Below are 72,089 nucleotides of genomic sequence, written 5' to 3'. Positions count from 1 at the left end.
CACTTCGATCCTCTGAAGAGTAACCCACCCACACCCATTCCCCTACCATCCTATATTTACCCTGATTAATGCCCCAACTTACAGATCCTGGAATACTATGAGCGATTGAGCAATGGCCAAGTCATCTAACATGCGACTGGGGGAGGAAACCTACGCAGCCACAGTTAAGAATATACTAACTCCACACAACCTGTCACCCAAGACTGGAACGAAAACCGTGACCCTGGTTGCGGTGAGTCAGCACTGCAAACCACCGAGCCACCACGTGTTATTTGAAGGAGAAACATTAATACAGTTTGATCAAATAACTATTAAGGATGGACTACCTAGTAGAGACTACTTCTATTTTTTTTCCAGATTAGAGATTTGAATAAAAAATACAATTTTAACAGACACTTATAGATCCGATACAGAGAAGCAGGTGATTATTGTAAAGAGTACACTCTCTGTCAGTACCCTTTACCATTTGTTGGTGAGTGTCCCCTCAGACAAGTCTGTGCAGCTTCGTGACGTCTGTGCGAGAGAGTTGGGGGTTTAGATCTTTTCGGAGACATGGGAGGATATTTGTGAAAATGCTCGAAGGATTTTGATCTGTAATAGAAACCATTCCATGCAGTTGAAAAATTTTCATAGGGTCTATCTGACACCAGATTTTCTCTCAAAATTCAAAGTGGGATTATCTTCAGCATGACCTAAATGCAGAATGACTACAGGCACTCTTACTCATTGCATGTGGTCCTGCTGCAGGCTTCGTATATATTGGAGCACTGTGTTCGGTGTGGTAGAGTGGGTCATGGGGACCGAATTGGAGATGGACCTGGTTTCTCTTTTCCTGGGTCTGCCTAGAGTATCTTACGCAGATGCACATGGAAAAAATATATATATCCTTACTTGCTATGCTAGGAAAAATATTATGTTGTGTTGTATGTCTGAAAACTCCCCGGGTCTGTTGGGTCTTTGTAAGCTCATCATGGAGAATATCCCTTTGGACTTTCTCACCAGCATGGTGTACCAAAAAACAGAGAATAATATAAGTCATAGAATCATAGAGTCATGGATGTGTACAGCATGGAAACAGTCCCTTCGGTCCAACCCGTCCATGCCGACCACATATCCCAAACCAATCTAGTCCCACCTGCCAGCACCTGGCCCGTAACCCTCTAAACCCTTCTTATTCATTTACCCATCAAAATGCCTCTTAAATGTTATACTTGTATCAGCCTCCCTGACATCACCTGGCAGTTCATTCCATACACGTACCATTCTCTGTATGAAATAGTTGCCCTGTAGTTCTCTATTATATCTTTCCCCTCTCACCCTAAACCTATACCCTCTCGTTCTGACTCCCCGATCCCAGGGAAAAGACTTTACCTATTTACCCTGTCCATGCCCCTCATAATTTTATAAACCACAAAAAGCTCACCCCTCAGCGTCCGACACTCCAGGGAAAACAGCACCAGTCTGTTCAGCCTCTCCCTATAGCACAAATCCTCCAACCCTGGCAACATCCTTGTAAATCTTTTCTGAACCCTTTCAAGTTTCACAACATTTTTCCAATAGGAAGGTGACCAGAATTGCAAGCAATATTTCAAAACTGGCCTAACCAATGCCCTGTATAGCCACAACATGACTTCCCAACTCCTGTACTCAATACTCTGACCAATACAGGAAACGTCTTCTTCACTATCCTATCTACCTGCAACACCACTTTCAAGGAGCTTTAAACCTGCACTCCAAGATCTCTTTGTTCTGCAACACTCCCTGCGACCTTACCATGAAGTGTATAAGTCCTGCTAAGATTTTCTTTCCCAAAATGCAGCACCTCGCATTTATCTGAATTAAACTCCATCGGCCACTTCTCAGCCCATTGGCCATTTGGTCAATCTGAGGTGACCCTCTTCGCTCTCCACTCCACCTCCAATTTTGGAGTCATCTGCAAACTTCCTAATTGTACCTCTTATGCTCACATCCAAATCATTTACGTCAATGACAAAAAGTAGCGAATACAGCACCAATCATTGTGGCGCTGCACTTGTCATAGGCCTCCAGTCTGAAAAACAACCCTCCACCACCACCCTCTGTCTTTCTACCTTTGAGCCAGTTCTGTATCTTATGGCTAGTTCTCCGTGTATTCCATGAGATCTAACCATGCCATTCAGTCTCCCATTGGGAACCTCATCAAAACCCTTACTGAAATCCGTATAGATCACATCTACCCCTCTGCCCTCATCAATCCTCTTTGTTACTTTCTCAAAAAAGCCAATCAAGTTTGTGAGACATGATTTCTCACGCACAAAGCCATGTTGACTATCCCTAATCCGTCCTTGCCTTTCCAAATACATGCACATCCTGCCCCTCAGGATTCCCTCCAACAACGTGCCCACCACCAACGTCAGTGTCACTGTTCTATAGTTCCCTGGCTTGTCCTTAACATCCTTCTTATACAATGGCACAGCGTTAACCAACCTCCAGTCTTCCAGCGCCTCACCTGTGACTATTGATGATACAAATATCTCAGCAAGAGGCCCAGCAATCACTTCTCTAGCTTCCCACAGAGTTCTAGGATACACCTGATCAGGTCCTGGGGATTTATCCACCTTTACCCGTTTCAAGACATCCAGCACTTCCGAGTCTGTAATATCGACATTTTGCAAGGTGTCACCATCTATTTCCCTACATTTTATATCTTCCATATCCTTTTCCACAGTAAGTACTGATGCACAATACTCCTTTAGTATCTCCCACATACGTCCTGTGCCAGGAAAAATATTCTGTTGTGTTGGATGTCTAAAAAACCTCCGTGTCTGTTGGGTGGTTGTAAGCTCGTCATGGAGAATATCCCTTTGGACATTCTCACCAGTATGGTGCAGCAAAGAGCAGATTTATAGAAGATATGGCAACCCTTTTTGGATTACCGCGATACAGGCTTATCTGCCACTCTAAGAAGGGCTTTCATACAGCCATGACGATATTGTCTAATGAATCATATATTAAGAATTATGAACGTATGAATGTGTATCAGTTCATGCTCTCGACAAACGAGAGCTATCACTTTGTTATGCTGAGCTGTATTATTTATTTATTATTTATTGTTTATTTTTGTTTTTCTTCTGTTCGTTTAGAGACTTTAACTTATTTTGTATATACATGCACATGGGTGTCATTTTGTTCAGTTATTTAAGTTGTTTTGTTATTGGTTTAATATAATAATAAAAATATCTTTTTCAATAAAAAATTTGGTTAAAAAATTAAAATGCTAACATTGATAGGTTAGAGGCCCAAATAACTCTCATTAGAGAGACCACTCGTGTTGGTTACGTTGAAGGCCACCACACGGGTGATGGGGTAAGGTTGAGAAAGCATTCCCTTCATGGTAACTTCTGTCAGTGTGGGGAAGTGAACCTGCACTGGTGTCCTGCCTCTGCATCACAAACCAACCATCCAGCCAACTGAGTGGGAGACTGTGTAATGTTGCACACAGAATCAGTCAAAAAAAAGGGCAAGAGAAATTTTAATGACAAGGGAAAAGGTGGATTCGAGATAAAAATGTTCTTTGCTCAAAATTATATTTTATAATGAGACAAGTGTTTGGAAGCAGTCTTTGGCTGAATACAATAAGGTGAGACAAGTGAAATAACCAGAATGACTAATTGTGATGGGATATCGATAACCATAAAATAAGTGCATGTTCTTGATTGGTCTGTGGAAAGCATGTTGACTGTTGCATGAATTTATAAATCAGATGAAATATATTGTAAGGAGTGTCCGTCCCTATGAGAAATGCCTTCTGAATACATGCTAGAAGAAACCCGGGGTATGAAGTGTCTGAGAATCTCTGCTCGGTAACAGGACCCTGGGGGTTGAATGACTGGAAGTTCCTGGAACATGGAGCTGAGAAAACCATAAGAACACCCTCAAACGTATTGAATGTTGGAGCATATTTGAAGTACTGAATGGCCTCATGATGGATCTTAATTCCGTGTGATTTGAAAAACGTACATCTCCCCTCCATCCACTTACGTGTTACACACTGGGGCACAGCCGTTTTCCTGAAACTGGGAATAAGTTGGAACAATACCTGGAACATTCCATAATTGACATTCTGCAGAATATTCTCTAACTGTGTGGAGGGCAGAAAGGCAAGAGAGAAAGAGAGGGAAGGTCCTGCATGCAGTAGTATGAGTGGTGGAGCATGAGCCTTGTTCTGGGGTCGGTGCTATAACAGATATACAGCGAGTGTGAGGGAGCAGAGAAAATATGGTGACCCTTATCCTGACAGAGTGGGGAAGCTTATTGATGCTTGTCCTGTTTTGACAATAGACAATAGACAATAGACAATAGATGCAGGAGTAGGCCATTCTGCCCTTCGAGCCTGCACCGCCATTCAATATGATCATGGCTGATCATTCCTAATCAGTATCCTGTTCCAGCCTTATCTCCATACCCCTTGACTCCACTATCTTTAAGAGCTCTATCCAATTCTTTCTTAAAAGAATCCAGAGACTGGGCCTCCACTGCCCTCTGGGGCAGAGCATTCCACACAGCCACCACTCTCTGGGTGAAGTAGTTTCTCCTCATCTCTGTCCTAAATTGTCTACCCCGTATTTTTAAGTTGTGTCCTCTGGTTCGGCACTCCCCCATCAACGGAAAGATGTTCCCTCCTGCCAGAGTGTCCAGTCCTTTCATAATCCTATACGTTTCAATCAGATCCCCTCTCAGTCTTCTAAACTCAAGGGTATACAAGCCCAGTCGCTTCAGTCTTTCCGTGTAAGGCAATCCTGCCATTCCAGGAATTGACTTCGTGAACCTACGCTGCATTCCCTCAATAGCCAGAATGTCTTTCCTCAAATTTGGAGACCAGAACTGTACACAGTACTCCAGGTGTGGTCTCACCAGGGCCTTGTACAGCTGCAGAAGCACCTCTTTGCTTCTATACTCAATCCCTCTTGTTATGAAGGCCAGCATGCTATTAGCCTTCTTCACGACCTGCTGTACCTGCATGCTTGCCTTCATTGACTGGTGGACAAGAACACCCAGATCTCTCTGAACAGCCCCTTTACCTAATTTGATACCATTGAGGTAGTAATCTGCCTTCCTGTTCTTGCCACCAAAGTGGATAACCAGACATTTATCCACATTAAACTGCATCTGCCATGCATCTGCCCACTCACCTAACTTGTCCAGGTCACCCTGTAATCGCCTAACATCCTCATCACATTTCACCCTACCACCTAGCTTTGTGTCATCAGCAAATTTGCTAATGTTATTGCTGATACCATCTTCTATATCATTTACATATATTGTAAAAAGATATATTTAAAAATATATATGTAATATATTTACATATTTTGCTGGCCATTTCTTCAGACCCCAGAAACTGCACTGAGCTGGGTGGTGAGCTCAGACCATGCTGGGTGGGTCTGTTCGTGTGGGCCCCTCTGGGAAGAGAATGGTCCCCTTTTGTACTCGCGCATCCACCAGGACCTCTGTGCTGCTGTCGACAAACCGTAGTGTAATTTCCCCTTCATTGTCATGCTTGGGGAAAATGTGCAGGGCAGCTCCAAACTGAGAAAGCGCAACTGTGTGCCATTGATCTTTTAAAGATGGCACCAGTGTCAGGGATTACGGAATATCCAGGAGCATCCGGGCGACTGTGAGTACCTCCAGTCATGATGGATGGGAACATTGTGCTGGCATTGTATGAGAGGGACACTATGGAGTGGGATGTGTAGTTAATGAGATGAGTTTGGTAAGATAGCACCATGAAACTAGCTCGGCCTCGTGCAGACAACCCCAATGAAAATGTCACTGAGACAGTTTTTTGTTAGGTTCAGCCCAGTGAGGCGAAGACTCTACTGTCCTCACTCCCAGTTACAAAGCTGCAGAACAAATGCTCATCCAAAACTCTCCATCGCCTGAACTCACAGCAATATCCCTTTCACTCATATTCTTCGAAATACTGACATGTGTTGCATGATACTATCGGAATGTCTTCATTTCAGCATTCTGAACCTGTGAACATATCCTTCCATGATATTTCATCTCAGTCTCCCTCCACCACCCTGTCTCCACCCCAAAATACACTCATTTGCAGTCATATTACATGAGACTGCCAGTATAACTGGCTATTTGGCCCAGCTGGTCCATGGTAACCAAAATGTCCATCCAGACTCATCCCATTCCCTTGCCCTTGTTCTGTATCCCTCTAATCCTTTCCTATCTGTGTATTTGTCCAAATGCCTTTTCAATGTTGTTATTGTACCCATCTCAATCACTTCCACTGACAGCTCAGTCCATATGCGTACCACACTCTATGTAAAAAAGTTCCCCTCAGTTTCCTTTTTATATTTTTTATGCTTTCCAAAACATTAATGGATGTCCTCTAGTCCTCGATTCCACAACCTTGGGAAGGAATTTTGAAGTATTCACCACATGCATGCCTCCCATGATTTTAGAAGAGCTACACTTCTATAAGAACTTTCTCAGCTTCCTACGCTGTAAAGAAATAAGTTCTAACCTGTCCAACCTCTGCCTACAACTTAGAGCCTTTAGCTTAGGGAACATCTTTGGAAATTTGTTCTACGTACTTTCTTGTTCAATAATATCCTTTCGAGAGCAAGCTGAACAAAACTGAACACAATACTCCAATACAGCCTTACTAACATCCTATACAGCTGCAACATAATGTCCCAACGTCTATACTCAATGCGCTGATGAAGCCAATGTGCCAACGGCCGTCTTCACTGTCCTGTGTATCTGTGACACAAATTTCAGACAACCGTGCACCTGATCTCCAACGTCCTTTTGTTGCAGTACACGCCTTAAGGCACTATCATTCGTCTTTAATCTCCTACCTGGATTTAACTTTCCTAAATGCAAGGCACTTATCTATATTAAACTCCATTTGCTATTTCTCAGCCCACTTCCCCAGCTGATCAGGGTACTGCTGCAATTTCTGATAATGTTACTCCCTGTAAATGACGCCTCCTAATTTAGTGTCATCTGCAAATTTACAAACGTCGTGTTGTGCACTCTGGTCCAAAACATTGATATAGATAACAAACAGCAATGGGCCCAGCACCGACCACTGAGGCATTCCACTAGTCACAGGTCTCCAGTCTGACAAGCATACCTCCACCATGGGCATTTGCTTCATATCGTCAAGCCAACTGTGTCACAAATTTGCCAGTTTATAATGGAGTCCATGTAATCTAACCTTCCAGAGCGGCCTACCATGTGGAACCTTATCAAAGGCCTTACTGAAATCCATATAGACTATGTCCACCACCCTGCCCGCGTCAACCTTCCTGGTCACTTCCGCAAAAACTTGTCAGGCATGATCTGCCAGGCACACAGCTATGTTGACAGCTCCAAGTCAAACTCTGTCTTTCCGAATGCATGCATATCTTATATCTCCGAACCTTCTCAAGTGGTTTCCGAAACAGATGTAAAGCTTACTGGTCTATATTTCCCAGGATTTTCTTTGCAGCCCTTCTGAATAAGGGCACAACATTTGCTACTGCCCAGTCTTCCGGGTCCTTGCCCCTGAACTATATTCTCTCGCCTCGTGCAGTGCTCTTATTTATATCTGCTCAGGATCAAGAGATTTATCTGACTTTGTACATTCTAATATGTCCAACAGCACCTCTACTGTGATATGGACTGGACCAAGATATCACAACTAACCTCCCAAAGGTCACAGCTCTTCATGTCTTTCTTCATGGTAAACACAGAGGGGAAATTGAGGACCTCACCCATCTCTTGAGGTTTTACACATGCACACCCATTTTGGATTTTAAAGCTTCGTATTCTCTCTCTTGTTGTTCTTTTTCTTTACTATACTGAATTTGGATGCACCCTAATCTGCTCAACCAAGGCTATCTCATACCCCACTTTAGCCCTGCTGATTTCCTTCTTCAGTAAACTCCTGTATCCCCTGTGTACCTCCAGAGATTCCCTTGGTCCCAGCTGCCTGTACCTGAGCGACGCCTCCTTTGTTTCTGGTCAGAGCCTCAATATCTCTTGTCATCCAGGGTTCTCTCTTCCAGCCTCACTTTCCCTTCACCCTCACAGAAACATATCGACCTTGAACTCGAGCTACCTCACTTTTGAAGCCCGTCCACTTTCCCTGGATCCTTTTACCTGGAAACACACTACTCCAACCAAGCCCTACAATCCCCTGCGTAATTCCAACAAAATTCGCCTTGCCCCAATTTAGAACTTGATTCTGTGGACCAATTTTGTCCCTACCATAACTATTTTTACATTAATACAGCTCTGGTCACTTTTCCCAATATGCTCCCCCACTTTACCTCCGTCACCTATCCATCCCTATTTCCCAACAGTAGGTCGAGTTTCTCCCTTCCCGAGTAGGATACTCTAAAAATTGCTTGTGGAAACTTTCCTGAACACACTTAACAAATTAGGTTCCATTTAAGTTCTTAACCCTCTAGAAGTCCCCATCTATGTTACGATAATTAAAATCACCTATTATGACAACCCTATTGCTCCTGCAAGTCTCGCCAGTCTACCTGCATATTTGTTCTTCTAATTCCCATTGATTATTTGAAGGCATATAGTACAACTACTATAACATCACCATCCCCCTCTTACTTGTTTGCATCATTTACAAAATCTCATTGGATATTATCTCAGTTATTTCATCTTTAAATACTAGAGTGATACACACCTTCATCAGAACTATTGGTATTTAAATTGTTTCCATTGACATCTCTTCCTCGCAGTGACTTTCACATTCGCAGCATCCCTTGTCAAGGCACAGTGGAGATATGGAGCTGTAAATGGATGGGAGCTGCACATCCTGTCAGTTCCAACATTGGCTGCAAGTTTCCCCACACTGAGCTGCGATCTAACACAGTGTTACCGAACAATGCAACATCCTGAGTTTATATATGAATGAACCAGTGCGGACTGCACAGCCTCCCACGCTGGACATTTAACCTAGGATTATAGATCAAGCATTGGTGTGGGCTGCATGTAGTTTCACTCTGGATATAGCTGCGTTGCATTCAGCAGACATTAGCCGGATCTATACAGTGCTTCATCCTGAATATGTAATGGATGGGCTGGTTAGGTGAGTTGGATTGCGAATGTGAGAGAACGAAACATCTGGCAATGCCTTTAGTTTGTGTTTTCATTCTTGTGATTGGACTTTTCAAATCTTGACTCACCCAGTTTGACCCATCCCTCTGGATGATTCATGGTGCCTGTTGTTACAGTATCTGAGTCTGCAACATGACCAACAAATGGAGCAGAGGCTGCAGAGAGGACAGTCTCCATAAAATGGAATGAGGGAATCACCATCAGATCAGCCGTGTTCTTAGTGAATGGTGGGGCAGGATTTTGTGGACCACTGATGCAACTTATTCATATACTTCTGTTTGTTGCAAGCAAACTCCCCTTCTCTCCCAGTGTTTCATATTGGTGGGGAGTGAGTCCCCTCCTCATTTTCCTGTGTAACAGGATCCTCGGGCCTCAGTAGCCTCCAGATTTCCCTGTGCCCCAGTTTTGAGCAGTTAAGTGACTGCCTCCTGTTCCTGTGTCCCAGTCTCGAACAGTTGAGTCTCCTGTTCCTGTGTCCCAGTTTCAAGCAGTTGAATGATTCCCTCCTGATCCCAAGTTTGTGAAAATACATGTCCTCCTCCTGCTCCTGAGTAACAGGCTCCAATAGCTCTGTGCTCACCTGCTGCTCCTGTGGAATGGAGGTGAGGGACTGAATGGCCTCTTCACATTCTTTGCAACTTTTCTTGACTAAAGGCCATTCTCCTGTTTCTGTAAAGCACCATCAAATTCTGAATGATGTATTTTTGTATTGACTCTCAGTAATTGAGCAAAGAAGCCGACTGGCAGAATTCAGATGCTGAATAGCCTCCTCCTGTTCCCGTGTTATACACTGAAGAGTCAATAGACTCTCAGAGATGTACAGCAAGGAAAAAGATCGTTCGGTCTGGTCATCCATACCGCCAAATATCCTAAATTAATCTCGTCCCCCTTGCCAGCAATTGGCCCATCTCCCTCTGAACACTTCCCATGCATGTATCCATCCAAATGACTTTTAAATGGTGTAACTGTACCTGCCCCCACCACCTCTTTTGTCTGTTCAATCCATACACACAGCAGTCTCTGTGTGAAAATGTTGCCCCTCATGTCCCTTTTTAAATCTTTCTCCTCTCACCTTAAACCTTTGTCTTCTAATTTTGGACTCGTCTATCCTGGGAAAAGACATTGATTGTTTACCTTATCTATTCCCCTCATGATTTTATAACCCCCTTTAAGGACCCCCCTCAGCCTCAACACTTGAAAATAGTCCCAGCCTATTCAAACTCTCCCTGTCACTCTGACCCTCCAACACCTGCAACATTCTTTTAAATCTCTTCTGCATCCTTTCAAGTTTGACAACGCATTTCCGACAGCGGGAGACTAGAATTAAAGGCAATATTACAAAAGTGGCCAAACCAATGTCCTGTACAGATTTAACATGTCATGCAAATGCTTCGACTCAAAGCACGCACCAATAAAGGAAAGATCACCAAATGCCTTCATCACTGCGCTGTCTACCTGTGACGGCACTTTCAAGGAACGGAGAACCTGCACCACGAGGCTAGCTTTGCTGCCTCACAGGGCAGTGACCTGGGTTTAATTCCATCTTTGAATGACTCGCTGTGTGGGGTTTCTACATTCTCCCCGTGTCTGCGTGAGTTTCCTGCGGGTGCTATGTTTTACTCCGACAGTGTAAGTATATACAGGTAAGGGTAGATTGGCCATGCTAACTTGCGCACCCTACCCAGGGTTGTGTAGGGGAGGTGGATTAGCCATGGGAAATGCAGGCTCAGAGGGATAGGATAGGGGTTTGTCCAGTGGGATACTGTTTAGAGGTTCGGTGTGGCCTCCATGTGCTGAAAAGCCTGTTTCCTAACTGTAGGGATTCGATACTTTCTATGGAGTTCTGTCATGTCTTGCCTTGATTTGTCTTGCCAAAATGCAACACCTCACATGAAATTAAAATATACTCTATCTGCCATTCCTCGGCTCACCTAAACAAGGTCCCATTATAGTCTGAGAGATCATTCTTCACGGTCACGAAATTTGTTATTATCTACTAACTTACTGACCATACTTCATATACTCAAGTGCTAATGATTTGTGTAAGTGACAAAAGGCAGTGGACCCACTATTGATCTTTGTGAGCAGCGCCACTAGTCACAGGTCTCCAAGTTTAATTAACAAATATCCACTCTCACGGACTGTCTCCAATATTCAAGAACATTTTGGATCTAAATGGCAAGCTCTCCCTGGATCCCAGGCAGTCTAACCTTGCTAACCAGTCGACCATGTAGAACATTTCAGTTTTCTTACTGAATTTCATAAAGACAACATCCACTCTCCTGCCTTCATCAATCATCTTCTTCACTTCGTCAAAAGTTTATACCGGGTCAGTGAGACGTGATCTCCAATGTACAAAGCCCTCCTTAGTCCTTGTCTTTTCAAATGCATACACATCCTTTCCCACAAAATCTCCTCCAACAATTTAGTCACCATTGACGTCAGGCTCAGCGATCTATGGTTACCTTTTTTTTCCTTACTTTCTTAAATAATGACACTATGTTAGCAGCCCTCCAGTCTTTTGACACCTCACCTGTGGAAATCAATGATACAAATACATCATCAAAATGCTGACCAATCTCCTTCCTGGCTTCCCACAAACTTTTGGGATACAACTGATCAGGTCCCAGGAATTTGTTCACCATTATTTTTTTTAAAATGTCAAACACCTCCTTGTAATATAGACACTTTTCAATGTATCACTATATATTTATTCATTCTCTCGCTCTTGTAGCCTCCTCCTCATTAAATACTGAGGAGAAATTTTTGTATCCCTCCAATCTCGTGTGGTTCCACACATAGGTAGTCTTACTGATCTTTAAGGGGCCCTGTTCTCTCCCTAGTTAATCTCTTGCCATTAAAGGGTTTGTAGAATTTCTTCAATGCCTCGTTAACCCTATTTTTAAAGCTATCTCATGTCCACATTTTTCTGTCCCGATTTTCACATTGACTGTGCACCTGCTGCCCTTACACACCTCTCTGGATTAATTGAGCTCAACTCTGTTTACCTGACATATGCCTCCTTCCTTACCTTGACCATAACATCAATATATCTAACCATCCAGCACTCCCTGCACCCACCAGCCTTGCCCCTCTCACTAATGGGAACACTTTGGCTCTGGACTCTCTGAAACCACGTTTTGATGGCCTTGCATTTTCCAACCATCCCTTTACCTGTGAATAGGGTATTCCAATCAGCCTTTCACAGGGCTCACCTAACACTTTCAAAATTGGCCTTATTCAAAGTTAGAACTTTAATGTTTACATCAGGTCTTTCCTATTCCACAACTAATTTAAAACTAATATTTATGCGTAACAGAAAGTTAACGAAACACTTGCTGCCCTTCTGTAACAGGCTCGAGAGTCTGAATGGGCTCCTCGTGGCCCTGTGTAATAGACTGGAAAGGCTGAATGGCCACCTCCTGTCCTTGTGTAACATTCCCGAGCCATTAAATGACACAGCAACCCGTGGATTACGAGCAGCCGTTAAACTGTATCTGATGGAGGTCCATCCCTTCTCAGTTACAGAAACACAAAGAACACAATGTACTCCAGGTGCCCTCTCACTAACACCTCATTCAGCTGCAGTGACACATCTCTTCGTTTTGAATGATTCTGTTGGCAAAATGTGCTGAAAAATGTGTTGCTGGAAAAGCGCGAAACGGCGATTCTCCTGCTCCTTGGATGCTGCCTGACCTGCTGCGCTTTTTCAGCAACACAGTCTTCAGCTCTGATCTCCAGCATCTGCAGTCCTCACTTTCTCCTTGTTGGCAAAATGTGCCAATGTTCTATATTTCCATCTTTTCAAGTAGCAACAGGCTAATATGGGCTGAATGGCCTTCTCTTATCCCTCTGTAAGAGGTCCATAGGGACAGAATTGCTTCAGCCTGTTGCTGAGCAGCAGTCTCAATGCTCTGTCTTTAGGTTATGAAAGGATTTGGTAGCAGGACACTTAAAACCAGGAGTAGCCTCACTCTGGTCAATAAGGAATCTAGAAACTTGCCCACCCAAGTTTTCTTTATGCAACCGATCTGTTATTTTATAACTGTCTCTTTCATAAACAGAGTGGAACATATATAGACCCCTGCAGTGTTCTGTTAATACTCTCATTTCCAAGTTTATCCCCCTGTGTTCTCTGTCTATGCCATGATGTTTAGATTGATTCTACTCAGAAAAGTGAGATAACAGAGTTTTACATGAATCCATGAAGTTTTTGAGCAATATACAATGCAACTCTGCAAGTGCAAACTCATCCCACAAAATATATGTGTGCATGTGGGTCTCTGTCGATTTGTATATGTGTGTCTGTGTCTGTCTGGGTTGGGGGGTTATGAGTGTGAGAGAGAATGTATATGTGTGTGTAGTGATGTAGAGTGTCTTAAATCTGTGAGGGGTTGCATGTGTGAGTGTGGAAGTGTATGTGCGTGTCTGGGGTGGGGGGTTTTGAGTATCAGTGAGAGAGCGTGCACATGTGTGTGCATGAGTGTAGAGTCTCTGAGAGAGTGCCGTGTGAGTGTGGGAGTGTGTGTGTGTCTGTAAGGGTGTCTGTGAGTGTCTGTGTACGTGTCTGTGTACGTGTCTGTGTACATGCGTGTACATGCGTGTCCGTATGTATGTGTATGTTTAGGAGTGCCTGTGTGTGTGTGTATGGTGCAATGGTGGTCACCTCTAATGTGACATGAATCCAAGGTCCCGGTTGAGGCCCTCCCTATGTGTATCGAAATTCGCTGTCAGCCTCTGCTCGGCCACCTTTTGCTGCTGCCTGTCCTGAAGTCCACCTTGGAGGATGGTCACCAGAAAGTCCAAGGTTGAATATCCTGGACCACTGAAGTGTTCCCCAACTGGGAGGGAATACTCCTGTCTGTTGATTGTTGTGTGGTGCCCATTCATCTGTTCTCGTTGCCTTTGCTCGGTTAACCAGTGTTTGTTTAGTGACTGTGATTAATGCCAATCTCCATGGATTCTAATTATTCCAATGGAGGATTTCCATCTTTAAATGATAAATGGGCGCCATTCAATGTGTTATCCGATAACATGGGCGAGAACATCACCGACAGCACTGATAGGGATCAGCAGATTTGGAGAAAGGGGGAGGAGATATCAGAATCTGAGAACATTAGACTGGAATGTTCCAACAATGGATCAGAATCTGAGAACATTAGACTGGAATGTTCCAACAATGGATCAGAATCTGGGAATATTAGACTGGAATGTTCCAAAAATGTATCATAATCTGGGAATATTAGACTGGCATTTTCCAACAATAGACAGGAGTGTATCTAATTATGTTTGGTATCTTTCTGCAAATAATTGGTGGCCATTATCATTGCAGATCTATTACACACTTCTCATTATTCAACATTTTTATTATCCTTTCCTGGTTATCGTCGGTGTTCCTGGTAAGTGTCACTGTCCATATTTTTCTTTCTATAAACCAGTTATGTCTGTATTACTGTTCTTTGAAATAGTCTACACTTCTTGTCCCTATTATCTTCCTGTTGAAACTCTCAATCCATAGATTCACTCTACAGACCACTCCTAACTACATAAATTAATGCGTTCAATTCCTGTCTCCCTCTGTCTCCCTCTCTGCTCTGACATTATTACTCATGGGTCTCAATGTTGACCTACTCAGTTTCAGCGGAGAACTACAATTTATTGTATGATTGCCCTCGTTATTGAAGTATTAACAGCATGGAGATCATTCTCTACTGTTCTGGTTACAAATTCCACTTCCTTCCACTGTTTCCCTCCCATCCCTGGCCAATATCTGCAACAGAAGCAGACAAGTCACAACTGTGGAGGATCCCTTTGACTATGAGCTGATTCCTGACACCATGCCCTGACCATTTCAAACTTGAAATACTCACCACTCCAGAATATATCTCACTGGCTTATTCCATCTCCTGTTTGAACCTTGAGCTATGAAATACAGGCTTAAGGAAGCCAATAATCTGCCGCTGACGCTCCGGCTTCAAACCTGCCGAAGCAAATCTGATTCGAACTCACACCAAACTCCCATCCATCTGTCAGTCATGTGTGTGCCGATGTGTATTGCTATTGTGTCTGGCAATGCCTTTATTTTGACGTTCTCAAACACTTTATCTCATCTGTCCATGAAACTTCTCTCATTCTCTCTGTCGATTAACAAAAAGCCTGTTAGTTGTTATTATTTAAAATAATTTCCTCCATGTGTGTTCCTTCTCAAACAATGAGTTTCACATTCAACCACGCCTATCACGCACACACACACACGCACTGTCCCTCAGTTTCTGATGAACACACACACGCAGCAAATCTTCCCATTGTTGGCAGTAATCTGATGCGAGTATAGTTTGCATATGATAGTAAAGTTTGCAATGCTCTCTATGCTGGGCAGATAATGCAGTTTACTGACCAACACACTAGCCTGCTCTGCATAGCTCTCCATGCTGGGCTGTCATCTTGTCCCAGTTTATGTTGCTGGTGATGTTCTGTGAAGCAGATTCAGAATTTGATGTAACAAACCATTTCAGCTGATCTGACAATGCCTTTATTCATTGTTCTCATTCTTGTAAGTTTTCTGTCGAAGATCTCACTTCTCCAGTTAGTCCCACTGCCCTGTCTTTTTCCCCATATTTCCACAACATCTTTTCAGTTAATTTACTGTCTCTTTCTCTCTTTAATGTGAATCTTTCTGTCCCTCTGTATCTTTCCCTGGCCTTTGCTTTTGGCTCCCTAGTGTATCGAGTGCAATCATTGTGAAGCTGAGAAACAGTGAAATGGCGTGTGTCAGGCTGTTGTTCACTTCCCGGTATGTCCCACGTGATGGTCCATGGACAGGGGTGTTTCAGAAATTATGAGACACATCCTTGTAACTTGGTCTGTAGCTGAATTTGTCTCTCTCAGGTGACCTTGCGATCAGTAGCACGAGGAAGCCCCTAGAGTAAAGGACCAGGCATCTAAATTGTGTGACAATGCTGTCACTTTTTTAAAAAAAGTTATTTTCTCCTTTTTTCAAAAAATAAGATATCTTAAAGGCCAAACTGCCTGCTGAAAACGGCTCAAGTAAATGACTTACGACACTTTTAGGGTTTTTAATAAATAGTAGTAACAACGGCCTCGTAACTTATCCCCAGCTGCTACTCTCTCTGAAACCTGACTTGATGCTGATTCCTACTGGATTGGAGAACTGTATGCAAGAACGTATGTCTGAATGTACCTTTTTGCCAAGGGGTGTATTTATGGGATGTTAGTATATTGGAACAGTTCATCTGTAGAAGGTACTGTATCCATTATTCGGTTAAGGTTTCCAATAGTTAGATTATTCAAAATTCTTCGTCATTTTGAATGGATTTTCATTAGAGTGTTTAAGTATATTGTGTTTTGCTTAATGGTGAGTGGTTTGACTAGTAACATCACATTTGGAAGATCCATTACACATCTACCTTTAAAATAATAAAGGTTGGCATCCAAGCTACCCTCTTAAACTAGTTTGAGGCAGTCTGGTTGGTCTATAGCAAACTAGGGACTCTTGGCTGGTCCTAAATCGGTAACACCACATTGGGTTTAGAATTACAATCCCTACAGTGTGCAAACAGGCCATTCGACCCAACAAGTCCACACTGACCCTCCGAGGAGTAACCTACCCAGACCCATTCCTCTACCCTATTATTTCACATTTACCCCAACTAAGGCACCTAACCCACACATCCCTGAAAACTATGAACAATTTAGCATGGCCAATACACCTGACATGCACATCTTTGGATTGTGGGAGGAAACCAGAGAATCCAGAATAAGCTCATGCAGACACTGGGGATTATGCACCGGGAGACTATTGGGTTCAAAGGTCGTGTATGGTAGTTGTTAGTGTCTTTTGTTGTGGATGTTGAATTTGGTTGTTTTAAACAGTGTTTTGCGTAATAAGATTCTTTTAGTCATTAAGAGTTCTCTGGGTGTGGAGGAAGTGAATTTGGCGGTTTTACAAAATATAGTGAAGGCAAAGCTGTCGGAATTGACAGACAAGCTGGAGTTTGGGCTGTGTTTGTCTGTGAGAAAATGAGAGATAATTACAGCTAGAGCTCGGCAATTACATTTGGTGGAACCGCCATCAGACTCTTTGGAAATGGCGAGAATTCAATTTCAAATGAGGCACCTTGAACATGAGAAGGAAATGAAACAGTTTGAATTATGATGAAAAGTAGAAATAAAAGAAAAGGAAATGAAGAAGAAAGAGAGAAAAGGACAGAAGAAAAGCAGAGAGTTTTAACTTAAAAAGTTAGCAATTAGAGAGGAAAGTTGACATAGAAGGGGGAGATGAAGGTAGACGGTCGGCTGGATGAGGAAGATAGTGAGGTTGAACAACCCTATTGTAACCAATGGCATAATGGGGTTCTGTTTAAATGCATCCAGGCATTATCTAAATTTGATGAGAAAGATGGGGAAGCCTTTTGAATTTCATTTGAGAAAGTGGCTAAACAAATGCAGTGACCAGTGACCATGTGGATTTAGTTTAGCCAAACAAAGCCAATCAGTATTTGCATCCCTACTGGAGGAGGTATATGGCCAGTATGAGGTGGTGAAGAAAGCCATCTGAAGTGCATATGAGCTTGTGCCAGAAGCCGACAGACAGCGCTTCAGGAATCTAAAAAAGGTTCCCTGGTTAAATGCACATTGAGTTTGAAAGGATCAAACAAAGTAATTTTGAAAAGTGGGGAAGGGTATTAAAAACAGAGCAAACCGATGACACTCTGAGAGAGATTCTTATTTTGGAGAAGTTCAATAATTCACTTCCTGCAGTCGTGAGAACTCATGTGGAAGAGCAGATCGTTAAAATGGCAAGGTTAGAAGCTGAAATGGCTGATAATGATGATTGGGTTCAGAAATCAAAGTTTGGTTTCTTTAAGAGGTTGAGAATAATGTGTGAGATCTTCTTAAAACATATACCTGTGAGAGTAAGATTAACTGGCAAAGGCCAGGAGTAGCAGGTAATGAGGTTACAGCATTAAGAGGTACAGAAGTATGTAACTCTTTTATGCTGAGACATGAGGAGCTATGTCATTCAGAAGGACTATTGGAGAGATGAGTAGTGCTCCATTATGTAACGTGTGGTTGGAGTATCCAGTGGAAACATCAACAGACTTATTCCACAATGGGGAAGGAGGCCTTGAGCTTAGTGTTGGGGTTACAACATTTCAGCTATAAATTGCGAATAACATGCATGAGACAAACCTTTATCACTGATAGTGACCTGGTAAAGTTTTTGCAGAAGTCTAGGCAGAAAAATACCAGTCTGTTTCGATTGAGTTTATTATTGCTGCCATTCAGTTTGAAATTATACAGGTGACAGGGCGAGAAACCCTACATTTTGACACGTTGTGGAGACTTGGCAGGAATAAAATGCCTGAAATTGAAACTAGTTGTGAACATTTGTTTGCTCACAGTCAATGTAATGTATATACATTTCAGACTACTAACAGAGGAAGATTAGGAGGTCTAAAATGAATCCACCGTTGTATATTGATGGAATATTGTATTAAAGATAGAGTTGTGAGAATTCTATCACTGTAAAAAGGTTATTTTCTCTTGGGTTTTTTTTTAAAGAGAGGTTTTAAAGGCAGAGGTGCAGAACTTCTGCCTGAAAATAGTTTAAGTAAATAACTGAGATTTTAGGTTTCATTAAAACAATGGTAACGATGGAAGGGCAGTGGCCAACTCTCCCAGACCAGGGTTGCTCATTTTGTTTTTTGCTGCAGCATTCAGAAGCTGCTGGGGATCCCAGAAGGGGTGGAAGTTTTAATACGTGATCCCCAGCTGCTTTTCTCTCTGAGATCTCTGTTCATGTTATTTCCTCCTGGATTGGAAAACTGCTGTAAGGATCTGTATTTGAATATATCTTTGTGCCAAGCGGTGGAAACCAAGAAGGTACGGTATCTATTGTTTGTGTAAGTGTTTCAACATATAAGCCATCACAAAATGTTCTTTTCTTTGATTGTATTTTAACTAAAGCGTTAGAATACATTATATTTTGCTTCATGTCGAGTGGTTTGACCAGTCAGAACATATCTGTAAGGCACACTTCCCATCTATATTCAAAATAAGGAAATGTTTGGGTCTAAACGGCCTTCTGGAAATATTTTGCGGGGATCTGGTCTGGTTCACAACACTTGTACCGAGGGGTTTATGACTGGCTCCTGTAATTGAAAATTTAGTGGAAGGGCAGGGGATGTTTTGCTGGAGGTTGTGCTGTAAGTTGCCTCAGACATTCAGGGAGACCTGAGGATTTAGCGACCCAACTCTGGATGGAGCATGGGGACTGTAGGTACAGCATCTGGGTCTGAAACGTGAACAACAAATGGAGCAGAGGCTGCAGAGAGGGGAAGCTCTGAAACCACGGAGTGAGAGTGTGTAGGGAAAGGGATCTGCTGTATCCACCCCGGGTTTTTCAGGACCAACTTCTCAAGCTCCACTTGACCCAGGAGCAGATAGTGAGGTGACCCTCACTGAACAAGGAGCTGATCATAGAATGGTATCACCTCCTTCAACACGACCTGCAGCTTCACACCAGGGGGAGGATGGTGCTGCCAGTGGCTGTTAGGGTCACTGTTTCATTCAGCCTCTATGATCCAGAACTTTCCAGTCAGGACTAGGTGACATATCCATCATCTCCCAGTATCTCAACATCAATGTTAACCATTCGGTGATGGAGGATATATATGATGGATGAGAAGCATTGTTTCTCCCTCAGCAGGGAGCTGCCGGGTGTATCCAGTATAGTGGAATTCCCGATGGTGTACATGCCATCTGCAGTGTATCCATGTCAATGGGGAGAGGTAGAGGAGCTGAAGGAGCTCTCTCTCTCTCTGTCTATTAATGTTACAGTGTGCCCATAAACAGTACATCATGTTGTTAATACCCCCTGCCCTGGCAGCAGTCACGGCCTCTTCATTCAGAAGCAGTCAGTCATTCCCATCGTCGTCGGGTCTTCATGTAGAAAGAAATGAATATATCTTGAATAAAGGCTGTCCCCTTGATGCACGTTTCAAAACACCATCCCCACCGCCAATCAACCACATCAAAGTATTCCATATGTACGGAGAGCAAAAGGGTCACTTGGAGTGTCTGGGAGCAGACGATCAGGGATGGAGCAAAACCTCCCATGTCTGAACGGATCTGAGTGAACCCTCCAGTGCACAGCATCATTAAGTCCTGTAATCCCTCTCCATTTCAGTAACATACTGCCTTCCATTATTCCTGTAAATGAAATGACAGGTTTTATCATCTTAAATTCCACCTACCAAACTATTATCTATTGCCTTTCCCTCTCTGAATCTATTTGCAGACTCTCCACCTTCTCTTGATAATTTAATCTCTTGCTTACCACAGCGACATCACCAAACTCAGCATCTGTATATCTGTTCCATCCTCCTGATCATTCATATAGATTGTAAATAGTTGAGAACCCAGCGCTGGTCACTGTGTGACCTTACTGGTTACGTTCTCTCGAAATGATTTGGCCTGCGTGCCTGCTTCCTGTATGATACCCAGGCCTCCCCCATTCCTGGGAAACACAGTCGAAGAGTTGTATAAGAACAAAAAGCATCTGTGAGGAACCCAACCCCTCGATGAGGTTGATGTCAACGCGGCCTCTGTTCCACTTTCCTGCCATCTCTCCACCCTAAAACTCTAATCTCTTGTTGTAGATTGCGACACATGAAAAAAATTCCCTCCACATCTACACATTCAATTACTTTTAGCATTTTACAGACCTCAATGAGGTCTCCTTTCATTCTTATAAACTCGAGAGTATAGGCCTAAATTGCTCGATTTCTCTTCATAAGACAAACACTTCAAACATGGAATTAATGTAATGAAGCTCTTCTGAGTTGCCTCCAAGGGAAATACCTCATTCTGCAGGACACCCAAACTGTACTCCAGTTGCAGCCTCACTAACGCCTTACATAGCTACACCAACACTCCCTACCTTTCTACTCTATCCTTTTATAAATAAACACTGAAATTATGCTTGCATTTCTCATTACTTGCAGTACCCACAGGCAGGTTTTCTGTGATATAAAAGCAGACACCCAGATCCCTCTGCATCTAAGCACTTTGAACTTTCTCTCCATTTAGATAATAATTTGTCTTTCTATTATACTGGCCAACTTGAATAGCCCCATATTTATTCACTTTAATTTTCCTTGCCAAACGCCGGCCCATTCACCCAACCCATCCATATAGTTTTAAATCTCTTGCATCATCATTTCGATGTAATTTCCTACCAATGTTAGTGTTGTCTGAAAATGTGGCACCGTATTTTCTATCCCATCAACCGAGTACAGTAATACCATCGATCGCAAATGGTTGAGGCATGAGTACTGAAATCAATGGCACCCCACAAATTGCATCTGCCAAAAGAAAATGACACATTTGTTCCATCTGACTGCATTTTGTTGGTTAATCCTTCATCCAAGCTTATACATTACTCCTAAACCCATGCTGTCTGATCTTACCACTTACTCTTTGGAGAAGTGACATATCCGATGCCTTCAGGAAGACTAGATATGTTCCATCTCCAGGATTCCCACTATCCATATTGTTTGCAACATCTTCAAATAACTCAAGCAAACAATTCAAACATGATTTAGCCTTTGAAAAACCATGTTGACTCTGACGAATTGTGGTTTGAGTTTGCAAATGTCCTGAACAATGGACTCTAACAATTTGCCTTAAATTACAATAATTTATTGTTACACTTTAGTCTCTAATGTATACCATTATTATAAGTTCTTCCCTTTCGAAACCCTTTGCGTTTTCTTTGAATTCCTATTTAATGGGCAAACGTTTATAAGAGATCTGCTCCAATTGCTGTGTAAGAGTCATGTCTGGCTGAATGGAGTCATCATCCTGCTGGTGTACAAACTCGATGGGCTGAAGTCTTTCTGGTGTTCCGATGTTGTCATCTCCAAGGCCAGAATGACCTCTTCCTATTGATGCTTTAGAGGATTGGGAGATGATGGAATCTTACTGTTGCTGTCTAACATTTTGAGGAGCGTGTTGTGTTCTGGTATTACTTCTTGAGAGGGGAATTATCACAGGTAACCTCACAATCATTAAAAAGTACTTGGTCGAGCTCTTGGAAATGTCATAACATTCCAGGCTATGGGCCTGGTGTAGGAAAGTGGGACTAATATAGATCGTGCTGTACATCTGTTGGCACAGAGGCTATGCCCCTGTGAGTGTATGGTGTGGAAGGTCAATTATTGAGCAGTTTAAGGCAGGAATTGATGAACTTCTGAAGACTATATTCGCAAAGGTTATAAGAGTGAACTGTAATAACTTGATCAATCATGTCAGTGTGAAAAATATGAGAAAACAAGTGCAGTTTCCTTACAGTCTGAAACCAAACAATTGAGAATGTGGAACAGGGAAATTGAAAAACTATGAAGCCACTACTTCAGTTCTGTCTTCACAGAAATCTCAAACAATGCAAGGAAAACCAAGTCTGGTGTGGGAAAGTGGTAGAGTAAGTGCATCATAGAACATAGTAAGTAAATGGTTAAGGAGAAATTATTGGGGGTGCAAGTAATGGTCATGGACAACACTAACATAGATTTATGAAATGGGAATTATGTTTGAGAAACAGACTGGGAGACAAATGAAAGAGAAGCAATGGATGTTAAACACGTGGATTTTGAGAAAGGTTTTGGTAAAGCTCCAAGCCCAGTTTGCAAAATCAAATCCGAGTGGATTGGGGCAAATATATGGCTATGTTTCTAGAATGGGACAGCTGGCAGGAAACAGTGAATAGAAATAAACAGACTCGTCATCAACAGCCTGACATTGTCTGTAAGGTATGATTCCGTAAGGTATAAGTCCTTCCACATCTAGTCAAGAAACTTTGAGGACAATTAAACAATTCACTGGAGGAAGAGATTCCACAAATAACCACTTCCTCCATGATGGAAGAGCCCATCAAATCAGTGTATAAGATAAGGCTGATTCATTCGCAACAATCTTCAGTCAGAAGTGCTGAGTGGATGATCCATTTCAACCTATGTCCCAGATTCCCCATCACCTTCCCCGGATATCTCCTGTCTCATCAGCAGGATGGACACAGCAGAAGTGGCGGCACATTGGGATACGGTTGGAAGGGAATTCCTCTTGATTCCGTATCCCATGAAGTCTCATGGCATGAGTTTACACATGGGAAAGGAAACCTCCTGCTTATTACCATGTACCAGCCTCTCTCAACTGATGAATCAGTACTCCTCCATGCTGACCAAAACTTGGAGGAAGCACTGAGGGTAGCACATACGCAAGATGTACTCTGGGTGGGGGATTTCAATGTCCACCTCAGCTACAGCATTACTGATCGAGCTGGCTGGGTCCTAAAGGATATAACTGGCGTCAGGTGATGAAGGAACCAACACGAAAATACATACTTGACCATAGCCTTACTAATCTGCCAGTTGCAGAAGTATCTGTCCATGACAGTATCGGTAAGAGTGACCACCGCATAGTCATTGTGGAGACAAAGTCACACCTGCATATTGAGAATAACCTCCACCATTTTGGGTGGTACTAATACGGTGCTTAATAGAGCAGACTTGGAACAGATCTAGCAGCTTAAATCTGGATGTTCATAAGCTGTTGTGGGTCATTAATAGCAGTGGAATTGTACTCCCGCATAACCTCATGGCCTGGCATATCCCCCTCACAACAATTGCCATCAATCCAGAGGATCAACATTGGTTCAGTGGAGTGTGCAGGATGGCAGGAGCAGCACCAGGCATACCTGATAATGAGGTGTCAGCCTGGTGAAGCCACCAATCAGGACTACTTGTGCGCCAAACAGCATAAACAGTAAGTGATAGACAGATCTAAGTGATCCCACAAGCAACGGTTCAGATCTAAGTTCTGCAGTCCTTCCACATCTTGTCGAGAAACGTTGGGGACAATTAAACAATTCACTGGAGGAAGAGATTCCACAAATAACCCCTTCCTCCATGATGGAAGAGCCCAGCACTTCAGTTTATAAGATAAGGCTGATGCATTCGCAAACAATCTTCAGTCAGAAGTGCTGAGTGGATGATCCATCTCAGCCCCCTACAGTGGTCCTCAGCAACTCAGTTACCAGTCATCAACCAATTTGATTCAGTCCATGGGATATCCAGAAACGGTTGGAGATACTGGATACTCCATAGGGTCCATAACCTGACAACATTCTGGCAATAGTACTGAAAAACTGTGCTCCATAACTTGCCACTCCCCTAGCCAAACTGTTTCAATACAGTTACAACAATGGATTTTCCTGATTATGTGGAAAGTTACCCCAAGTATCTCCTGTATATAAAACGGAGAACAAATCCAATCCGGCCAAATACCACCCCATCAGTCTACTCTCGATCATCAGTAAAGTGGTGGAAGGTCTCAGTGCTTTTAAGCAGCACCTGCTCAGCAATACCTTGGTCAATGACGCCCAGTTTGGGCTCCACCAGGGCCACTCAGCTCCTGACCTCATTTCCGTGGTTCAAACATGGACAAAAGAGCTGAAATCCAGAGCTGGGGTGAAAGTGATAGCCCTTTAAATCAAGGCTGCATTCGACAAGTGTGGTATCAAGGGGCCTTAGCAACACTGGAACCAATGGGTATCAGAGGCAAACTCCCTGCTAGTTAGAATCATACCGAACACGTAGGAAGATGGTCATGGTTGATGAAGGTCAGTCAACGCAGCTCCAAGTCTGTAGGAGTCCCTCGAGCAGTGACCAAAAGCTTCTTCAGGGCTGCTTCATCAATGACCTTCCTTCCATTTTAAGGTCAGAATTGGGGATGTTCACTAATTATTGTACAATGTTCTGCAACATTTGTGGCTCCTCAGATACTGAAACAGTCCATGTCCAAATGCGACAAGATCTGGAGAGTATCCAGGCTGGCAAGTGGCAAGTAATATTCAGGCCACACGAATGCCAGACCATGACCATCACCAATAAAATACAGTCTAACCTGCCCTTGTCATTCAATGGTGTTACTATCACTGAATCTCCCAGTGTCAAATTCATGGTGGGTAATCATTGCTCAGAACCTCACTGGTCTCGCCACATGAACACAGTAACTATAAGAGCAGGTCCGAAACTAGGAATACAGCGGCGAGTAACTCACATCCTGACTTCCAAATGTCTGTCCATCATCTACAATGCATAAGTCAGAAGTTTGATAGAAGACTCCCAATTTGCCTGAATGACTGCAGCCCCAATAACACTCAAGAAGCTTTACACCATCAAGAACAAAGCAGCCAGTTTGAAAGTCCCTTCATCCACAATGCTCAGCAGCAGCAGCAGTGTTTTACTATCTACATGCTGCAATGAAATGATTCACCAAAGATCCTCAGAGACCACCTTCCCAACTCATGACCATGTCTATCTAAAAGGACAAGGGCTACAGATGGATGGGAATACCATCATCTTCAGGTTCCCTCCAAGCCATTCACCATCCTGACTTGGAAATTTATCACCGCTCCTTCACAGTCACTGGGTCAGAATCCTGGGATTCCCTCCCGAATGGCATTGGAGGTCAACCACAGCAGGTGGAGTGTAGCGTTCAACAAGGTAGCTCACCACCACCTTCTCAAGGGCAATTAGGGTCAAGCAATAAATGCTGGCCTAGCCAGTGACTCCGAGATTCACGAAATAAATAAATAGAAATTAATAAAGGAAGGTTGCTGAGGTGTCACAGGGACCGGTGCTTGCGGCCCAGCTGTTCACAATGCCCTTTAAACATTTGGTTGCTGGAATCAGATACAATATATCCCAGCCTGCTGACAGCACTAACGGATGTGGGATTGTGAGTGGGTGAGGAGGATGTAAAAAAGCACCGAGAAGACTAAGACAAGTGGAGTGAATGGGTAAATACGTGACAGATGGAGAACAATGTGGGTAGAGGTGACGGCGTGCCCTTTGGTGGAAACGATAAATTGGCAGCCTACCATTTGGAAAGGATTGGTAGAAACATGTTGATCGACAAAGGGATGTATACTTCTGTTTGTTGTTTCCTTCTGCATAAACCTCTGAGGCCCATGCAGCGCAGTGAGTTCTGCAACCAGAAGTCAATACTGGGCTTGGCATTGGCACGCTGCCCAGTGTACGCAGACCCAAGAAGTGGGAGCTGTAACATTGAAAAGGATCTGCATCTCCTTGTACACCAGTCGCTGAAAGTAATATTGCAGAAACAGAAAGCAGTGAGGAAGATAAATGGTGTGTTGACCTTCATTTCAGGGGGATGTGAGTCCAGGAGAAAAGGTGTCTAACTGCAGCTGTACAGGGCCTTGGTCAGACCCCATCTTGAACATTGTGCAGTATTGTGTGCAGTTTTTGGTCTCCTTACCTAAAAAAGGACAAACCTGACATTGATGGAGAGCAGTGAAGGATGACCAGACTGATCTCTGGGATGACGGACTTGTGGTGGGAGTAGAGTTTGGGTTGACTGGGCCTGTATTCCATGGGATTTAGGAAAATGAGTGGAGATCTCAGTGAAATATACAAAACTCTGACAGGGTGAGACAGATTGGAAGCAGGGATGATAGTTCCTCTGGCTGGGACTTCGAAAACAAGGAGCCACAGTATTAGGTACAGGCAGTCACTTTGCATTGAGATAATAATAAATGTCTGCTCTCACTGACTGGGGAACCTGGGGAATTCTCTCGCACATGGAAACCAAGGCACTGATTATAAATAAGGATTTAGAGACAGTAAAGGGATGGTAGGAGAGCAGGAGTATGGTATGGAAATGAAGGACCAACCAACATTATATTGAATTGGTTAGCAAACTCGATGGACCAAACGTACAACTGCACCGCCTATTTTATAGCTTCCCAAGGTTACTCACATTAACGGATATGTATATCGTGTGGGGTAAGTGCATTGAGGAGAGTTTTTCCATGAACTAGAATGGGGAGGCTAAATGTGTTTTCCATTCCCGATGTTTCTGTACAGTCTGTGGGAAAACACTGTAAATGCTGTCACAAGATCTCAGATGTTAGAAAGGAGGTTTGTGCAGGGTCGACAGGATTGTGTTCCCATTCCCTTTTCCGATACTGATGCTGCGGCCGGGTGTTCTGTCCGGTTTCATCCTTTCAGACCTCGGAGTAGTTTGATACAAATGAGTGCCCTTGCTTGGGGTTCAGAGACCATTGAAATGTTTTTCACATGTCAGGGTCTTTGGAGTCAGTTTTAGTCCAGCCCAGGAAATCATGTAGGATTCACTTCCTAAAAGTACTTTGGAGAAGGAAATTCTGTTTACAATCCATATTGGCTTCACGGTCACTGTTACTGATCCCAGATTTGAGATCTCGATATTTTATTAATTGTCTTTAACTTCCACCCGCTGCCAGATCATTAGCCTGATCTGGATTAGTAATCCAGTAACATTTCCACAACAGCATCATCTCCACATGGGGACCTGTCAAAAGCCACACTGAGCAGGTTATTTCTGTGCTGCTTGACAGCTCTGTCAAAAAGAACTCCCACCAATGTGACTGTCATGATGAGACTGAAGAGGTGGTAATTGGTCGGTCAGATTGTAATTATTCCCGTCTTAGGGGACGGGACATAGGGGAGTAATTTTCCACATTGCCAGGGAAATGTCAGAGTTGGAGCTGGAATGAAACAGCTTCCCCAGGGACACGGCTTGCTGTGCAGTACAAGGTTTCAGTCCTATTGCAGGAATGGTGTCAGGGCCCTTTGTCTGTGTCGTATCTACTGTGTTCACCTGTTTCTTCATGTCACATGCAGCGAATCAAATTGGTTGAAGACTGGCATCTGTGATTTTGTGGGCATCATGATGAGGGTGAGGTCTATCATCGACTCAATACTTCTGGCAGAGGATGGTGCAGATAAAACATCCTCTTTTACACTGATGTGCAGGTCTGTTCCATTATTTAGGATGGGAATGTTTGTGGAGCCCTCTCCTCCTGTCATTTGTTTAATCGTCCATCATCATTTATGACTGAATGTGACAGGACTGCAGGGCTTCGATCAGATCTGTTGGTCAAGTCTGGTAGCTTTAATGAGTTAGCATCAGGTTAAAGTTCATGTGATTCTGACTCTGACATCTTCACCCACACTCGTCACTGAGCCATAGATGGTGTTGATGGTAATGACAGACTGAGGTGTTTCCCGGGCAAAAAGTTACAGGTTGTGGTTGAATGCATGTCTGCCTCTCCTGCTGCTGTGGTCTACAGCACTACGTGAATACACAGTTTCGAGCTGCAATATCTGCAATGCAATTCTGCTGTCTGTTCCCCAATTCTCACTGAGACTCATTCACCCATCAGCCCTGCACTCAGTGACCTAACCTGGTTTCTGATGTGGCAATACTTCAATTTTCAAACTCTCATTCTGCTGAGGGTCTGTCTCCCGGGTCTTGCTTCCCACCTGACACATTCCGCAAAAGTATTTAACTGATCTTAATTCAAATATTTAATTCACCTGAATCTTTTTCATTGAGAAATACCATCTTCTGTGTTTAAAGTCAATGTGTTTCCTCTGTTTCTTTACCTGACCACGATTAAGAGCTTTGTAGTGTCAGTGATGCCAGCGTTATGTAGTTTCAGAGCCAATGAATTCTCTGGAGTCCCAATCATCTTCACACATTGTATATTTTCTCTTTTGGTTTGATGCCTTATCACTCATGGCTGACTTGTTCTCCCATGAGTATGTTTCAAGTTCTTGGGTTGCATTTCTGGTATTATCTTCCGAATTATCCCCAGAACCTCCTCCCATTGCTGCTCCATGGTCTTTCCTGCTCAGCTCCCCTTCCAATTAACTCTGGCCAGCTCCTCCCGCATGTCTTTGTAGTTACATTGCTTAATTATAACCACATTACATCTTGAAGAGAGCGCTAGATATAAACTGACAGAAGGAGTTTTGCGAGATGGGACACGCAGAATAATTAGTGGATTTCTTAACTAGATACAACGGGAGAATGAGAGAGAGGATATAGATATGGAGATGTGGAAAATGGGGCAACCACATTATCGAAAGAATTAGGTGAACATCCCCAATGTTTTGGCAATGCCTGTGTGCTGTGGTCTTTTGTACAGTACATGTACAACAGAGTAATATGTTCAAATGCTGAGTCTGATGCCAGAATATTTATCTCCAATAATATGACAGAAACTAGTTTTGGAAAGAACCCAGCAGACCAAAATATTGAAGTCCCGGTAGAAAGGGGATTAAAGGAAATAAGTTGGGACACCAGAATCAAGAAATTGGAGCACACATCCTGGTAAGAATGAGAGATTAGAGTTGGGAATCCCAGAAAAGGAGGGAACGTTGAGAGGATCAAAAAATGTTTCAATGTTTTATCAATTTTATACATCATATGCATCATTTTTCGTTAACTGTGTCTCTGTTGTTCATTTACAATGTGTGGCGCACACATGAAAAATGCGACTTATCTGCACACACACATTGATTAAACAGTGTATATAAAATCATTTTTTCACCATTGAAACTGTCCTGTTGTTGTATTACGAGGATACATGAACACCAACTGGCCAGCAAAAGACATGACGCACTATCACTATGTTCCATTCATACAGACAAAGAAGGGCACCACTTTGACTGGTACAAAGCACACACACACATACTAACACACTGAAGTACCTTCTTAGAGGAATGGTATTCTAACCAGAAGTCCATCAATTTAGATCCTGTCTACATTCTCTTGTTAAAATAACCGGAAATGACATCACCCACTTTAAGAAACCAAGACCTATAAATAGAGAGGCGGGACATACCACCAGCACTTAAGCAGATACTCTCACTGATGATGTCACCAAGTCATGGTGACGAAACGTCTGAAAACATACCTTCAAGCTCAGTGAGCTAACTTGCATACATATGAATTGTTATTTTTTGTTTACTAGTGCAATTTAGGAGTTCTCTGTCGCTCATGTTTTGACAGATTATGATGTGAGGTGAGCTTTTCTAGGTGTGTGGTTCGACATTGATGTCATAATAGTTTGGGGCCTTGCCGTGTGGCACTTGGACCGACTTGAACAGATTTGAGATACAACAGGTCCCAGCAAATTCCAACTCATTGCAATTAGTGACTTTGATCTTCAAATAAAACCAGTGGGAAAATTCGTTTAATTTTGTTACTTGTGATTGGTTAAATGAAAAGTGAGGGAAATGGCTTTTAACATTACTAAAGAGGTTCCCAAATTTTCCAAGGAAGTTTAGAATGCCAGGAGGAGGACATTTTTTAGAATTAGCAAATAGGTTGGAATTGGGTTTAACCAGGGAGAAAAGAGAAGCTGAAATTGTAATGGAGTTGGTTAAGCACTTTGATGTATCCGAGAAATAGGCAACTGCAGTAGAGTTATAAAAAACTTAAATTGCAAATGTGGCAACTGGAGTTAGAAGATAAATAAAGGGACGGAAACAGAGAGAGACGAAAGAGAAAGAGAGGAAAAAGAGAGAGAGGGGGGATTTGAAATTCAGAAGTTGGAAATTAGACAAGAAAGTTAAATCAACAGGATGGAGATGAAGGGAGAACGTAGGGATGTATATAACTAGGTTAGTAACTTGCAATATTTTGGTGTGAAAATTGTCAAAACCTTTTTTGTTTCATTTGAAACAATGTCTAGGCTGATTATGTGTCCAGTGAACTTGTGGGTAATGCTAGTTCAGACTAAGCTGATGGGCCCAGCTGGTGAGGTATGTGCAGCGCTGACAGATGAGGGATAAAGAGATTATCAAGATGTTAAATTGGTTATTATGATTGGTTATGAATTGGTACTAGAAGAATATAGGCAGAAGTTCAGAAAAATAGAGACGGAGCCAGATCAGACTTATGTTGAGTTTGAAAGAGTTAACCACAGTCATTTTGATAGATAGGTGCTGCCCTTAAAAATGGATAAGACCTGTGAGGCTTGAAGGGAGATTAATCTGCTGGAGAAGTTAAAAGACTCACTTCCAGAGATAGTAAGAATTCATGTGAATGAATAGAAAGTTCAAGAAGTGAGTCGTACGGCAGAAATGGCAGGTAAATATGCATTGTGGCGTGTGATGAAATTTAGCTTCTGGCAGGAATTTCATCCTGTGAGGGATAGAAATTGGGAGAAGGGACGATCACACATTACAAAGCGAACAGTAGCTCACAATAGTTCACTACAGATGAAGAAAGAAGCCCAAGGGGGTTGAAAGGTGGTGAAAGGCCTCAGTGCTCTCACTATAAGGGAGTGGAACACATAAAATTACAGTGCTAGTGGTTTAAGAAGGGTACAGGGAAAAAAGTTGTTTTCACTGCAGTAAGCTGGGACACAACGTGCTGGGCGTTGAAGGAAGACACTTTGGGGAAAGATGCGGTCAAAGAGGCTAAGCCCAGTGGCATTAGTGAAACTGGTAAAGGAGAGCCCAAGTGGAGCCGAGGAGCTGCAGGAAATTGCACAGCCGAGGCAAAGGCTGGGTATGGAGGCAGTGCCTGATCTCTCTAAAGAATTCACCTCTGTAGATAAAGTTTACTCAGAAAGAACAGGGGGAGAACGACAAGAAGTTATAATTTTGTGAGATACGGGATCTGCTCAGTCTCTAATAGTTGAAAAGTGAGGCGCCAGAAAAGCACAAAAGATCAGGCAGCATCCAGACAGCAGGACAATCGAATATCAGGCAGAAACCCATCGTCAGGAATTTGGGGGGCGAGACAAGGGGGCTGAAAGATAAATACGAGGGGAATAGCTGAGCTGGTGGGAGGCCACTGGGAAGGCAATAAGAAGATATAGGTGGGAGTAATAGTGATATGTCGGAGGGTCAGGTGGAGTCGATAGGTGGGAAGGAAGATGTCTAGTTAGGGCAGTCCAAAAGGGCAGTGCTCGATTGAACGGTTGGATCTGGGAGAGGTTGGTGGAGGGGAGATTTGGAATTTGGTGAAGTCAACGTTGATGCTGCACAGTTTGAGGGTTCCAGCTGTCCTACCACCGATAGGAGTCCTATCACCCTCCTGTCCGACCTATCACCATCACAACCTCCCTGCATCTACCTATCGCATTCAAAGCTCCCTTCCACCCCAGCTCCACCCCCACCCTCCCATTTATTTCTCAACATCCTTCCCCCTCCCTTACCCCCCCACTTTCCTGATGAAGAATTTATATCTGAAACGTCAATGCTCCTGCCCCTCGGATGCTGCTGACGTGCTGTGCTTTTCCAGCCCCACACTTTTCAACTCTCATCTCCAGCATCTGCAGCCCTCACTTTCTCTCGGCCGCTAATAGGAAGAGATGAAAGGTTTTTCACAATTTCTGGCATGTTAATCAAGAGCTTGTTAATTTGTGGAATGGGGACAGAAATTAAGCATTCCCTTGTGTAACATCAGGATGGAATGCCAAATCAAGATTAGGGAAGCAACAGTGACAGTGAGTAACAGAGTGTCAGTTCCAGGAATACTGTTTGTTCTTGGGAACGATTTAGCAGGAGGTGAGGAGGGATAGGCACCCCTTGTGGTGGAGAAGCCAAGGGAAGGCTAGGGAATTGGTGAGTTCAAAGAAAATTACCCAGGATTTTTTCCAGACTGTGTAGTAACAAGATCCCACTGTCATAAGTTACAGCAGGAAGGAAAACCGAACGAAAAAGCCAAATGAATTGATGCTCAGTGAACTGACCCCCTGTTTGATGTAACGGTGCAGGATAAACCTGAACAGACAGAGGATCAGGCAGAGGGGTTTAGTCCTGAAAGGCTCATGGACTTATAACAGATGTATACACACACATTCACACACACACATACACATGCACACACACAGAAAAGGAATCAGAATATATTGTTGAACGTTATTAACTTAAAGATAGAATCATAAAATTAAAATGGAGACCCCGATAGGTTACTGCAGAAGGGAAATGGGCTGAAGTGCACCAGATAGTGTTACCGGTAGCATGCAATGTTATGGGTAGCTCATAAACTAACTGCAGGGGGTCACCTAGATGTGCAGAAGACTCAGGCGAAGGTACAGAGGCATTTCTAGGGGCCTGGATGCACAAGGACGTGGTTATTTTTTTGTACGTGACATACATCCCAAATGGTAGGTAAATAACAGGTAGTGATAAAACCAGCACCTTTCTTGCAAATTCCTGCATTCGAAGAACCTTGCACGTGGGTTATGATTAATTGTGTAGCTCCCCTTTCTAAAGTAAAAGTGGAAACCAATATTTGCTGACTATATTGGATGTGTCTACCAGATTTCCAGAGGCAATTCCATTATTGGAGTGTCAAGGCAAAAAGGGAGGTGGAGGAGTTGGTAGCTTTCTTTCCTCGCTGTGGGCTGCCCAGAGAGATTCAGTCAGACCAAGGGTCTCATTTTACCGCTCAGCTGTTTAAGGAAGTCATGGATGGCTTTGGCAGACAGCACTTCAAATCACGTGCGTCCCATCCTGAATCCCAGGGAGCCTTGGAAAGTTAGCATCAGATGCTGAAGACTATGTTAACAGCGTACTGTCAGGGTTGGCCAAATGATTGGGATAAAGGTGCCCCATTAAATTGCTTATCATCAAAGATGCCCCAAATAAATCTACTCACTTTCCTTCATTTGAGTTAATATTCATACATGAAGTAAGAGGTCCTTTGAAATTAATTAAATAAAAATTGACAGGACCGAAGTCAGAAATCTCACACCTGGATTATGTGTGTGAGGTGAAGGAGAGAGGAGATGGAGTAGGTGAGTTTACTAAACAGTATCTGAAGAGCAGAGCATAGAGTGAAGCAGGTGGCAGATAAAAACACTGAAACGTTGAAGATTTCCCGTGGGGATGACGTATTAGTATTGCCACCAGTGGTAAGAAATCTCTTCAAAGCCAGGTTTAGTGGCCCCTTTCAAATGAAAAAAAAAATGTGGAGTCAGTTAAACTATCTAGTAAAGATACCAGAGATGACAAAAAAACGTTATCGAGTATTTCATACGGATGAATAATGCACCAGCCACATTTAAGACTCAGAAACAGAGTTATGGTCAGATGAACAAATTGTGCAGCTTATCTGTATGATGTAGTGATCTTTAGCAAGGGTTTGAAAGCTCACATGTTACAGTTGGCAGAGCATGTTGAACGATTTTAAGAATCAAACTTGGTAATAAACTTAAAGAAAACAGAATTCGCGAAGGCAGAGGTGACGTTCTTGGGACATTACATTGGACATGGAAGGTTGACCCCATGGAACACAAAGACGAAGGGTTTTGAGGAATTTCCACAACCATCCTCGAAGAAAGAGGTGGCTCGATTTTTGGAATTGAGTGGATTCTATCGGAAGTTTGTTCCAAACTTCAGCAGCGTATTGGCACCACTGATGGATTTATTAAAGAAGGAAACTGAATTGTGGTGGACAGAACAATGCCAGGAGGCATTTGAGGATTTTAAAACAGGATTAATCACCACATCAGTTTTAGCTACACCAAATATTCTGAAACCCTTTGAAAATTGTGTTTGATGCTCGGGATATCGGGGTCGGCGATGTCTTGCTTAAGAAAGAGGATGATGGAATTGAATGGCTAATTGGCTACTTGTCGAAAAAACTCAATATCCACCAGAGAAAAAATACAAAATCTCCATTATTGAACAAGAATGATTATGTTTCACAATGGCCTGAGAATATTTTAATGTGTATATGACAAAGAAATTGTCGGGGATGGTTGTGGACAACGACAAATCTCTCACATTTTTTGGAAAATTTAAAGACCAGAATATGAGACTAATTAATTGGTGTCTTATCTCTCCGAGTTTAAACTCACAAAATGTACATGCTGTGGCTCCTACAATGTGATAGCAGATGGGTTTTCGCGGATTTAAAGGAAAGCAGTGGAGATAAGATTAGACTTATTCCAGTGTTGTATTGGTGTGCAGAATTAATATGAATGATATAACTGAGATTAATACTTTTGTATTTCATATAATTGGGATTAAGAATTAGAGGAAAAGGAATGATGCCATCTTTTCATTCTGCTGGTTCATTTTATTTTCTGAAGTTGCAAAATGTTATGAAGCCAAAAACATGTATGGGCACTTTAAGACTGAACGGGTTTTGTTGAATAGAAATTAAAGCCACAGATGCCAGCTAAAGGTCACACTGTTCCACATGTCACCATTAGCTGAGAAATGTGTACCTAAATTTTGGTTGCTGTTTTGACAGCCATTCAAATGCAAACAAAGAGTTTAAATAACGCTCAGGATACCAGAAACCAACAGAATTTGAATATTATTGTTTGGACACCTGGGCAGCAATCAAATTATGAGAATTATTATATCATGGGGATTATATAAACTCAGCATTTTGAACACTAGAGGGAGAGCTGCTGCCATCCAACAGTAGAGCAACTGCTGTAGAGCAGGAGTGCTAACTGACCATCTCCAACACTCTCTATCAAAGACACATGATCATGTAAACCTACTTGCAATAAAAAAAAACATGACCCAGTGAGATCAGCAGCTGAATGAGTGAACACAGTGGGGAAGATAGAGACTGTATGGTCTTGAGATTTTTATGTTTCATATGTGGGTTGTTGGAACAGCATATTTTTACAGAGTTGGAGTCAGATAGTAAGTAGCTAAGAAAAGAGGGGCTTGTATTTGTGAATATTTGTTGTTTAGTGTTCACTATTAAAGTTAAGAAACTGACTTGATAATTTTTGTTTAAATTGTGGAATGTAGGAGATCTGTGTCCCTCATATTTTAACAGATTACAAGGTGAGGCGAACTTTTCTGGGTGATTGGTTTTAATTAACAGAGGGGTACAAGTCCACCTTGTAAATATCCATCCACACTAACCCCATTTCCCTGCACTTGGCCCATATGATTCCAGTCCTTTCCTATCCACATATTTATCCAAATGTTTTTGAAATGTTGTTAATGTAACTCCCTCAACCATATCTGCTGGCAACTCATCCACGTACCAGCCCTCTGTATAAAGAAGTGGCCCCTCAGGTTCCCTTTTATTCCTTCCCCTTTAACCTTAAACTGATCCACTCTAATCCTCGATTCTCTACACCTTGGAAAAAGACTGAGAGCATTAACCCTATCCATACCCCTCCTGATTTTATACAGCTCTATAAGGACTACCTCAGTCTCTTACACGCTAAAGAAAAGGTCCTAGCTTGTCCAACCTCTCCCTCTAACTCAGACCATTGAGTCCTGGCTACGTCTTTGTAAATTTCTTTTGCACTCTTTCTAATTTAATAACATCCTCCCCATAACAAGGTGACAAGACTGAACACAATAATCCAAGTGCAGCCTTACCAAAGTCCTGTGTAACTGCAACATAACGTCCCAACTTCAATACACAATATCCTGCCTGATGAAGGCCAATGTGCCAAAAGCCTTCTTCACTGCCCTGTCTACCTGTGACTCCACTCTTAGAGAACCGTGCACCTGAAATCCAAGGACTCTCTGCCCTCTACACCCCTTAAGACCCTCCCATTCACCATGAAACTCCTACCTTGATGTGAATTTCCAAAATGCAAGACCTCACGCTTCTATATTAAATTCCATTTGCCATTTCTCGGCCCATTTCCCACCTGGTTAAGGTCCTGCTGCAATTTCTGATAAACATTCTCACTGATCATGCTCCCAATTACTTTAGTGTCATCTGCAAATTTACTAATCATACCTTGTACATTCTCAACCAAATCATAGATAATAGACAGCAATGGACCCAGCCTCCGGTCTGGCAAGCATCCTTCCACTAAACCCTCTGCTGCCTCCCATCAACCCAACTGTGTATCCGATTGGCCAGCTCACCCCCCCCCCCCCCCCCCGCATTCCACGTGATGTAACCTTCCTGAGCAGCCTGCCATGAGGAAATTTATCAAAGGCCTTATTCAAATCCATAGAGACTACATCTATCACTCTGCCCTCATCAAACGTCCCGGTAACTTCATCAAAGGACTCCAAGAAATTTGGGAAGCATGATCTCCCACTCATAAGTCTATGCTGACTGCTCCGAATCAAACCCTGTGTACGTAATGGGTGCAGTCAATGGTATGCTGTGCATCATTGAAAGATGATTCGAGTACATAAGTAAAACCATCTTCCTGCTGTTGTAGAGCCTTCCTGAGAGAGCATTTGGGGCACTCTGTACGGATTTGATCTCCTTTGTAAGGAATGATTCCCTTACCACAGACACGGGTGAGGGTAACATGAGGATAGAGTGAATAAGCTGAGTGTTTAATCTGTAGAGCTGTGAGAGATGAGGAAATGGTGACGTTGAAACACGAGGAGTGGCAGCGATCACTTATTTCCAAAAGACACATTGACAGGGAGAGAAATTCCATACTTTACCCAGGATTGATTGGTTTGATTTATTGTCATATGTACCTCAGTACAGGGAAACACTTTGTTTATGAGCAGTGGAGGCAGATCATAGTAAGCATGGCCAGACATATCATAGGGTGGAAATAGACTTGGACAGAGTAAGTCATACAGGTTACACTGAACAGGACATGCACTAGACAAGGTCAACATGAACAAGATCACCATTATTTGAACTTAGAGAGTCCATTCATCAGTCTAACATGACTTTCCTAATAGTTTATATGCCTAAATTAACTCCCCCCAAGTTATTGTGTAGTCGGCATGTGAACCCTGGACTGAACGTCAGGTTGCTCACAATCCCCAACAGCAGCCACAATACCTTCCATCTGAAACAGGTAGCCATTCCCACCAGCTTCCGTCTTACATAGAGAACACCAGTCTGTCTTCGTGGAGATGGAAGGTGCCTTCTTGAGACTTCACACAAGACATATGGCTTCCCTCCTCACCACTAGAAAACCACATTGAAGTCCCACGTGTGTATCATAAACAACGGAGCCAAGAGGAACAACGTGGAGCAGTCTGTCTGTGCAGCCTCTGCCCCACTTGTTCATCATGTTGGAGCATCAATCTGGAGACAGTGAGGACTGCTGATGCTGGAGATCAGAGTAGAGCGTCGATTGCTGGAAAAGCACAGCAGGTCAGGCAACATCCTTGTAGCAGGAGAATCGACGTATTGGGCATAAGACATTGATCAGGAATCAGCATCAATTCCCTCATTCTGCCCCCGTGTAAGTGCATTGAGGTGGGAATGGCCTCCTACTGTTCCTGTATAAGTGACTCAAGGGACTGACTGGCTTCTTCCTCGTCCAATTGGACAGGGCCAAGGGCCTGACTGGGTTACCCCTGGTTCCTGTTTGACAGCTCGATGTGCTGACAAGTGTGATGGTGCTGCAGCTTCAAGAGGTTATTTTGTCCTGGTTTCTTTTATGAGAGAGATTGAACGATCGTTACCAAGCTGGGTAGTTAAGACCACTTGAGTAACTGCTAGGGAGGCCTTGGGTTAATTTTAATGCAGCCTGAATGGGTGTGGCCAGCTCTCACAGATTAGGATCTCTGGGTTTTGGTTTCTCAGTAACATCAGAAACTATTGGGGTCTCCACAGAGTTGGAAGCTTCAGGGAATGTTTCCTGGTTGCTACCCTCTCTGAATTTTCTCTTGATGCTGTTTTTAATTCCTGGATTGGAGAAATATTTGTGACATTCTGTGTCTGAATATTTCTTTTGCCAAGGGCTGTGTTTATGGGTTTTCCCTATATTGGAACAGTTCATCAGTAATAGTTCCTAGATCTATTATTCTGTTAAGCTGTCAATACAATTCCTCTTTCTGTGGTGTTATTTCTTCTTTCGTGTTGAAATAGATGGTGTTTTGCTTCACACCGAGTAGTTTGACCAGTCACATTGCATCTGGAACAGACACTTCACATTTCCTTTGAAATAAGAAAACATAAAAGTCTAGGCTATTGCCGTCAAATATTTTCGAGGGGCTCTGGTGTGCTCCATCGCACTAGACTCCTTCTCTTCCTGAGTAATAGGCTGGAGGCACTGAATGGGCTATCCCAGTTCATCTCCAACAATGTCAATGGGCTGAACGACTTCCTCATATTCCTGTGAAACCAGAGTGAGGTGCTGAATGAACTCTTGTTTTACTGTGGCAATGTGCAGTGTCAGGCAGTGCTGGTACATGAATGTGACTGATACTTTAACGGCACAAGCCTCAATGGAGTCTGGGTCTTGCTGCCCACAGACACAGACCAATTCAAGAGCTGACAGGTGACAAAATGTTCTGAACATTGTGGAATCTTCAGAGACCATCCCCACTTCTGTTCTTATGGTGAGCAGGGTGAGGTTGGGGAGACATTGATGAAGCAGCTAAAGATGTTTGTGAAGAGGAAGCTACCCTGAGGATCTCCCACAGAGCTGACCCAGGACTGAGATGATGAACATCTTCCTTTGTGCCATGTTTGACCCCAAACACTGGAGAGTTTACTCTGATTCCCATTAAGTCCAGTTTTGTTAAGCTCCTTGATGTCAACACTGCCTTGATATCAGGGCCAGTCATTTTTACCTGAACCCTTGTCTCAACCTCTTTTGTTCGCATCAATAAGCCATGATATAGGAGCAGCACGTGTTTTCTTCAAACAGGTGGGATTGAATGTCAGGATTTCTCTTCTCAAGAGTGTTCGGGGAGCTAGATGACTGAAAGTATTTGAAGAGGAAATAGATGGATATTGACATGTCAGAGAGTTGAGGGCTATGAAGAGTTGGGTATGATAGAGGATTTGAGGCCAGGAGCAGATCAGCCACAATCTTAGTGAAGGGCAAGGCAGGCTTGGGGAGTGAACGACCTGCCCTGTTTCTGATGTTCTCACATTCTGTTATTGGAAAGTTAGTGGCTGTTATTTTCATGAATGTTCTGGTATTGCATATTGCAGTCAGGGAGACCAGGTGATTTTTTTGTGCCATCTCTGGGTGAGGTATGTGGGCTGTATTCACAGTGAATCTGGATCGACAACATGACCAACAAATGGAGCACAAGCTGCAGAGAGGGGAAGATTTCTAAAGAGAGATGAAGGGCCTCTTTCATACCTGTGCCTGGATTTTCCAATTACATTTCCCAAATCATCTCAAACCGTGTGGGACAGTACTGAGGGACTGAGTTGTCTCCTGTGTTTCTGTGCAACAGGTTATAGGAGTAAGTAGTCTCCAACTGCTCCTGTCTAGCAGGTTTGAGGGGCTGAATGGCACACAGGAACATGGGACTGAGGAGCAGGAGTGGGTCATTAGATACTTTGAGCCCTCTCCACCAGGCAGTAAGATTGTGGCTGATCAGGTTGGGGTCTCAGCCCCACTTTCCTGTCTGTATCCCATTATCCGTGACTCACTTCTTTGTCAAATATTTAACGAATGCAGCTTTCAATCAATGTGAACATAGAGGCATGATAAACTTCCAGTGAAGAGAATTCCATCTTGAAAGGTCCATTCAGAATTATTCATCATCCCTCTTATAGAATCAGAGAGTCATGCAGAATGGGAACAGACCCATTAATCCAATCTGTTCACTCCGATCAGATATCAAATCTGATCCAGTCCTATTTGCCAGCATTTGGTAAATATCCCTCCTCTTTCAGATACTTTTTAAATGTGCGATTGTAACCAACTTCACCACTTCCTCTGACAGCACTTTCTGTACACACACCACTCTCTGTACACACACCACTCTCTGTGTGAAACATTTATCTTCAGGTCCTTTCTAAATCAATCCCCCTCACCTTCAACCTATGCCCTCTTGTTCTGGACCCCCCTACCCTGGAGAGCAGAACATGGCTGTTCAGAATATCCATGCCTCTGATGGTTTTATAAACCTCTATAATGTCACCCCTCAACCTCTGACACTCCAGGGGGAAACACCTCAACCTAACCAGCCTCTCCCTAAAGCTCAAACCTCCAGTCCTGGGACATCTATGTAAGTCATTTCTGCAGAAAACCGAGTTGTACGCAGTATTCTTGAAGTGGCCTCACCAACGTCCTGTACAGACACAACATACCACCACAACCCCTATACTCAATGCTCTGACTGATTAAGGCAAATGTGCCAAATGTGTTCTGCACCACTCTGTCTACCTGCGACTCCACTTTCAAGGAACAATGTACCTGCAGTCCTATGTCCCTTTGTTTCACAACATGCCCCAGGACCTGACCATGAAGTATATAATGTCTGCCCTGATTTGCCTTCCCAAAATGCAAAGCATCATATTTATCTAAATTAAACTTCATCTGTTACTCCTTGACCCTTTGTCCCATCTAATTGTGGTCTTGTTGTACTCTGAGATAATCTACCACACCACCTTTCTGATGTCATCTGTAACCTTACTAACTATGGCCCCAATATTCACATCTAAATCCTTTACATAAATGATGAAATGCAGTGAACTCAGTACTGATTCTTACAGCACACTGCTGCTCACAAGCCTCCAGTCTGAAAAATATCCCTCTTCCTTCAAGCCAATTGTGACTAGCTTCTTCTGTATCTTATGTGACTGAAACTTACTAATCTGTCTACCAATCAGAATGAAATACTAGCTCTGAAGACAGGCTGAGTAGGTTATGTTTATTTTCACTAGATAAAAGGAGATGGGGGGACACCTGACTAAGGTTTGCAAATTCATGAAGGGTATAGCCAGGGTGGATAGAGACAAGCTTTTTCCCAGGTTGAAGGATTCAATAATGAGAGCTTGTGTTTTCAAAGTGAGAGGTGGAAAGTTTAAGGGGGATACACTCGGTAAGTACTTCACACAGAGGGTGGTGGGCATTTGGAACGTGTTGCCAACAGAGGTGGTGGAAGCAGGCACGGTAGATTCAATTAAAGTGCGTCTGGACAGATGCATGAGTAGGTGGGGAGCAGAGGGATACAGATGCTTAAGAATTGACTGATAGATTTAGACAGTACATTTGGATCGGCTCAGGCTTGGAGGGCGAAGGGCCTGTTCCTGGGTTGTAAATTTTCTTTGGTCTTTGTTCTTTAAATGAACACCTTGCTGAAGTCCATATAGACAATGTCTACCAAATTGCCTTCATCAATCTTCTTTGTCACCTCTTCAAAAAACTCAAACAAATTAATGAGACATGATTTCCCATGCAGAAAGCCACGTTGTCTACCCAGATCAGCCCTTGCCTTCCCAAATGTATGTAAATCGTGTCCCTCAGAATCCCCTCCAACAACTTACCCACCACGGACATTAGGCTCACCGGTCTATAGATTCCCGACTTTTTGGGGTCACTGTTTCCATGTCTAGTCCCACTCGTCCACTGCTCATAACAAATGTTAAATGCAACCAGGTCGGTGATATGGCCCATAATATCGGTCTCAGACTGAGTCAGGGTCAGTTTTAGGAACAAGTCAGGCTAGGCTTTTTAATCTGCTAAAACAACACGTTTATGATCCAGAGCAATGTTACTCAAACTATGATGGAAAGATGAATGGCAAACTGTTTGGGTATTGCAATTATATAATCAATATTTCCCTTTCTAAAAATGCTGACACACACACACACACACACACACACACACACACACACACACACACACACACACACACACACACACACACACACACAAAATCTCTACAATTTTAACTTGAAATAACTTGGTCCAAATATTATTGAAACTCATGACAAAGGAAGAATTGTGAGATTGTCCAAAACGTTGTTCTGCTTCTGAAGATATTGTACTCACACAAGCTGCTAGCAATGGGATTTCATCCTGGGAGAGTTTGGATTTGGCTGAACGCCCTTTGCTTTAGGCAGTAAGTAGATTCCAGTGAATTCTGGTTCGAGATCATCCAAAGGGTAGCACGGTGGTGAGCACTGCTGCCTTACAACACCAGGGACATGGGGTCGATTTCAGCCTTGGGTGACTGTCTGTGTGGAGTTTGCACATTCTCCCCTTGTCTGTGTGATCTTCTAATGGGTGATCCAGTTTCCTACCACAAACTATGTAGGATCGGTGGGTTGTTCATGCTAAATTGTCTGTAATGTTCAGGGATTTCTAGGTTATGTGCAATAGTCAGAGGTAAATATAGGGAAATGGGTTGGGAAAGTTGGTATGGACTTGTTGGGCCGAAGGGCCTGTTTCCACACTGCAGGGATTCCATAAAAATAAGAATGGTAACGATGACTTGTAGAGGTTTTTTTTGTAGCTCGCACACATTGCTGTGATGAGGAACAATGAAGGAGAGAGAGTGCAATAGGCCATTCCTTCTCGGGCAGATTACATTTTCTCCCTCTCTGAGTTGAATCACACAGTAATGTCATCCTCTCCCAAACTGGACCATGTGAGGTCTCCTTGTACATTGTCCAAACTATGTCTCCATCACATTCCCTGTTCCATGTCGATGCATCATTTCTGCTGTCAGGTACAGAGACATACCTGTAGCAGAAAATGGTCTCGGTCAATTTGAAGATACGTTTATATGTCCCTGCGTCATTAAAAAATAAAAATGTTTAATTTATTCAGAATACCTGTGTTAAACTGAATGCATTTTTTAAAGAAATACAGAAATTGCTGGGAAAGCTCGCATGGTCTCTCAGTACCTAGATGCTGTAGTTGTACCATCCTCCACCACTTCCTCTGGCAGCTCATTCCATATGCATACCACCCTCTGTGTGAAATGGTGCCCTTTAGGTCTCCTGAAAACCTTTCCCCTCTCACTTTCAAGCAATGCCCTCTAGTTTTGGACGCCCCAAACCTGGGGAAAAACCCCTGACTACTCACCCTATCCATGGCCATTTTGATTTTATAAACCTTTACTGCTGCGAAATGTGACTCCAATCAACACGAATGGCTGTACTTTCAGTCATCCTGGGCCTAAATTCTGAAATACAATATTGATACCTCTTCCTTCTCCATCAAGTCACAATTCTAAATCCATTTTAATCAGTTTGTTCAGATGTATCCTGATACACTTCTGTGGGCTTTACACCTAGACCTTTGTGCTTGGAGGTAGGGACTAGCATCACTCAGCAATACCCATAAAGCTGTAACAGTATTCTCCTGTGTGTTTGTTCATCAGACTGTCCTGACATGATGTGACATACCTCTGCAACAGGCAGGACTTGAATCCTGGCCTTCTAGTCCAGAGCTAGGAACACACAAGTTCAGGAATTGGAATCAAATCCAGAGTTCTGGCTCAGAGACAGGGACACTACCCACCACACTACCATACCCAGATTTTGAGTCATATTTTAGTGCCCACTTTCAGCTCGGTGTGGATTTATTATAATCAGGTTCCCATTACTGAATTACAAACAACACTTTGTATTAATAAACAAATGCAAGGATATTGAGTGTACGTGCTGTGCCATCGAATTTAACTGTAAACATCTTTAATCGCTATTATTTGTAGTCTGCAATATGAAGGAAAGAAATCCTGCAGACACACTCTGCCCAATGAAGGGTCTCAAATAGATATTTATTACTGAACACTAGAGACGAAGGAAGAGCTTATGTTCTGACCCCAAAACACTGATCACTCTTACCCACCTCTCACGTGCAACTCCCCTTTTCCTAAACGCATGAAATGACACCAGGCCGCTGATTACTGTCCAGCCTCTCCTCCCCACTGACTGTGTCTGCAATCTGTCCCTCCTCCCCCTAACCACACAAGGCAAACCAAGCTCAGGGTCTTTGTGAAATTCCAGGCCGAATTGTGCAGGCCTCCTGGAGAGGGATGGGCATTTTAAAATTGAAGGGGGAGGGTGAGGTGACATTAATATCACTCACTGGGCTGGGGGGTGGCTAATGGAGTTTAGTTTGGATTAATGCGAGGTATTGGATTTGGTAAATCAAACAACAGCAGGACCTATACAATTAAAAGTAGAGCCTTTGGCAGTGCTGTAGTACAGAAACCTAGGCCGTCAGGTTTAATTCTTTAAAATTTGCATCTCATATAGATTTTGTGGTTATTAAGGTGTTTAACACACATGTCTTCATAGGACAGACCCTCGAGTATCGAAATTAGGATGTCATGTTGTGGTTGTACAGGACATTGGTGAGACCTTTTCCGGAATACTGTGTCCAGTCTGGTCATCCTGCCCGCTCATTCCATAGGCACACCACCCTCTGTGTGAAAATGCTGCCCCTTAGGTCACTTTTAAATGTTTCCCCTCTCACCTTAAGCCTATGTCCTCTAGTTTTGGACTCCCCGTACCCTTAGAAAATGCCTTGACTATTCACTTTGATATTTTTGACATTGATATTATTAAGCTGGAGAGGGTTGAGAAGCGATTAACCTGGATGTTGCGAGGAAAGGAGGGAGTGAGCTATAAGGAGAGACTGGATCGGTTGGGACTTTTTTCACTGAAGAATATGAGATTAAGCAGTAACTTTACACAGGTTTATAAAATAATGAGGGTTACAGAGAAGCTGAAGGGCTGATGTCTTTTCTCTAGAGTTGAGGATTCAAAACTGAGGGATTTTTAAGGTGTGAGGAAAAAAGATTTACAAAAGTCATGAGAGGTAATTATGTTAGAAAGAGTCTGGCTTGTGTGTGGAATGAACTTCCAGAGGAAGTGGTGAAAGCAGAGACAGTTACAACGTTTAAAGGACGTTTAGATCAGTCCATGGATAGGACATCAGTTTGGATGGTGCTGTGAGCAGCTGCCCTCTCCCTCCCCATCTCTGAATGAATCCATGTTGGTTTTCACCCTCTGCCAATGCCTGTGCAGTGGCGTGTGGAGGCCAGCAGAGGGTGGCATTGCATCACTTTAAGCACCACAGAGACAGCCAGACCTGCCCCACACACAGACACACAGATACACACACGGGAATGGTGAGGACTCGGCGTGAAGCTCATCTGGTAATTTAAACTAAACATAAAGAAATGCTCAGTTCACCTCCTAAACTGTTAAAATATGAGGGACAGAGAACTCCCAAATTCCACTGTTTAAATAAAATCATCAATTTATTTTTTCACTCTGGAAGTGAACATTTTACATCAACTATGCACAACTCTGGGACCCTCTTTCTCTTAACTGCTTATTACCTGACTCCAGCTCTATAGCAATATATTGTTTCTGGGTCTGCCATCCTCTCATATCACAGGTGATTGGCAGCTCTCTGTTCTGAACAGCATTCCCTCTCTCTTAAAGGTACAGGACACACTTTCAACTTCATCACATTATACCCTGATGAATATCGATAAGTGGGACCTATCCGATTTCTCTTGTTCTGTGGTTTGTCAATATTTCATTCGCTCCGTCTGGTGTGTGTCAGGACTTTTGTTGCTCCATTAACAGCATGTCATTATTCGACTTTGTCCATCGGAATATATCAGTATTTCACTTGCTCACACTAGTGAGTGTGAAAGGATTTCAGTTGTTTCATGGGGACTGTGACGCTATAACAATTCAATGTTTGTAGATGGCACCGAACCTGGAAGAACTCTGAAGCCTATGGAGGAGAGTGTGGAACTCTAACAGGACAATCACACATTGGTGTAGTGTTCAGGTTTATGGCAGATGGGGATCAATGCAGAGCAGTGTGAGGTGATACACTTTGGTAGGAAAGACAATGAAAGACAGTTTAAAACAGACTGTGCCATTATAAAGGGGCTGCAGGAGCAGAGAGCGCTGGGTGTATATGAGCACAGATTGTTGAAGATATAAGGGCAGGTGGGGAGAGCAGTAACTATCACAGATTAGTTTCAGTATCTGAGCTGTTTACAGGGGGAGGTGTAGGAGGGAGTCTCCGTGCTCCCTTCCTGGGAGGTGGTGGTGACGATGTGATGTGAGCCCACCCTCCTGCCCACCGAGACCTTGGGGATTCCATTTGTACCAGCTCGACACAAAAGGGAGATGGCATCAGGGCCACGGCTTCTAAGTCGTGCCGGGGGGAACCGGAGCTGCCAGTGGGTTTAAAGTGAGAATTGCCCTTCACTGAACATTGGGCGGCACGGTGGCACAGTGGTTAGCACTGCTGCCTCGCAGCGCCGGAGACCCGGGTTCAATTCCCGCCTCAGGCGACTGACTGTGTGGAGTTTGCACGTTCTCCCCGTGTCTGCGTGGGTTTCCTCCGGGTGCTCCGGTTTCCTCCCACAGTCCAAAGATGTGCAGGTCAGGTGAATTGGCCATGCTAAATTGCCCGTAGTGTTAGGTCAGGGGTAGATGTAGATGTAGGGGTATGGGTGGGTTACGCTTCGGCGGGCGCGGTGTGGACTTGTTAGGCCGAAGGGCCTGTTTCCACACTGTAAGTAATCTAATCTAATCTAATCTAATTGCTCCTTACTCGGTCAGTGGGACGTGGATGTTTCAGAATCTCCACATGAGGCGTCCCTGTCGTCTCCGGCTCTTACCAGGGTCCTCCCCACATGGCAGGGGGAGGGGGGTGAGGGAACGGATATCGGGCACTCCACCACTCGGATAGGCCCTCCCTGTCCTATTCCATAGCCTGTTTCACCTGGAATGGGAGAAAGGGAGGGAGAGAGGGTGGGAGTGGGTGTGGTCCTACTGTTAGTGTGAGTATCGGTGTGGAGGGGTCATAGTGAGGTGTCCGGAGGCAGTCAGTCCACAGTGTTGATTCCATGCAGTGTTATTAGTGTTGGGATGAAGTGGAGGGAAGGGGGGAGAGAGAGGGAGAGAGAGAGAGAGACTGAGACAGAGAGAGAAGGTGCAGCATACGACAGTGAGAGTGGGGGACCATGAGCCTTGTTCGGGGGTCGGTGCTATAACAGATACACAGTGAGTGTGAGGGAGCAGAGAGAATACAGTGACCCTTATCCTGACAGAGTGGGGGAGGTAATTGATGCTTGTCCTGTATTGCTGAACATTTCTTCAGACCACAGATACTGTACTGAGCTGGGTGGGGAGCTCAGACCGTGCTCGGTGGGTCTGGTGGTTTGGCCTCCTCTGGGAAGAGAATGGTCCCCCTCTGTACTAGCCCATCCACCAGGCCCTCCGTGCCCTGTTGACAAACCGTGGAGGATTTGTCCCTTATCTGCCATGCTCAGGTAAACTGTGCAGGGCAGCTCCAACCTGAGAAAGATTAATCATGTGCCCAATGGCCTTTTAAAGATGGCCCCAGTGTCAGGGATCACGGAATATCCAGGGGTATCTGGGTGATGGTGAGTACCTCCAGCCATGAACGACTCCATTTACAAAGCTGGAGAACAAATGCTCATCCAAAACTCTCCATCATCTGACCACACAACAATATCCCTTTTTTCCATTTTCCTGGGAACACAGGCTCTTGTTACAGGATGTTATCGAGGTGTCTATATTTCAGCATTCTGCAACCTGGGAACACATCCTTCCATGACACTGTCTCTCAGTCTCCCCCTCACCGTCTATACCCCAAACCCCGCCCATGTGGTGATTTTAAACTGATTCCCCCGCCATCTCTCTCTGGCAGTGATGTTCACACCCACTTGTTAGGGCACAATGCAGATATGGAGCTGCACATCCTGTCACTTCCAGCGCGGGCTGCAAGTTTCCTCACACTGGGCAGGGATCTAACGCAGTGTTACTGAGCATTACACTGGGGTGGTGTACACAGTCCTACATGCTGGGAGGGTAACAGCTCCTGGGTTACAGATCAATGCAGCAGGGTGGGGTACACAGTCCGACTCACTTAGAGGGTAACTGCTCCAGGTTTGCAAATTAATTCACGGGTGATCACTGCACAGTTCGCTGTGCTGGTCAGTCATTCTGGTTGAGGTTTATCGATACTGCACTGCTGTGGTCTGCACAGCTCCCCGTGCTGGACACATATCTAGTCCGGGGTTATAGATTAATGCACTGCTGTGGTCTGTACAGCTCTCGGTGCTGGACACATATCTAGTCCGGGGTTATAGATTAATGCACTGCTGTTGTCTGTACAGCTCTCGGTGCTGGACAGATATCTAGTCCGGGTTTATAGATTAATGCACTGTTGTGGTCTACACAGCTCCGGTGCTGGACAGATATATGGTCTGGGTTTATAGATTAATGCACTGTTGTGGTCTACACAGCTCCCTGTGCTGGACAGATATCTAGTCCGGGTTTATATATCAATGCACTGCTATGGTCTACACAGCTCCCCGTCCTGGACAGATATCTTGTCCGGGTTTATAGATCAATGCACTGCTGTGGTCTGCGCAGTGTTCCACTCTGGACAGATTGCTGGATTGTATTGACCAGTGTAATGGATGAATCTGTCCAGATTGCTGGGTTGTACTGAGCAGGACACTGGCCTGGTCTGTACAGTGTTCCCCGGTGAACAGATATCTCCTCTGGGTGTATGGTGTCTGGGCTGGTTCTGGGAGGTGGATTGAGAATGTGGTATATCTAACCATTTCAGCTGATCTGGGAATGCCTTTCGTTCCCATTCCTGTGATTGGACCCTCCGTCTCTCACCCCATTAATGTTACAGTGTGCCCAGGCACAGGACATCATGTTGGTGGAGTGGGTAGGGGGAAAAGGTCATGGACAGGTCAAGGGGTTCCCCAGAACGTTCTTTCCCCAACATTCTATAACTGACATTCCCCGGAACGTTCTGTCCCCAACATTCTATAACTGACATTCCCCGGAACGTTCTGTCCCCGACATTCTATAACTGACATTCCCCGGAACGTTCTGTCCCCAACATTCTATAACTGTCATTCTCTGGAAAGTTCTGACCCTGACATTTTTTGTGAATGGCCGGACGTCAGTGAATTGAACAAACGATAAGATCCCGAGGGAAGAGATCCCGTTCCAGGGAGAAGGAGACACTGTTCCGAAGGCCCCTCAGGCAGTTAAAGGGGTGAATACGTTTTCCCTGCGTTTACATTTCTCCACGACACAGGATCGACCACAATTTAGACCAAAATACAGGAATTCCCAAACTCCGTTTGTCTTCAGGAAACTGGGAGAGAATCCTTCAGGACAGCAACATTCCCACCCTCCGTATTAGGAACTGGGAAGGAGTGACCTGTGTCTGCTCTCGAGTGATCGAGTGTGTGGGAATGTTCTAGAAACCATCTGTCCTGATGGATGTGTCTCTGTGTGTTTGGGGAGGGAGGGTTTCTTGTGGTTTATGTCACATTTTTGTCAGTAATTCCGACCTTCCCATTTGTTATTCCAGCTCCAATTATTTTAATAAATCCCTGAATACAGGGACACATTTGAAAATCTCACTGGGTCCCCGATCAAACGGGTCCCTTTGCCTCCAGGCTGATGGATAATGGGTTTGTTTTCCTTCCTCACAGTTAACGTAGTGACCATCTACGTCCTGCTTTATAAAGATTGTGGATTGTCTCCATGTGTCAGACGTTACCTGGGGGCCATGGCAGCAGCGGATCTCCTGGTCATTATCCTCGACCTGATCCTGAGACACATTCCCATTGTTTATTGGGAACAGTTTTATTTCCTGATGGACTCCGTCCCCGTGTGTAATATCCACGCCGTCCTGCTTTATGCAGCCACTGACTGCTCTGTCTGGTTCACCGTCACTTTCACCTTTGATCGGTTTGTGGCCATTTGTTGCCAGAAGCTGAAAAGTAAATATTGCAGTGAGAAAACGGCGGCTGTGGTTCTGGGAGCAGTGACTGTGCTGAGCTGTTTAAAGAACATTTCCTGGTATTTTATGCTCGAGGCTCGGTATTGGCTGGTGAACGGCCCCTGGTTTTGTGATGTAACAGTCGCTGCTCGATCCTCCAGTGTCTGGGTCACAATCGAGTTCCTCCACCACATTCTAACCCCGTGTGTCCCGTTTCTCCTGATTCTGCTGCTCAATGTTCTCACCGTCAGACACATTTTAGTGACCAGCAGAGCCCGCAGGAGACTCCGCGCTCACACCAATGGGGACACTCAGTCTGACACTGAAATGAGAAACCGAAAAAAATCCATCATTTTACTGTTTGTGATCTCGGCCAATTTCATCCTGTTATGGTCAACGTTAATGCTGTTTTCTATATGGAGACGGATGTGGTATATTGGGTATAAGTCTGTGTCTCTCGGTTGGTTTGTGCTGGAATTGGGCTTCATGCTGCAGCTCCTCAGTTGCTGCACAAACACCGCGATTTATGCCGTGACCCAGACTAAGTTCAGGCAGCAGCTGAAGAATGTGCTGAAATATCCCTTCACCCAAATCCATCCATCCATCAAATTCCCTCATTAATCAATCCATTCGGGATTTTCTCATTTCAGTTCAGTGTTTCAGTGATGGAGCAGCCTGTCGCTATGGTAACAGACTGAGGGTAGCGCTGGTTTGTACATCCTTATCCCACAGGGGGGTTACAGGGAAACATTTCAATGTTTCTCACAACTCAGGGGCCAGTGAGAAAAGGCACCATCCCACGGACTGGATCCATCACTTCCATTTGTAACCAATAAAAATGTTGATTAAATCGTGCCGAGCAGCAGAGTGACCGATGTTGTTGTGTGTCTTTGTGTTGGAGAAGCTGAACTGGAGAGAGACAGACTCAGCCCCAAGTCCTGGTCCTCAGGGAAGGGGAGGGCACCGCGCCCTGAGCTCAGGAGCTGGGTTTAACTCCCTCTGACCCCCCCCCCCCATTCCAACCTGGCATCCCCAATTCCTCACCCCCACTTTTCCTCCTCAATTCTCTCCATCTCTCCCTTCCTGCACAATCTCTCTTTCTCACCACCTCTCCCTTTCACTCTCTCTGGTCCCCTCTCAGACAGCCCCCAACCCCAGTTTCTCCACCTGCCTCCACTATTCTTTCTGCCTCACTCTCCCCCTCTCTCTCTCACACCCCCAACATGAGTTTATCCACCTGCCTCCATTCTTCTCTCTCCCCCTCACCCTCTCTCTCTCTCTCTCTCTCTCTCCTGCCGTCTCTATCTCCTTCTCACAATTCTGGCTCTACCCCATTTTCCCCACCTCCCACTTCCCACATCTCTCGATCATCTCACACCCACAAGCCCCCCCACCCCCCCCAACCCCCACAAGCAGACTCACCACCAACCTGCAGTCTCTGGGTCAGAGGGAGAGGGAAGGACCAGGGAGACAGAGTGTGCCAGAGAGAGAGAATAAGGGCGGGACAGAAGGGAGAGAGATTCAGTTAGAGAGAAACGGAGGGTGGTGGGAAAAGAGAGACCAAGATAGGGAGATCGAGAGTGAGAGAAGATGGAGAGAGAGCGAGGGAGCAGGGAAAGACAGAGAGAGAGGGAAGGGAGAAATAAGGTGAGGGAGGGAGGGAGAGAGAGAGAAATAGGGGAGGACATAATGAGAGAGGGGTCAGAGAGAGGGGGGGCAGAGAGAGAGGGTGACAGAGAGAGAGGGAGACAGAGAGAGAGGGGGGGCAGAGAGAGAGGGAGACAGAGAGAGAGGGGGGCAGAGAGAGAGGGGAACAGAGAGAGAGGGGGACAGAGAGAGAGGGGGACAGAGAGGGGGACAGAGAGAGAGGGGGACAGAGAGAGAAGGGGACAGAGAGAGAGGGAGACAGAGAGAGAGGGGCAGAGAGAGAGTGGAACAGAGAGAGAGGGGACAGAGAGAGAGGGGGACAGAGAGGGGGACAGAGAGAGAGGGGGACAGAGAGAGAAGGGGACAGAGAGAGAGGACAGAGAGAGGGGGACAGAGAGAGGGGGCAGAGAGAGGGGGGGCAGAGAGACAGGGGGACAGAGAGAGAGGACAGAGAGAGGGGGACAGAGAGAGAGGGGGACAGAGAGAGAAGGGGACAGAGAGAGGGGACAGAGAGAGGGGGACAGAGAGAGGGGGCAGAGAGAGGGGGGGCAGAGAGAGGGGGGGCAGAGAGAGGGGCACAGAGAGAGAGGGGGGCAGAGAGAGAAGGGGACAGAGAGAGAGGGGGACAGAGAGAGGGGGACAGAGAGAGAGTGGACAGAGAGAGAGGGGGGCAGAGAGAGAGGGGGCAGAGAGAGAGAGAGAGAAGGGGACAGAGAGAGGGGACAGAGAGAGAGGGGGGCAGAGAGAGAGGGGGCAGAGAGAGGGGGCAGAGAGAGTGGGAGACAGAGAGAGGAGGGACAGAGAGAGAGGGGGACAGAGAGAGAGGGGGGCAGAGAGAGAAGGGGACAAAGAGAGAGGGGAACAGAGAGAGGGGACAGAGAGAGAGGGGACAGAGAGAGAGGGGGACAGAGAGAGGGGACAGAGAGAGGGGGACAGAGAGATGGGGCAGAGAGAGCGGGGGCAGAGAGAGAGGGGAGCAGAGAGAGAGGGGCCGGGGGGGCAGAGAGAAGGCGAGAGAGAGAGGGAGGCAGAGAGAGAGGGGGGAGAGAGAGGGTGACAGACAATGTGGGGGACAGAGAGAGAGAGACACACAGAGAGAGGGAGACAGAGAGAGAGGGAGACAAAGGGAGAGGGGAACAGAAAGAGAGGGGAACAGAGAGAGTGGGGGACAGAGAGAGAGGGGGGCAGAGAGAGAGGGGGCAGAGAGAGAGGGGGGCAGAGAGGGGGGGCAGAGAGAGAGGGGGACAGAGAGAGATCGAGAGAGAGGGGGCAGAGAGAGAAGGTACAGAGAGAGAGGGAGACAGAGAGAGAGGGGAACAGAGAGAGATGGGGACAGAGAGAGATGGGGACAGAGAGAGGGGGGACAGAGAGAGGGGGACAGAGAGAGAGGGGGACAGAGAGAGAGGGGAACAGAGAGAGGGGGGACAGAGAGAGATGGGGACAGAGAGAGGGGGGACAGAGAGAGGGGGACAGAGAGAGAGGGGGACAGAGAGAGAGGTGGCAGAGAGAGGGGGGGAGAGAGAGGGGGGCAGAGAGAGAGAGAGAGAGAGAGAAGGGGACAGAGAGAGGGGACAGAGAGAGAGGGGGACAGAGAGAGGGGGGAGAGAGAGAGGGGGGCAGAGAGAGAGGGGGGCAGAGAGAGAGAGAGAAGGGAACAGAGAGAGGGGACAGAGAGAGAGAGGGGGACAGAGAGAGAGGGGCCAGAGAGAGAGGGGGGGCAGAGAGAGAGGGGGACAGAGAGAGAGGGGGACAGAGAGAGAGAAGGACAGAGAGAGAGGGGGGCAGAGAGAGAGGGGACAGAGAGAGAGGGGGCAGAGAGAGAGCGACAGAGAGAGGGGGGGACAGAGAGAGAGGGGGACAGAGAGAGAGGGGGGCAGAGAGAGAGGGACAGAGAGAGAAGGGGACAGAGAGAGGCGGACAGAGAGAGAAGGGGACAGAGAGAGGCGGACAGAGAGAGAGGGGGGCAGAGAGAGAGGGGGCAGAGAGAGGGGGTGGCAGAGAGAGTGGGGGGCAGGGAGAGAGGGGTCAGAGAGCAAGGGGGGCAGAGAGAGCGCGAGAGAGAGGGGGGAGAGAGAGAGGGAGATAGAGAGAGGGAGATAGAGAGAGAGGGGAACACAGAGAGAGGGGAACACAGACAGCGGGGGGCAGAGAGAGGGGGAACAGAGAGAGGGGGCAGAGAGTGGGGAGACAGAGAGAGGGGGACAGAGAGAGGGGGAGACAGAGAGAGGGGGAAAGGAGAGAGGGGGGACAGAGAATGGGGGGACAGAGAGAGAGAGGGACACATAGAGGGGGGTCAGAGAGAGGGGGCGACAGAGAGAGGGAAGGATAGAGAGAGAGGGGGACAGATAGAGGGGGCAGAGAGAGAGGGGGACGGGGGGGACAGAGAGAGGCGGGGGACAGAAAGAGGGAGGACAGAGAGAGAGGGGGACAGAGAGAGAGGGGGACGGGGGGACAGAGAGAGAGGGGGACAGAGGGAGTGGGGGACAGAGAGAGATTAGGGCAGAGAGAGAGGGGGCAGAGAGAGAGGGGGCAGAGAGAGCGAGAGAAAAAGAGGGGGGCAGAGAGAGAGGGGGACAGAGAGAGAGGGGGGGACAGAGAGAGAGAGGGAGACAGAGAGAGAGGTGAACAGAGAGAGAGGGGGCAGAGAGAGGGGCCAGAGAGAGGGGGGGACAGAGAGAGAGGGAGACAGAGAGAGAGGGGAACAGAGAGAGAGGGGGACAGAGAGAGGGGGGACAGAGAGAGGGGTGGACAGAGAGGGGGAGGCAGAGAGAGGGGGGACAGAGAGAGAGGGGGACGGGGGGACAGAGAGAGAGGGTGTCAGAGAGAGGGGGACAGAGAGAGAGGGGCAGAGAGAGTGTGGAGCAGAGAGAGGGGGGCAGAGAGAGAGGAACAGAGGGATTGGGGGACAGAGAGAGAGAGGGGCAGAGAGAGGGGGCAGAGAGAGGGGGAAAGAGAGCGGGGGACAGAGAGGGGGGCAGAGTGGGCGGACAGAGTGGTACAGAGAGGGGGGACAGAGAGGGGGGGACAGAGAGAGGGGGACAGAGAGAGAAGTGGACAGAGAGAGAGGGGACAGAGAGAGTGGGGTCAGAGAGAAGGCGACGGGGGGGACAGTGAGAGAGAGGGACAGAGAGAGAAAGGGGACAGAGAGAGAGAGGGACGGGGGGGACAAAGAGAGGCGGGAGACAGAGAGACGGGGACAGAGAGAGAGGGGGGCAGAGAGAGAGAGAAACAGAGAGAGAGGGAGACAGAGAGAGAGGGGGACAGAGAGGGGGAGGCAGAGAGACGGGGGACAGAGAGGGGGGACAGAGAGGGAAGGAGAGAGAGAGAAGTGGACAGAGAGATGGCAGGACAGAGAGAGAGGGGACAGAGAGAGGGGTCAGAGAGAAGGCGACAGAGGGGAGGGACAGTGACAGAGAGGGTGGACAGAGAGAGGGGGGACAGAGAGACGGGGGACAGAGAGGGGGGACAGAGAGGGAAGGAGAGAGAGAGAAGTGGACAGAGAGGGGGGACAGAGAGAGAGGGGACAGAGAGAGGGGTCAGAGAGAAGGCGACAGAGGGGAGGGACAGTGACAGAGAGGTGGACAGAGAGAGGGGGGACAGAGAGAGAGGGGGACAGAGAGAGAGGGGGACAGAGAGAGGGGAACACAGAGACAGGGGACAGAGAGAGGGGACAGAGAGCGGGGGGACAGAGAGAGAGGGGGACAGAGAGAGGGGAACACAGAGACAGGGGACAGAGAGAGAGGCGACAGAGAGAGAGGGGGGCAGAGAGAGAGGGGGAAGAGAGAGAGGGGGACAGAGAGAGAGTGGGACAGAGAGAGTGGGGGACAGAGAGGGGGGAAAGAGAGAGGGGGGACAGAGAGCGGGGGGACAGAGAGGGGGGGGACAGAGAGAGAGGGGGGACAGAGAGAGAGGGGGAAGAGAGGGAAGGGGACAGAGAGAGCGGGACAGAGAGAGGGGGGACAGAGAGAGGGGAACAGAGAGAGGGGGACAGAGAGAGAGGGACAGAGAGAGAGGGGGGACAGAGAGAGGGGGACAGAGAGAGGGGGGACAGAGAGAGGGGGGCAGATAGAGAGGGGGACAGAGAGAGAGGGGGACAGAGAGAGATGGGGACAGAGAGAGGGGGACAGAGAGAGAGGGGGACAGAGAGAGAGGGGGACAGAGAGAGAGGGGGGACAGAGAGAGGGGGACAGAGAGAGGGGGACAGATAGAGAGGGGGACAGAGAGAGAGGGGGACAGAGAGAGGGGGGGACAGAGAGAGGGGGACAGAGAGAGAGGGGGACAGAGAGAGGGGCGACAGAGAGGGGGGGACAGAGAGAGAGGGGGAAGAGAGAGAGGGGGGACAGAGAGAGGGGGGACAGAGAGAAGGGGGACAGAGAGAGGGGGGACAGAGAGGGGGGGACAGAGAGAGAGGGGGACAGAGAGAGGGGGGAAGAGAGAGAGGGGGACAGAGAGGGGGACAGAGAGAGGGGGGACAGAGAGAGGGGGGACAGAGAGAGGGGGGACAGAGAGAGAGGGGGAAGAGAGAGAGGGGGACAGAGAGAGAGGGGGACAGAGTGAGGGGGGACAGAGAGAGAGGGGGGACAGAGAGAGAGCGGGGCAGAGAGAGAGGGGGGACAGAGAGAGGGGGGACAGAGAGAGGGGGGACAGAGAGAGGGGAACAGAGAGAGAGGGGGGACAGAGAAAGGGGGGACAGAGAGAGGGGGGACAGAGAGAGGGGGACAGAGAGAGGGGAACAGAGAGAGAGGGGGGACAGAGAGAGGGGGACAGAGAGAGAGGGGGGACAGAGAGAGGGGAACAGAGAGAGAGGGGGGGACAGAGAGAGGGGGACAGAGAGAGGGGGGACAGAGAGAGGGGAACAGAGAGAGAGGGGGGACAGAGAGAGGGGGGACAGAGAGAGGGGAACAGAGAGAGAGGGGGGACAGAGAGAGGGGGGACAGAGAGAGGGGAACAGAGAGAGGGGGGGACAGAGAGAGGGGAACAGAGAGAGAGGGGGGACAGAGAGAGGGGGACAGAGAGAGAGGGGGGACAGAGAGAGAGGGGGACAGAGAGAGGGGGAGAGAGAGAGGGGGACAGAGAGAGAGGGGGACAGAGAGAGGGGGACAGAGAGAGGGGGGACAGAGAGAGAGGGGGACAGAGAGAGGGGGGGACAGAGAGAGGGGGGGGACAGAGAGAGAGGGGGACAGAGAGAGGGGGGACAGAGAGAGAGGGGGACAGAGAGAGGGGGGAAAGAGAGAGGGGGGACAGAGAGAGGGGGACAGAGAGAGAGGGGGGACAGAGAGAGAGAGGGGGAGAGAGAGAGGGGGACAGAGAGAGGGGGGACAGAGAGAGAGGGGGACAGAGAGAGGGGGGACAGAGAGAGGGGGACAGAGAGAGAGGGGGACAGAGAGAGAGGGGGACAGAGAGAGAGGGGTACAGAGAGAGAGGGGGACAGAGAGAGAGGGGGGACAGAGAGAGGGGGACAGAGAGAGAGGGGGACAGAGAGAGAGGGGGACAGAGAGAGAGGGGGACAGAGAGAGGGGGGACAGAGAGAGAGGGGGACAGAGAGAGGGGGGGACAGAGAGAGAGGGGGACAGAGAGAGAGGGGGACAGAGAGAGGGGGGACAGAGAGAGAGGGGGACAGAGAGAGGGGGACAGAGAGAGTGGGGACAGAGAGAGGGGGGACAGAGAGAGAGGGGGACAGAGAGGGGGGGACAGAGAGAGGGGGGACAGAGAGGGTGGGACAGAGAGAGGGGGGGGAAGAGAGAGAGGGGGACAGAGAGAGAGGGGGACAGAGAGAGGGGGGACAGAGAGAGGGGGGACAGAGAGGGGGGGACAGAGAGAGGGGGGACAGAGAGAGGGGGGACAGAGTGGGGGGGGACATAGAGAGAGGGGGAAGAGAGAGAGGGGGACAGAGAGAGAGGGGGACAGAGAGAGGGGGGACAGAGAGAGGGGGGACAGAGAGAGGGGGGATAGAGAGAGGGGGAAGTAGAGGGGGTGAGAGAGAGGGGGAAGAGAGAGAGGGGCATAGGGAATGGGGGAGATAGAGGGGGTCAGAGATGGGGACAGAAAAAGTGGGAGGTAGAGGGGGTCAGAGAGATGGGCACAGAGAGAGGGGCACTGAGAGTGGGGGAGATAGAGGGGGACAGAGAGACATAGGCAGAGAGAGATCGGGGCAGAGAGAGTGGGACAGAGTGAGGGGGTCAGAGAGGGAGAGGGGGACAGAGAGAGGGGGGGACAGAGAGAGGGGGGAGGACAGAGAGAGGGGGGAAAGAGAGGGGGGGACAGAGAGAGGGGCACAGAGAAAGGGGGGCAGAGAGAAGGGGAGATAGAGGGGGTCAGAGAGAGGGGGACAGAGAAAGTGGGGCAGAGAGAAGGGGAGATAGAGGGGGTCAGAGAGAGGGGGACAGAAAAGGCGGAGGTAGAGGGGGACAGAGAGAGAGGGACAGAGAGGGTGGGGGACAGAGAGAGAGGGGGACAGAAAGAGAGGGACAGAGAGAGGGGGCAGAGAGAGGTGGGCAGAGAGAGGCGGACAGAGAGAGAGGGACAGAGAGAGGGGAGGAAAGAGAGGGGGGACAGAGAGAGGGGGACAGAGAGTTGGAGGACAGAGAGAGAGGGGGCAGAGAGAGGGGGACAGAGAGAGGGGGACAGAGAGTGGGAGGACAGAGGGGGGGCAGAGAGAGGGCGGAGACATAGAAAGGGGGTGACAGAGAGAGAGGGGGGACAGAGAGAGGGGGATAAAGAGAGGGGGAGAGAGAGAGAGGGGACAGGGAAAGGGGGCAGAGAGAGGGGGACAGAGAGTGGGGAGAGAGAGAGGGGTGATAGAGAGAGGAGGACAGAGAGAGGAAGGGGTATCAGAGAGAGGGGGCAGAGAGGGTGGATAGATAGAGGCAGGACAGAGGGGGGGACAGAGAGAGGAGGGCAGAGAGAGGGTGACAGAGAGAGAGGACAGAGAGTTGGGGAGATAGAGGTGGCGAGAGAGAGGGGGACAGTGAGAGAGGGACAGAGAGAGAGGGGGACAGAGAGAGGGGGGCAGAGAGAGAGGGGGCAGAGAGGAGGGGACAGAGAGAGAGGGGGTAGGGAGAGGGGGACAGAGAGAGCGGGTCAGAGAGAGGGCAACAGAGAGAGGGGGACAGGGAGTGGGGAGATACGGGGGACAGAGAGAGAGAGGGGTAGAGAGAGTTGGAGAGAGTGAGGGGACAGAGAGAGAGGGAACAGAGAGAGAGGGGGAAAGAGAGAGAAGGGGACAGAGAGAGGGGGGACAGAGAGAGGGGGGACAGAGAGTGGGGGGATAGAGAGAGGGCGACAGAGAGTGAGAGGGGAATAGAGAGAGAGAGGGGGGACAGAGACAGGGTGACAGAGAGAGGGGGACAGAGAGAGGGGGAGGTAGAGGGGATCACAGAGAGGGGTACAGAAAAATTCGCAGGTAGAGGGGGTGAGAGAGAGGGGTGATAGAGAGTGAGAGGGGAATAGAGAGAGAGAGGGGACAGAGACAGGGTGACAGAGAGGGGGGACAGAGAGAGGGGGAGGTAGAGGGGATCACAGAGAGGGGTACAGAAAAATTCGCAGGTAGAGGGGGTGAGAGAGAGGGGTGATAGAGTGGGGGACAGAGAGGGGGGGCAGAGAGTGGGGGACAGAGAGAGGGGTACAGGGTGGGGGTGAGAGAGGAGGTCAGAGAGTGGGGGGATGGAGAGAGTGGGGGACAGAGAGAGAGGGAACAGAGAGAGAGGGGGAACAGAGAGAGAGGGGGAAAGAGAGAGTGGGACAGACAGAGGGAGGACAGAGAGAGGGGGGACAGAGAGTGGGGGGATAGAGAGAGGGGGCAGAGGGAGGGAGGCAGAGACAGGGGGACAGAGAGAGGGCGAGATAGAGGGGGACAGAGAGAGAGAGGGGGGGACAGAGAGAGGGGGGACAGAGAGAGGGGGGGAAGAGAGAGAGGGGGACAGAGAGAGAGGGGGACAGAGAGAGGGGGGACAGAGAGAGGGGGGACAGAGAGGGGGGGACAGAGAGAGGGGGAACAGAGAGAGGGGGGACAGAGTGGGGGGGGACATAGAGAGAGGGGGAAGAGAGAGAGGGGGACAGAGAGAGAGGGGGACAGAGAGAGGGGGGACAGAGAGAGGGGGGACAGAGAGAGGGGGGATAGAGAGAGGGGGAAGTAGAGGGGGTGAGAGAGAGGGGGAAGAGAGAGAGGGGCACAGGGAATGGGGGAGATAGAGGGGGTCAGAGATGGGGACAGAAAAAGTGGGAGGTAGAGGGGGTCAGAGAGATGGGCACAGAGAGAGGGGCACAGAGAGTGGGGGAGATAGAGGGGGACAGAGAGACATAGGCAGAGAGAGATCGGGGCAGAGAGAGTGGGACAGAGTGAGGGGGTCAGAGAGGGAGAGGGGGACAGAGAGAGGGGGGGACAGAGAGAGGGGGGAGGACAGAGAGAGGGGGGAAAGAGAGGGGGGGACAGAGAGAGGGGCACAGAGAAAGGGGGGCAGAGAGAAGGGGAGATAGAGGGGGTCAGAGAGAGGGGGACAGAGAAAGTGGGGCAGAGAGAAGGGGAGATAGAGGGGGTCAGAGAGAGGGGGACAGAAAAGGCGGAGGTAGAGGGGGGACAGAGAGAGAGGGACAGAGAGGGTGGGGGACAGAGAGAGAGGGGGACAGAAAGAGAGGGACAGAGAGAGGGGGCAGAGAGAGGTGGGCAGAGAGAGGCGGACAGAGAGAGAGGGACAGAGAGAGGGGAGGAAAGAGAGGGGGGACAGAGAGAGGGGGACAGAGAGTTGGAGGACAGAGAGAGAGGGGGCAGAGAGAGGGGGACAGAGAGAGGGGGACAGAGAGTGGGAGGACAGAGGGGGGGCAGAGAGAGGGGGGAGACATAGAAAGGGGGTGACAGAGAGAGAGGGGGGACAGAGAGAGGGGGATAAAGAGAGGGGGAGAGAGAGAGAGGGGACAGGGAAAGGGGGCAGAGAGAGGGGGACAGAGAGTGGGGAGAGAGAGAGGGGTGATAGAGAGAGGAGGACAGAGAGAGGAAGGGGTATCAGAGAGAGGGGGCAGAGAGGGTGGATAGATAGAGGCAGGACAGAGGGGGGGACAGAGAGAGGAGGGCAGAGAGAGGGTGACAGAGAGAGAGGACAGAGAGTTGGGGAGATAGAGGTGGCGAGAGAGAGGGGGACAGTGAGAGAGGGACAGAGAGAGAGGGGGACAGAGAGAGGGGGGCAGAGAGAGAGGGGGCAGAGAGGAGGGGACAGAGAGAGAGGGGGTAGGGAGAGGGGGACAGAGAGAGCGGGTCAGAGAGAGGGCAACAGAGAGAGGGGGACAGGGAGTGGGGAGATACGGGGGACAGAGAGAGAGAGGGGTAGAGAGAGTTGGAGAGAGTGAGGGGACAGAGAGAGAGGGAACAGAGAGAGAGGGGGAAAGAGAGAGAAGGGGACAGAGAGAGGGGGGACAGAGAGAGGGGGGACAGAGAGTGGGGGATAGAGAGAGGGCGACAGAGAGTGAGAGGGGAATAGAGAGAGAGAGGGGGGACAGAGACAGGGTGACAGAGAGAGGGGGGACAGAGAGAGGGGGAGGTAGAGGGGATCACAGAGAGGGGTACAGAAAAATTCGCAGGTAGAGGGGGTGAGAGAGAGGGGTGATAGAGAGTGAGAGGGGAATAGAGAGAGAGAGGGGACAGAGACAGGGTGACAGAGAGGGGGGACAGAGAGAGGGGGAGGTAGAGGGGATCACAGAGAGGGGTACAGAAAAATTCGCAGGTAGAGGGGGTGAGAGAGAGGGGTGATAGAGTGGGGGACAGAGAGGGGGGGCAGAGAGTGGGGGACAGAGAGAGGGGTACAGGGTGGGGGTGAGAGAGGAGGTCAGAGAGTGGGGGGATGGAGAGAGTGGGGGACAGAGAGAGAGGGAACAGAGAGAGAGGGGGAACAGAGAGAGAGGGGGAAAGAGAGAGGGGGACAGACAGAGGGAGGACAGAGAGAGGGGGGACAGAGAGTGGGGGGATAGAGAGAGGGGGCAGAGGGAGGGAGGCAGAGACAGGGGGACAGAGAGAGGGCGAGATAGAGGGGGACAGAGAGAGAGAGGGGGGGACAGAGAGAGGGGGGACAGAGAGAGGGGGGGGCAGAGAGAGGGGGACAGAGAGAGGGGGCAGAGAGTGGGGGACAGAGACAGGGGGACAGAGAGAGGCGGGTGGGAGAGAGCGCGGGACAGAGAGAGAGAGGGGGGACAGAGAGAGGGGGGACAGAGAGAGGGGGGGGACAGAGAGAGGGGGACAGAGAGAGGGGGCAGAGAGTGGGGGACAGAGAGTGGGGGACAGAGAGGAGGAGTACAGAGTGGGGGTGAGAGAGGAGTTCAGACAGTGGCGGGATGGAGAGAGTGGGGGACAGAGAGAGGGGGACAGAGAGAGGCGGGTGGGAGAGAGCGCGGGACAGAGAGAGAGAGGGGGAAAAGAGAGAGGGGGACAGAGCGAGGGGGACAGAGCGAGAGGGGGACAGAAAATGTCGGAGGTTGAGGGGGTCAGAGAGAGGAGGACAGAGAGGGGGACAGAGTGAGCGGTATAAAGTGGAGGTGAGAGAGGGGGTCAGAGATTGCGGGGATGGAGAGTGTTGGGGACAGAGAGAGAGGTGACAGAGAGAGAGGGGGACAGAGAGAGAGAGGGGGACAGAGTGAGGGGTATAAAGTGGAGGTGAGAGAGGGGGTCAGAGATTGGGGGGATGGAGAGAGTTGGGGACAGAGAGTGAGGTGACAGAGAGAGAGGGGGACAGAGAGAGAGAGGGGGACAGAGTGAGGGGGGACAGAGAGAGAGGGGGACAGAGAGAGAGGGGGACAGAGAGAGAGGGGGACAGAGAGAGGGGGGACAGAGAGAGAGGGGGACAGAGAGAGAGGGGACAGAGAGAGAGGGGGACAGACAGGGGGGATAGAGGGAGGGGGACAGAGAGAGAGGGGGACAGAGAGGGGGCAGAGGGAGGGCGACAGAGAGAGAAGGACAGAGAGAGGGGGACAGAGAGAGGGGGACAGAGAGAGGGTCAGACAGAGGGGGTCAGACAGAGGGGGTCAGAGAGAGGGGGTCAGAGAGAGGGTGCAGAGGGAGGGCGACAGAGAGAGGGGGACAGAGAGAGGGGGACAGAGAGAGGGGGTCTGAGTGAGTGGGACAGAGAGAGGGCAACAGAGAGAGGGCGAAAGAGAGAGGGGGACAGAGAGACGGGGACAGAGAGAGGGGGACGGAGAGAGGGGGACAGAGAGGGGGGGGACAGAGAGAGGGGGACAGAGAGAGGGGGACAGAGAGAGGGGGACAGAGAGAGGGGGATAGAGAGAGGAGACAGAGAGAGGAGACAGAGAGAGGAGACAGGGAGAGGAGGGTAGAGAGAGAGGTGAGTGTGAGGCGGAGGAGTCAGAGAGAGGCGGGTGGGAGGGAGAGCGGGACATAGAGAGAGGGGGAGAGAGAGAGGGGGGACAGAGAGGGGGGATAGAGGGACGGGGGACAGAGAGATGGGGGACAGAGAGATGGGGGACAGAGAGATGGGGACAGAGACGGGGGGACAGAGAGAGAGGGGCAACAGAGAGAGAGGGGGGACAGAGAGAGAGGGGGTCAGAGAGAGGGGGACAGAGGGACGGGGGACAGAGAGATGGGGGACAGAGAGATGGGGACAGAGACGGGGGGACAGAGAGAGAGGGGCGACAGAGAGAGAGGGGGGACAGAGAGAGAGGGGGTCAGAGAGAGGGGGGACAGAGAGAGAGGGGGACAGAGAGAGAGGGGGACAGAGAGAGGGGGGACAGAGAGAGAGGGGGACAGAGAGAGGGGGATAGAGAGAGGAGACAGAGAGAGGAGACAGAGAGAGGAGACAGGGAGAGGAGGGTAGAGAGAGAGGTGAGTGTGAGGCGGAGGAGTCAGAGAGAGGCGGGTGGGAGGGAGAGCGGGACAGAGAGAGAGGGGGAGAGAGAGAGGGGGGACAGAGAGGGGGGATAGAGGGAGGTGGGTGGGAGAGAGGGAGTCATAGAGAGGGGGACAGAGAGAGGGCGACAGAGAGAAGGCGACAGAGAGAGTGGGTCAGATAGAGGGGGACAGAGAGAGAGGGGATAAAGATAGAGGGGGCACAGAGAGGGCGACAGAGAAAGGGCGACAGAGAGAGAGGGGGTCAGAGAGAGGCAGTGTCAGAGGGGGAGGTAGAGGGGGCCAGAGAGAGGGGGAGATAGAGGGGGTCAGAGAGGGGGGACAGAGATTGGGGCCAGAGGGTGGGGGACAGAGAGAGGGGTACAGAGTGGGGGTGAGAGAGTGGGTCAGAGGGTGGTGGGGAACAGAGAGAGGGGGACAGAGAGGGGGGACAGAGAGAGAGAGGGGCAGAGAGGGGGGCGGAGATAGGGGACAGAGAGAGGGGACAGAGAGAGGGCGAGATAGAGGGGGACAGAGAGAGGGGGTCAGAGAGAGGGGGACAGAGTGAGGGGGCAGAGAGAGAGGGGGACAGAGTGAGTGGGTCAGAGAGAGGCGGGTGGGAGAGAGCGCGGGACAGAGAGCGGGAGGGGGACAGAGAGAGGCGGACAGAGAAAGAGTCTGGTGGGAGAGAGAGGGAGTCAGAGAGAGGCGGGTGGGAGAGTGCGTGGGACAGAGCAAGAGGGGAACAGAGAGAGAGGGGGACAAAGAGGGGGGATAGAGGGAGACAGGTGGGAGAGAGAAGGGGACAGAGAGTGGGGGACAGAGAGAGGGGCGACAGAGAGAGGGGCGACAGAGAGAGGGGGATAGAGAGAGGGGGATAAAGAGAGGGGAACAGAAAAAGTCGGAGGTAGAGGGGGTCAGAGAGAGGGGGAGATAGAGGGCGACAGAGAGAGGAGGACAGAAAGGGGGACAGAGTGTGGGGGACAGAGACTGGAGGACAGAGAGAGGGGTATAGAGTGGGGGTGAGAGAGGGGGTCAGAGAGAGGCGGGTGGGAGAGAGAGTGGACAGAGAGAGAGGGGAACAGAGAGAGGAGAACAAGGGGGGGATAGATGGAGGTGGGAGAGAGAGGGGGACAGAGAGAGGGCGACAGACAGGGGGTCAGAGACCGGGGAGAGAGAGAGGCGGGTGGTAGAGAGAGGGGGTCATAGAGAGGGTGACAGAGAGAGTGGGTCAGATAGAAGGGGACAGAGAGAGAGGGACAGAGAGAGGGGGACAGAGAGAGAGGACAGAGAGAGGGGGACAGAGAGAATGTGGACAGAGAGAGAGGGGGACAGAGAGAGGGGGACAGAGAGAGAGGGGGTCAGAGGGCATGGGACAGAGAGAGAGGCGGGTGGGAGAGAGAGGGGATCAGAGAGAGGTGGGTGGGTGGGAGAGCGGGACAGAGAGAGGGGGACAGATAGAGGGCGACAGAGAGAGTGGGTCAGAGAGAGGGGGACAGAGAGAGAGGGGGACAGAGAGGGGGGAAGATAGAGGGCGACAGAGAGGGGGACAGAGAGCGGGGCGGGGGTAAAGAGGGAGGGGGACAGAGAGAGAGGGGGACAAAGAGGGGGGATAGAGGGAGATGGGTGGGAGAGAGGGGGGGACAGAGAGTGGGTGAGATAGATGGGTTCAGAGAGAGAGGGATAGAGAGAGGGGGTCAGAGAGAGGTGGGTGGGAGGGAGAGCGGGACAGAGAGAGGGCGACAGAGAGAGTGGGTCAGAGAGAGGGGGACAGAGAGAGAGGGGGGACAGAGAGAGAGGGGGACAGAGAGGGGGGACAGAGAGAGAGGGAAAAGAGAAATGGGGGACAGAGAAATGGGGGACAGAGTGGGGAGGACAGAGAGGGGGGGACAGAGAAAGGGGGGACAGAGAGAGAGGGGGACAGAGATAGAGGGGAACAGAGAGAGAGGCGACAGAGACAGGGGGACAGAGAGAGAAGGGAACAGAGAGAGGGGGCAGAGAGGGACAGAGAGAGGGGGTCAGAGACAGAGTGTGGGGGACAGAGAGAGAGGACAGAGAGAGGGACAGAGAGAGAGGGGGTTAGATAAAGGGCGACAGAGAGAGGGGGGGACAGAGAGGGGGGGGACAGAGAGTGGGGGGACAGAGAGTGGGGGAGGTACAGGGGTTCAGAGACAGGGGAACAGAAAGAGAGGAGGACAGTGAGAGGAGGAGGGGGTTCAGAGAGGGTTGGGACAAAGAGGATGGACAGATAGAGGCGGGATAGAGAGGGGGACAGAGAGAGGGGGAACAGCTAGAGGGAGGGACAGAGAGAGAGAGGGGGGACAGAGAAAGGGGGGAGAGAGGGAGTGGAGAGAGGGAGGGGGGGACAGAAAGACGGTGACAGAGATGGGGGAGAGAGAGGGGGACAGAGAGAGGAGGGACACAGAGAGGGGGGACGGGGGGGCAGAGAGACAGTGACAGAGAGGGGGCGGAGAGAGGGCGACATAGAGAGGGGTCAGAGAGAGGGGGGCAGAGAGAGGGGACAGGGAGTGGGGGACAGAGAGAGGGGGGGACAGAGAGAGGGGTCAGAGAGCGGGGGACAGAGAGAGGGCATCAGAGAGAGGCGGGTGGGAGAGAGCGCGGGACAGAGAGAGAGGGGACAGAGAGAGAGGGGGTCAAAGAGGGGGGATAGAGGGAGATGAGTGGGAGAGAGGGGGGTGAAAGAGTGGGTCAGACTGTGGGGGTCAGAGAGAGGGCGACAGAGAGGGGGACAGAGAGTGGGGGAGAGAGAGGGGGAGAGAGGGAGGCGGGTGGGAGAGAGAGCGGGGCAGAGAGAGGGGACAGAGGGGGGCAGAGAGCGGGGGTGAGAGAGAAGCGGGTGGGAAAGAGGGGGTCAGAGAGAGAGGGGAACAGAGTGAGAGGCGTACAGAGAGAGGGGTACAGAGAGAGAGGGGGACCAGAGAGAGGGGGGACAGAGAGAGGGGGGACAGAGGGAGGGGGGACAGAGGGAGACGGACAGAGGGAGGGGGTCAGAGAGAGAGCGGGAGGTCAGAGAGAGAGGGGGTCAGAGAGTGGGGGAGAGAGAGGGGGAGAGAGGGAGGCGGGTGGGAGAGAGAGCGGGGCAGAGAGAGGGGACAGAGGGAGGGGGTCAGAGAGAGAGCGGGAGGTCAGAGAGAGAGGGGGTCAGAGAGAGGGGGACAGAGAGAGATGGCACAGGGACGGGGTGGACAGAGTGAGAGGACAGAGAGTGGGGGAGGTAGAGGTGGTCAGAGAGAGGGGGACAAAGAGAGGGGGACAGAGAGTAAGGGACAGAGTGAGGGGGATAGAGAGAGAGGGGGACAGAGAGAGAGGGGGAAAAGAGAGGGGGACAGAGAGAGGGCGACACAGAGAGGGCGACAGAGAGAGAGGGGGAACAGAGAGAGGGGGACAGAAAGAGGGGGAGGTAGAGGGGTTCAGAGAGAGGGGGACAGAGAGAGGGGGAGATAGAGGGGGTCAGAGAGAGGGGACAGAGGGAGGGGCACAGAGAGTGCGGGAGGTAGAGGGGGTCAGAGAGAGGGGTACAGAGAGAGGGGCACAGAGAGTGGGGGAGATAGTGGGGGACAGAGAAAGAGGGGACAGAGAGAGGTGGGCAGAGAGAGTGGGACAGAGTGAGGGGGCAGAGAGAGAGGGGAAAGAGAGAGAGGGGAAAAGGAGAGAGGGGGAGATAGAGGGGGTCAGAGAGAGGGGGGGCCGGAGAGAGGGGGGACAGTGAGGGGGGACAGAGAGGGGGTGGGACAGAGGGGGGGAAAGAGAGGGGGGGAACAGAGAGAGAGCGGGGCAGAGATAGAGGGGAAAAGAGAGATGGGGCAGACAGAGGGAGACAGAGTGAGGGGGCAGAGAGAGAGTGAAAAGAGAGTGGGGGACAGAGAGAGTGGGGCAGAGAGAGGGCGACAGAGAGAGAGGGACAGAGAGAAAAGGGGGCAGAAAGAGAGGGGGACAGAGAGAGAGGGGGACAGAGAGAGAGGCGGTCATAGAGGGGGGTACAGAGAGAGAGGCGGGTGGAAGGGAGAGGGGGCAGAGAGGGGGGACAGAGAGAGGAGCACAGTGTGTGGGGGAGATAGCGGGGCTCAGAGAGAGGAGGACATAGAGGGGGACAGAGAGAGGGGGACAGAGAGGGGGACAGAGAGTGGGGGACAGAGAGTGGGGGACAGAGAGAGGGGACAGAGAGAGGGGTAAAGAGTGGGAGAGAGAGGGGGTCAGAGAGAGGGGGACAGAGAGTGGGGGGATGGAGAGAGTGGGGGACAGAGAGAGAGAGGGTGTCAAAGAGAGAGGGGCAGAGAGAGACGGAGCAGAGAGAGGGGGCAGAGAGCGGGGGAGAGATAGAGGGAAAGAGAGAGAGGGCGACAGAGAGAGGGGGGTTCAGAGAGAGGGGGAGAGAGAGGGGGCAGAGAGAGCGCGGGACAGAGAGAGGGGGACAGACAGAGGGGGCAGAGAGAGAGCCGGACTGAGAGCGAGGCGGGGACAGAGAGAGGGGAAGACAGAGATGGTCAAAGGGAGGGGGACAGAGAGAGGGGCACAGAGAGTCGGGGAGATAGAGGGGACAGAGAGATGGGGTGGACAGAGAGTTGGGGGGACTGAGAGTGGGGGGGCATGGGGGTAGAGAGAGGGGCAGAGAGGGGGTGACAGAGAGAGGGGGGACAGAGAGAGGGCGACAGAGAGAGTGCCACAGAGAGTGGGGGAGATAGAGGGGGTCAGAGAGAGGGGGACAGAGGGAGGGTGATATAGAGGGGGACTACGAGAGAAGGAGTCAGAGACAGAGGGGGACTGTGAGAGGGGGGGGCAGAGAAATGGCGACAGAGAGACGGTGACAGAGAGAGTGGGGGACAGAGAGAGAGGGGCAGAGAGAGGGGGACAGAGAGAGGGGGACAGAGAGAAAAGGGGGCAGAAAGAGAGGGGGACAGAGAGAGAGGGGCAGAGAGAGATGGGGCAGACAGAAGGGGACAGAGTGAGGGGGCAGAAAGAGAGGGTCAGAGAGGGGGACAGAGAGACGGAGATATAGAGGGGGACAAAGAGAGGGGACAGAGAGTGAGGGACAGAGAGAGGAGTACAGAGTGGGGGAGAGAGAGGGAATCAGAGAGATGGGGGCAGAGAGAGGGCGACAGAGAGAGGGCGACAGAGAGAGGGGACAGAGAGTGGGGGGGACGGTGAGTTGGGGGGACGGAGAGAGGTGGGGACAGAGAGAGAGGGAAACAGAGAGAGAGAGGGACAGAGCGAGATGTGGACAGAGAGAGAAGGACAGAGAGAGGAGGTCAGAGAGAGAGGAGGACAGAGAATGAGGAGGACAGAGAGAGGCAGGTAGAAGGGAGAGAGGGGCAGAGAGAGGGCGACAGAGAGAGGCACCAAGAGTGGGGGAGATAGATGGGGTCAGAGAGAGGGGAGAACAGACAGTGGGGAGAGGGAGAGAGTGTGGGACAGAGAGAGAGAGAGAGAGAGGGGGCCAGAGAGGGGGACAGGGAGAGACGGAGCAGAGAGAGGGCGAAAGAGAGGGGTGCAGAGAGCGGGGTAGAGATAGAGGGGACAGAGAGAGGAGGACAGATAGAGGGGGACAGAGAGAGGGGGACAGAGAGAGGAGGCAGAGAGCGAGGGGGACAGAGAGAGGGGGACAGAGTGAGGGGGACAGAGAGAGGGGGAACAGAAAGGGGGACACAGAGAGGGGGGCACAGAGAGGGGGACAGAGAGGGGGACAGAGAGAGAGAGGGGGACAGAGAGAGAGCGGGGCAGAGAGAGAGGGGGGCAGAGAGAGGGGGGGACAGAGAGAGAGGGGGACAGAGGGGGGGACAGAGAGAGAGGGGGGACAGACAGAGGGGGGACAGAGAGAGGTGGGACAGAGGGAGGGGGGGACAGAGAGAAGGGGACAGAGAGAGAGGGGTACAGAGTGAGGGGGACAGAGAGAGGGGGAACAGAAAGGGGGACACAGAGAGGGGGGCACAGAGAGGGGGGCACAGAGAGGGGGACAGAGAGGGGGACAGAGAGAGAGAGGGGGACAGAGAGAGAGCGGGGCAGAGAGAGAGGGGGTCAGAGCGAGGGGGGGAAGAGAGAGGCAGGTGGAAGGGAGAGGAGGGCAGAGAGAGGGCGACAGAGAGACGAGCACAGAGAGTGGGGGAGCTAGAGAGGGTCAGAGAGAGCGGGTCAGAGAGAGGAGGACAGAGAGAGGGGGGACAGAGAGGGGGGGACGGGGGGCGGACAGAGAGAGGGACAGAGACGGAGAGGCGGGTGGGAGAGAGAGGGGGTCAGAGAGGGGGACAGGGAGAGACAGAGCAGAGAGAGGGCGAAAGAGAGGGGCGCAGAGAGCGGGGTAGAGATAGAGGGGACAGAGAGAGGTGGACAGATAGAGGGGGACAGAGAGAGGGGGACAGAGAGAGGAGACAGAGAGCGAGGGGGACAGAGAGAGGGGGACAGAGTGAGGGGGACAGAGAGAGGGGGAACAGAAAGGGGGACACAGAGAGGGGGGCACAGAGAGGGGGGCACAGAGAGGGGGACAGGGAGGGGGACAGAGAGAGAGAGGGGGACGGAGAGAGAGCGGGGCAGAGAGAGAGGGGGGCAGAGAGAGGGGGGGACAGAGAGAGAGGGGGACAGAGTGGGGGACAGAGAGAGAGGGGGGACAGACAGAGAGGGGACAGAGAGAGGTGGGACAGAGAGGGGGGGGACAGAGAGAAGGGGACAGAGAGATAGGGGGACAGAGTGAGGGGGACAGAGAGAGGGGGAACAGAAAGGGGGACACAGAGAGGGGGGCACAGAGAGGGGGGCACAGAGAGGGGGACAGAGAGGGGGACAGAGAGAGAGAGGGGGACAGAGAGAGAGCGGGGCAGAGAGAGAGGGGGTCAGAGCGAGGGGGGGAAGAGAGAGGCAGGTGGAAGGGAGAGGAGGGCAGAGAGAGGGCGACAGAGAGACGAGCACAGAGAGTGGGGGAGCTAGAGTGGGTCAGAGAGAGCGGGTCAGAGAGAGGGGGACAGAGAGAGGGAGGGACAGAAAGAGGGGTGGACCGAAAGAGGGGGGACAGAGAGAGGGGGGACAGAGAGGGGGGGACAGAGGGGGGGGGGACAGAGAGAGGGACAGAGAGGGAGAGGCGGGTGGGAGAGAGAGGGGGTCAGAGAGAGGCTGGTGGGAGAGAGAGGGGGACAGAGAGAGGGGGACAGAGAAAGGGGAGATAGAGGTTGACAAAGGGAGGGGGACAGAGAGAGAGGCACGGAGAGAGGGGTAGATAGAGGGGGTTAAAGCGAAGAGTACAGAGATAGTGGTACAGCGAGTGAGGGAGATAGAGGTGGACAGAGAGTAGGACAAAAAGAGGGGGTGATAGAGGGGGTCAGAGAGAGGGGGAGATAGAGGGGGACAGAGAGAGTGGGGGAGACAGAGGGGGGATAGAGAGAGAGGGGGTACAGAGAGAGGGTGACAGAGAGAGGGCGACAGAGAGAGGGGCACAGAATGTGGAGGAGATCGAGGGGGTCAGAGAGAGGGGGACAGAGAGAGGGTGATATATTGGGGGACAGCAAGAGAGGGGGTCAGAGACAGAGGGCGACAGTGAGAGAGGGGGGCTGAGAAATGGCGACAGAGAGAGCGTGACAGAGAGAGAGGGGACAGAGAGAGAGGGGACAGAGAGACAGACGGGGCAGAGAGAGAGGGGGACAGAGAGAGAGGGGATAGAGAGAGGGGGGACAGAGAGAGGTGGGAGATAGCGGGGCTCAGAGACAGGGTGACAGAGAGAGAGGGCAATATAGAGTGGGGGACAGAGAGATGGGTACAGAGTGGAGGAGAGAGAGGGGGTCAGAGAGAGGGGGTCAGAGAGGGGGACAGAGAGTGGGGGGGATGGAGAGAGTGGGGGAGAGAGAGAGGGGGGGGTTAGAGAGAGGGGCAGAGAGTGACGGAGCAGAGACAGGGCGACAGAGGGGGTGGCAGAGAGCAGGGGAGAGAAAGAGGGGACAGAGAGAGGGGGACAGAGAGGGGGGGACAGAGAGAGGGGGACAGGGAGAGTGGGGACAGAGAGAGAGGGACAGAGAGAGGGGGACAGAGAGAGGAGACAGAGAGAGGGTGGACAGAGAGAGGGGGGACAGAGAGAGGGGGACAGAGAGAGGGGGACAGAGAGAGTTGCGGTGGGTGAGAGAAGGGGTATGAGAGAGCCGAACTGAGAGAGAGGGGGACGGGGGG

This window comes from Chiloscyllium punctatum, chromosome 34, assembly GCF_047496795.1.
Source record: "Chiloscyllium punctatum isolate Juve2018m chromosome 34, sChiPun1.3, whole genome shotgun sequence".
Lineage (NCBI taxonomy): Eukaryota > Metazoa > Chordata > Chondrichthyes > Orectolobiformes > Hemiscylliidae > Chiloscyllium > Chiloscyllium punctatum.
The sequence above is the reverse complement of the archived record's forward strand: the minus strand, read 5'-3'. Positions refer to the sequence as shown.